At 39.5% G+C, this 72,089-nt stretch overlaps 1 protein-coding gene and 1 pseudogene across 2 annotated transcripts; both read right to left on the reverse strand.

The window, feature by feature from the left end:
• Positions 1-24,921: 24,921 nt before the first annotated feature.
• Positions 24,922-44,376, reverse strand: LGSN (lengsin, lens protein with glutamine synthetase domain). Its single transcript, XM_023760649.1, has 5 exons — positions 44,296-44,376; positions 38,470-38,599; positions 37,497-37,691; positions 30,702-30,868; positions 24,922-26,136 (listed from the first exon to the last, which is right to left on the reverse strand). Exons 1-5 carry the CDS (start codon positions 44,374-44,376, stop codon positions 24,922-24,924), a joined length of 1,788 nt encoding a protein of 595 aa, XP_023616417.1.
• A 15,938-nt stretch (positions 44,377-60,314) lies between these two features.
• LOC102438227 lies at positions 60,315-62,048 on the reverse strand (annotated as a pseudogene). Its single transcript, XR_001349828.2, has one exon. The product of XR_001349828.2 is annotated as an ezrin pseudogene (transcript).
• Between the last annotated feature and the right edge of the window lie 10,041 nt (positions 62,049-72,089).

Below are 72,089 nucleotides of genomic sequence, written 5' to 3' on the forward strand. Positions count from 1 at the left end.
CAGAGAGGGAGAGAGATAGAGAGTTAGAAACATCAATGAGAGAGAAACATCGATCAACTTTCTCCTGCATGCCCCCTACTGGGGATCGAACCTGCAACCAAGGTATATGCTCTTGATCAGAATCGAACGTGGGACCCTTTAGTTCGCAAGCTGACACTCTAGCCACTGAGCCAAATCGATTAGGGCTGTTACCAACTTTTTAAAACATATATTTAATTATATGACTATACATTGTTTCCTGATGATACTGTAACAAATCACCACAAATTTGGTAACTTAAAACAACACAAGTTTATTATTTTACAGTTCTGGAGGTCAGAAGTCCAAAATCAGTCTCACTGAGCTAGAGTTGAAGTGTTGGCAGGCCTGGTTCCTTCCGGAAGTTCTAGGGGAAATTATGTTTCTTGCTTCTCACAGCTTCTGGAGGCTGCCACCATTCCTTGGCTTGTTGCCACATCACTCCAACCTCTGCTCTTGTTAGATTACCTTTTCTAACTTTGATCTTGCTTTTCTCTTATAAGGACATTTGTAATTACATTTAGCCCACCCAGATAATCTCACCATCTCCAGAGCCATATCTTTGAAGAACCCTTATTCTGTCTATCATAGTGCAGTATAATTATTACCAAATAACTTACTAGTATTTTATTTCTATGAAACTAATTACAGAGATATAAACAATATTATAACTTCATTGACAGCTGAGTAAAATCTAATGCCTGTTCACTGAATCAAGTACATCATCAATATTTTTAAATAACACAAAATAAGTTTTAGAGAATATTGTTATTTGATGGACCTACGATGTGTCAAAAAAAGTACATAAAATGACTTTAAAGTTAAAGCTGTCCAAACCTTATTTTGTGATCATTTGCTAAGTCTGTAAAGGACTTTTTCCTTTTGAGTCTTTAAAGCCCATTTGAAGATTAGATTAATTGTCTGTGGGTGTCAGTAATTTATTCAGAAAAGAATGGCATTTAATTATATTGTAACTAGTATAGTGGTTGTGACTGTACCCTCAGGACTCTGAAAATAAGAAAGAATGATTTAAATTGCTTTTTCTGATTAAAAGTTAGAAAGTTGCTAGGAGAAAGTAGTGGCATGTTAGTAGAGAAGACAATTTTATTTTTTTTCTGATAGTGACAGGCAGTACGGGTAACAGAAAGGCCTGGATTAGGGGTTTGAGCTAAAGGAAGAAGCAGTGCAAAGAAACCCCAAACAGTACAAAGCACAGTGAAATCACTTCAGTGACTAGACAACAAACGTCTGACTTCTCTTTTCTGTCAGCTATGTCAGAAAAATGCTGCCTTAGAGAAAGAGTATTATTTTTAAGAAAAATAAAGTACTTTAAGTTCTCCAAACATTTCTCATAAGTTTCCAAAGTACTTAAGAAGAGGATATAGAAAACTTTACACTGACTTTTATGAAAGCCAGAATTTGTTCACTTTTTAAGAATTAACACTTTGGAAAATACAAATATTTCATTAATAATATTTAATTATATTTTTATTGATTATTTATGATTTTCTTTAATCAGAATAAAATTATGCTTGTATTTGTAGTATACCAAAGTGGTCAATAAAATGAAACAATAGACAAGAGAATTTCTGTCTGTGTATTGGCAATACTTATAAATAGTAATTTATAATATGAATTTTGTTTCACAAGCATCATCAAATGCACATTGGATGCCCACTGTGTTCTATGCACTAAAAGCAAGTAAAATGGAAGTCAGATCATGTCATCTTTGCTCAAACTGGGAATGGCATCCAGTGTGAACCAGAGGAAAAGCTGAACTTTTTATAGGGGCCTACAAGGCCCCGAATGTTCTGCGCCCCTCCCAGCCCCCTTATTTCCCTGCCGATCCTCAATCTGTCCGCTCGCCTGTCTGCAGCCTCAGCAGAGAACACTCCCATCCACCTGATCAGGCTGGCTCCTGCCTGAGGACATTGCCCTGGCACCTTCTTCTTCCAGGCATCTACTTAGCAAACTTCCTCATCTCCTTCAAATCTTTGCTTCCATCTCACCATGACAGTGAGGCCTCCTCTGACTACCCTATTCAACACTAGGATATGGTCCCAGCATTGCCACCCACACGGTTCCAATGCCCTCTCTCCACTCTTTTCTTTCTTTCTATGGCACTTGTGGCTTTCCAACATCTGCTATAACTAACTGATGGGTTCATTGACTTATTCTTTTTATTGTTTCTCTCTTCTGCACTGTAGTACAAGTTCTATGATGGCAGGAGTTTTTGTTTGTTGTAATTTTATTATATTTAATGTATCTCAAGGTCATACAACTATATCTGGGGCAAGCCAAAGACAGGAATTTTTTAATTACACTTTAATTGTTGCAATAAATTGTAAATTAAATGACATTACTAACTTATTTTTGCAGATGCCTAAATGATTTACCCATGTCACATATATAGTAAATAAACAATCTGAGCTCAAAATCTTAAACATTTTCCAACCTACCATGCAGCAATATCAGTTCTCATTCTTCAATTCAATAATTCTTTCCTGAGTACCTAAGTCACACTAAGCATAATACTGCAGTAATTATAAAGGATGATAAAATGTGGAACTTGTCTTCAAGGACCTTAACCTCTGATAGATTTTAAATGAGAACACTCACAATGTGGACTCAAACCCATCCAGTCATCCAGCTATACGTGCAGAATCCTTAAGCTTTATCCTGATCAACCTACCTCAGTTCCTTCTGTGATTCCTGGTTGGAAGTTTTCTGCATAAATAACAACTTCTCTAATTTTTTACATTTTATCAATTAAGAAAAGAAAAGCCTTCTTAATTCTGTTTTATCTTAAAATATTTTAGACTATAATTACAGTCAGGTCATTGAAGTGCTTCCAACACCTGAACCCTATGTGTTCTGCAGAGTCTCTGTAAGATGGGTTCTAATTGACCTATGGATTGTGGACAAGAGGAGAATGAATAATAACCTAAGTGGAACACTTCAGGCCCAGATCTCAGACATTCTCCAAAGCATCTGGAGCTCAAACTGGAAACTAAGCAGGTACAAATACATGAAGGCCAGAGTTATGGACTGAATGATTGTGTCCCTTCAAAATTTCATATGTTGATGCCCTAACCCCCTACGTATTTGAAATTGGGGCCTTTGGTAGATAATTAGGTTTATATTAGGTAGTGAGAGTGGGGCCCTCAGGATGAGATTAGTGCCCTTATAAGGAGAGGAAGCCAGAGGGCACTCTCTTTGCACTGAGAAAAGGCCAAGGGCACACAAAACAGACGGCTGCCATCTGCAAGTCGGAAGGGAGGTCTCACCAAGAACTGAACCTGCTGGCACCTGATTTTGGACTTCCTGGCCTCCTCATCTGTGAGAAATAAATGAATGTCTGTTGTTTAAACCACCAGTCTATGGCATTTTGTTATAGCGTCTGAGCTAAGACAAAGGACATTAAAAAGTAAGAGCACCAGATGAAACACCTGAAGAGAAATGTCAAAAGGTTCCTCTAATCTGCATCCCCTTCTGACTCTCTTAATAAAAGACCTTGTCAGAACAAGGACTCGGTTTTTTTCTGTTATGAGAAGGGAGCTGAACTAATAAGTCTTTTAGAAAAGACACTGTGCCATTCGCATGGGGATTGTTCATATTAGATGTGAGAAAATGTTTACTCCCTTGAGTCTGGATGTTACATTGACTGCTCACAGATCCTGGTTGGGTTTGTGAAATCCATAAAATCTCCTAATGTGCAAGCTGGACTAGGATTTCAAAAAAAATGAATAAATAAAGCGTATTTTTAATTTAGGGTGTGGCTTGAAGGAAATAAGGGAAGGAGAGCAAAAGAATGTTGTAGCTACTAGTAGTTTGTGGAGGATAGAAGATTCAGGCAGAAGAGACGTCGACAAATGGAAGTTCAGGTGAAAGGACTACCAAGAGAAAAAGCAGGCACAATGGTATAAAAATAGCAAGCAAAAAAAAAAAGGACTGTGAACAGTTCAGGAGGACTATGAGGTTTTGGAGGGGAATGCAAGTAGTAGCTAAGGAATATAAATGTTCTATAGGCAGCTGTGAGCTACTAATGCCTTTTGTTCAGGGGGGGACAATATCTGGACTATAGCTGAAAGATTAATCTATGTGTAATAAGGATTAAATATCCATATCATTAGTGGAAAAACAAATAGTGAGGAAAAGATATTGTGTATAAGACGTCAAGACATTAATGCATGCAACTCATTATAAGAAGACATATACTTATTTTGGCATCCAAGAACCAAAACAGGGAAGGTAGGACAGGACTTGTGCACAGGTTCCCTAAATTACTTGCTCTTATTAAAATGAATGACCAGGTGTGTGCCTCCCTGTGAGACCGAAAATGTTAATAGGCTTTTGGATTATTCATTATTCTGCCTGGAAATTCCTCTGGAGAACCCACCCACTGAGAAGACCTGAATCCTCCAGCCTGGGAGAATCTGTCTTTTTGTTAATTATCTGAGTCCAATCCTCAGAGATGTTTTTATTTTGCATGAATAATGGAAAGCAAATGTAATAATGGAAAGTATCTTCCTCTCCCCACCCCCCACCCCCCAAGCACTGCTCCTCAGCTATTGAGAAGAATGCCCGGTACTCTTAGCATATCCTAGTGCAGTGATGGCGAACCTATGACACGCGAACTCATTTTTTTGGTTGATTTTTCTTTGTTAAATGGCATTTAAATATATAAAATAAACATCAAAAATATAAGTCTTTGTTTTACTATGGTTGCAAATATCAAAAAATTTCTCTATGTGACACGGCACCAGAGTTAAGTTAGGGTTTTTCAAAATGCTGACACGCCGAGCTCAAAAGGTTCGCCATCACTGTCCTAATGCATAATTGCCTTGGTCCATCTGACTCTGGTGGTCTCTCAGAAGTAGTTTGGGCACTGGAGAATAAATCTCTCATTTAAGCTAGTTATTCTATAGTTCTGATCAAATACAAACTGCCTTTAATAAGCTATTCCTAAACAACATTATAATCTTATATGATATTATAAATGTCCTTCATTATAGAAGTCCATTTAAAGTCTTCTTTTCTTACCTTATCTTTGAAATGATTAATCTTATGTTTGCTCTGCAGTGTCTCTTGAAACTTGAAGCTTTCTCCCCACAGTCTTAAGCTATTGTGTGAATTCCACATCTTCCGTTCTTTCTCCCCCTGGAGTTACTCATCTCAAGAGCATAAGTCTGTGGTTCTCACCTCTCTATTACCACTGGGCCTTAGCAGTCTTCCTCTCTGTTACTTCTTCTTTTGTGTTTTCTGAGCCTGTGGTAGTTACCAATGATACTTTTAAAATAGATCACCAATATTATATTATTTAAAAAGGGATAGTTATATTATAACTCACTTGGGGGCATTGTATGTGGAGGTCATGTGAACAAAGGAAGAAACTTCTGTAATAGTAATATTCTCTTTCTCTCACTCTCTCAAACTAGGCTATGAGGAGATGATTTTCTATTGGCAGACAAGGAGATATCCTAAGTCTTTCTGCCATTTAAAATGACAGACTTTATCTTTTAATGAAGGAAAAGAAATGTAGTCAGCCTGCTGCACATATTCACATAGACTATTCAGTGGCTTGAATATATTGAAATTGATATATCAAATAGATACCGTATTTAATAAATATCAGAGTCAAATTCAGTTGTTGTGTTTTTCTATAATTTAAGAAACTTATCGGGTTTGGAGAATAGAAAAGGAACTCAACATAGTGAAGCCAAAATTGGTCTTTTAGGCTATTTTTGCATATCTAAGATAAAAAAATAATAATTCTGGGGATGATGATTATAACAGCGGTGATAATTACAAGTGTTCTTGGATGATTAGATGGAAGGCACTAATGATAGTATAAGGAAATGTTTCAAAATAAAATTGCATTTTTGAAACCACGTACATTTTTAAAAGCAATATAAGTACGACAAAAATAAAAGACAACCTTGAAATTTTTATTTTTCTTAATAGATGGTAATTAAGTTTTATGATTGTTTCAGGCTTGATATGCTTCTGCTTAATTATCCCTCTCTCCTTGTAATCCTCTCTACATGTATTATTGCTCAGAAAATAATTTATGTATACACTATGAAAACAGCTGCCTCTTACTAAGTACCTTCCACAGGAGGACTGTTTTAGGCACGTTACGTATGTTCTTTTATAATAACTGCACAAAAAAAGGTGGTCTTGTACTCATTTCTTTGTTTTCAATTGAATTTATTGGGATGACATTGGTTTGCAAAACCATACAGGTTTCCAATGCACAACTCAATAAAACATCATCTGCACACGGCACTGTGCACCCATCACCCCACGCAAAGTCTCTTCCTATCTCCATTTTCTCCCCCTTTGTCCGCCTCCACCTAACCCCTACTCTCCTTTCCCCCCTTTCCCTCTGGCTATCACCACACTGTCGTCTGTGTCTACGTTATAGTTTTTTGCTAATCCCTTCACCTTCTTTTATCCAGTCCCCCAACCTCTCTCCCTTCTGACAGCTATCAGTCTGTTCCATATATCCATGTATCTGTTTCTATTTTGTTCCTCATTTTATTTTATTCATTAGATTCCACATATATGGTACTTGTCTTTCTCTGGCTGGTTTATTTTACTTAGCATAATGCTCTCCAGGTCCCTCCATGCTGTTTCAAAAGGTAAGAGTTCCTCCTTTTTTATGGCCATGTAGTATTCCATTGTGTAAATGTACCACAGCTTTTTCATCCACTCACCTACTGATGGGCACTCGGGTATCCATATCTTGGTATTGTAAATAATGCTGCAGTGAACATAGGGATGCATACATTCTTTCAAATTAGTGACTTGGGTTTCTTATTCCCAGAAGTGAGATCACTGGGTCAAAAGGCAGTTCCATTTTTAATTTTTTAATGTTTTCCATTCTGCATTCCCACCAACAGCATACTAGGGTTCCCTTTTCTCCACATCCTCACCAGCACTTGTTGTTTTGTTGACTTGTTGATGGTAGCCATTTTGACAGGTGCGAGGTGATATTGTGGTTTTAATTTGTATCTCTTTGATGGTTAGTGACCTTGAGCATGTTTTCACATGTCCATTGGCCATCTGTACGTCCTCTTTGGAGAAGTGTCTATTCAGGTCCTTTGCCCATTTTTTATTTCATAGTTGAACACAGCTCTCTCAAGTTTACATATGGTGAGTGAAACTCCACAATATAAATCCAAGTCTTTACATCATCAGGAAGTCACTTGATGGATTCATACTCAGGTGAGGTACGTTTATCAATAAACAGTATTACATCTACCCAAAATTTTCTTCTCCTTTTCTATATTTCCTCCTATTCTTCTCCACTAGGAAGCTGTTTTCCAGCATAGCTTCCACTTCTCTGTAAACTCCCCTCCCCCTCTTCAGCTATGAATAGTAATGTCATAAGAGGTTCCTGTGGAACTCTAAGGATATAAGCCAGTAAAAATTATTTAATAATTGTCAGAGCAGATCAAGAATTCTCTGTTTATGAAGTAGCTGGCTGCATAAAATATCACTGAGGAGGTATTTTGTTCAAAGCCTATCTTTGGGGACCCACTCTTAAGTAATTGTGCTTAGTTGAGCTGGGATGAGGCCTAGGAATCTGTATCTTTAACTGCTTCCGAAAGTGATTCTCATTCACAGGCAGATTTGAGAACTACTGGCTAAATCAAAAGCAGAATTGCTAATCAATGATTCCTTAAGGCCAAGATCAAAATCAACTCTGCTGCACATTAGACTCACCTTGAGAGATTATTAACACCCTAATGAAGGCCCCACCCCAGACCAATCACATCGGATGTCTGAAGGCCGGACCTGAGCACCCAGGTTTCCGTGTTTTTTACATCTCCCTGGGGAACTATAATGGGCAGCCAAGGTTGGGAACCACTGCTTTAAGGGGTGGAAACGATCAACAATCGGCCAGACTTTGTTTTGTTTTGTTTTTCCCCCAGATCACCTCTCTCTGTTTCTTCTTAAACTCTGGGCTGCGATTGCAGAGTTGTCACCTGAATGAGATGACATGTGACATCTCTGTCTGCAGCTGGAGTACAGCTCCAACAGGAAGCAGGGAACTGGGTCTGCAGCTTCCGGTTGGCCTGTCTTCCACTGGATCAAAATAGCCATGTGTCCAAAATGGAAATGTGAAAAAAAAAATGTATCCTAATTTCACTCATTTACCCTACAGGCATTTTTCTTAATATATCTTTATTGATTTCAGAGAGGAAGGGAGAGGGATAGAGAGTTAGAAACATGATCAGCTGCCTCCTGCACACTCCCTACTGTGGGTGTGCCCGCAACCAAAGTACATGCCTGTGGAGAGTGGCTACAGTGTTTGGACAGGTTCAAGCCTCGGACTGATGAGAGGGCACAGTCCTCTCATGGCCATGTGCAAGTCCCAGCTTGGAGGGCAAAGCCCTCCCAGCACAATTATAGCCAACAGCTATAGTTGTAAGCTTGAACCTATGGTCCGAACACGTGGTCCCACGTGCCTGAGTGATGTGGGCTTGATAGAGTTCAGGTGCATGTAGTTGAGTAGGATCGAAACCAACGAGAATGTTGTAAACATCTCGACCACGCCCTTACATTGCCTCATGGAATCTGGCTATAAAATAAAGACAATGCTTGCAGTTCGTGGCACTGTCACTAGCTCTCCATCAGAGAGGCTCTCCATCAGGAAATAGGCAGCCAGTAGCTGAGGCTGAGTAGCGGGGAGCATCCAGGGTCAGGAAATCAAGAGCTAACGAGGTGATGAAGGACTGGGCGACTATGAGTCACTAACCCCTGTAGGCATTTTCTCTGGAACAGGTTTGAATCCACTTATTATCTAAAATTCACCACCACTCTTTTTTTTTATTTTTCCTTTATGAGTTTGAATCTGGCCCAAGGTACTCTAAAATCACCTCAAGGGTTGGGATGCTTTCCTCAGTTCCTGTCACAAGACCGTAAAACAAGACAAGAGTCTGACGGGTGATTGGGAAGTAGAGAGAAATTGGAAATTATCTCCAGTTTATGTCTAAGTTGATTTAAATCAGAAGATGGGCCGAAACTCAAGCAGGACAAGCTCATAGTCTTATGAGCCAATTCAAAATGAGCTTTAAAATAAATTTAGAACCCAAAAGGCAATTTAATTCAAAATTCCTCTAGGCAGAAAACCAATGGGACTTTAAAACATGGTAAAATGCAAATAAAAGGGCAGATAAGGGTAAAAATATTTTACAAGCTCCAGTGACAGCACAAAAGCACTATTTAATATAAGATAGTAGGAAGCTGATATTGTACAGCTTTTTATTTTTAAAGCACTAGACTGGAAATGAGCAGATCCTGATAGAGTTTTGGCTCTGCCAATAACTAACAGCCTTGGGTAGTCATATAAAATTTTCTGATCCTTAGGTTCCTCACTGTTGAAAGAAAGGTGAGAGATAATTGATATATTTCACACCCTCAAATGCTTGGTTTTGTATCTACTTGGGAACCTTGTACTTTAGATTGTCTAAAACAGTGATGGCGAACCTATGACACGCGTGTCAGAGGTGACACGCAAACTCATTTTTTTTGGTTGATTTTTCTTTGTTAAATGGCATTTAAATATATAAAATAAATATCAAAAATATAAGTCTTTGTTTTACTATGGTTGCAAATATCAAAAAATTTCTATATGTGACACGGCACCAGAGTTAAGTTAGGGTTTTTCAAAATGCTGACACGCCGAGCTCAAAAGGTTCGCCATCACTGGTCTAAAAGGTCTACACCATTTGATTATCTTATAAAGTGGAATTGCTTTAAAATTCAATTTGATACTTTAGTCTGACAACCTCAACTCACCCTATATAAATTTAGTTTACAGAAAATTAGTAGTTTTTGTACTGAAAGGGCAAGAAGTTTCCAGAATTGAGGAGATATTTTGAGGTTGGCAAAATATTTTTTCTTCAAATAGTTTTTCCTTAATCCCCAAAACATTATAATTAAAAGAGACTATGAAATAAAGTAACTATTTCTCTCTGGCAAGAAAGAATAAAATGTTTACTAAATGATGGGTGGAATTTTTCAATCAGTGCTTGGCCAGTATCCCACCTTCTTTCCTCCCACAACTTCCTCATGCTCTCTACACCCTTTGTCCCACCATCATCTCGCCTCCAACCAATAGGAAGACTTCTCTTAGCCCTCAGTTTCTTCATGAGTTTGTGGCTCAGAAAATTGTCTTGTTCCTTCCAGTAAGTTTTGCTCCTTGCCTCCAAGTGACTCTAATATTTGACATCATAGAAGGTACTACTTTTATTTTTGAAAAATTCATATCAATCTTAAGGCATGTCTTAGAAATAAAACTTTATTCTTATCAGAAAGGGTATGCCTCTGAGCTTTCTTGCCTAGTGTGATGGGCAACTATCCAGTTTTAAAATAAATAAAGACACTTGATTTACCATGCAATTCATAGACGCTAAAAGGTGAACCCTATTATGAATCTCCATTGATTGAGTAAAGCACAGTGAAACTTACCATGTAATTCTGTTGTAAAATGCTATTGATTTACTGTACAATAGATAGAAGCTCTTGGCGTGGCCTTATTGGGAGACTCTTATTCACCGCAGTGTAGCATGAAACAACAGAGTCCCTCGGTGGCGAAACCCTCTGGTTTAGTATGGATCTCAGAGGACTGAATTGTGTCACTCCATGGTAACAAAGCTTGAACTTTCATTAATCCATTGTGAATTTCTCATCAGAGGCCCCTCTGTACCCTGAGATGTGGCTCCAACCAACCGTGAACAATGGCAAGCACAGTCTTACTCTATGGATCTCATTCATGAAAAAGCAACCTCGGGAGAATAGCTTCTGGCAGAAGACATGTGTGTTACTAACCTTTCCCTTAGTAAGAAGGAGGAAGCTTTTTTTAAAATATTTTTTATTGATTTTTTACAGAGAGGAAGGGAGAGGGATAGAGAGTTAGAAACATTGATGAGAGAGAAACATCGATCAGCTGCCTCCTGCACACCCCCTACTGGGGATGTGCCCACAACCAAGGTACATGCCCTTGACCGGAATTGAACCTGGGACCCTTCAGTCCGCAGGCCGACGCTCTATCCACTGAGCCAACCCGGTTAGGGCAAGGAGGAAGATTTTACTCTCCCCAAAAATAATTTAATCAGAATTCTTAGCATAAAAATGCCAAATATGACAAGAGAAAGAACAATGTGATCATCTTTAGTGTTCATTCACTTTAAGAGTAGCTATATTTTATAAATGCTTTGAGATTGCTTGTTGAATATTTTAATTTGCTCATACTTGATTTTTTATTTAGAAAATTCTGTTAATCATTATTTAAACCATGTACAACTAAACGAGGTAACACAACATAAAATAGATTATTATTCTAGAGATTTTTTTTAAAGTCTTCCAAGATTTTCAAATTTGAAAATTATATAAAAGAAGTCATAAAATGTGTAAAATTGTATGATATTTTTGGTCTAAATACTGTTATCAATTTGTAACATTTTATTTCTAAATTTAATTATAAATATTCCTCATTGGGAAAGAATTTTTATTCCAAAGATTATCATAAATCTGTTGCTCTTTAGGTTTCCTTGAAATCTAATAAAATAAGCTCTTTTCAGAAGAAACCCCAGTGTCAAACATAATTTTTTGTGTATGTTAGGTTTATGTCCTTTATATAAATTATTCAAATCTGCCTTTCTCATAACCCTGCATATTTCTTCTTTGACTTAACATAAAAATGTACTTACTAGTAAGGAAATGAGTGAGTAGTCATTCATTTCAATTCTTTGTACTGTTCAAGAGACACATTTTGATTTAATATGCTACAAAGACTCCTTTCAACTTCACAGGCAGATGAAACTCCATGCTACATGGGATTTCTTCCATAAACTTTAGTTTACAAATGTTCTCTTCTTACGTGAATATAGAGTGTAACTCTGAAGAAGAATGTTTGAGGGGCTGCTGGAATCTGATATACTATTATATTTTCTGTCAGTCAAAGACTATTTACCTCTGATGTGTATTATCCTATATAATAAAAGGCTAATATGCAAATAGACCAAACAGCAGAACAACTGAACAACCAGTTGCTAGGATGTGCGCTGACCACCAGGGGGCACACAGGGAATATGGCAGGTGTCAGCAGCAGGCAGCAGAGCGCAGAACATGGCATGTGTCGGCAGGCATCAGCCATGGCAGGATGATAGATGTGAGTGGGGGCGCCAGATCAAGGCGGGGCACTGGTCACTGTCATTGGGTCGAGCCTCTGCTGGTAACTGAAAATTCTTTGCTCCCACACCTGAGGTCCTGCCAAGCGCTTGCACCTGCTGCTGGCGCCAGCTCCACTCACACCCCCTGCAAATGCCCAGTGCCAGCCCCGATCCCTCAGCACTGTCAGCGGGTGCGAGTGGCAGCTGCCAGCCCCAATCACTCCTCAGGGCTTCTCCACCTCCTCCTGCTCCTAAGGAGAGATCAGGGCAGCAGCCACCATTTGCACCCGCTGATGGCACCAGCCCCAATCGCTCCACACCATCAGCACATGGGAGCGGCGGCGGCAGGAGCCAGCTGCCAGGAGACTGGGGACCAGAGGCCGTGGCAGGAGGGGCCAGGCAGGGGCACAGAGGATGGGCCAAGACCCAACCCTGTGCCCACCGCAACTTTGAGGCCCACAGTTCCTTTCAAGGTGCACGAATTCGTGCACTGGGCCTCTAGTAGAGTAATGGAGAACCTTTTCAGCTCGGCGTGTCAGCATTTTGAAAAACCCTAACTTAACTCTGGTGCCATGTCACATATAGAAATTTTTTGATATTTGCAACCATAGTAAAACAAAGACTTATATTTTTGATATTTATTTTATATATTTAAATGCCATTTAACAAAGAAAAATCAACCAAAAAAATGAGTTCGTGTGTCACCTCTGACATGCGTGTCATAGGTTCACCATCACTGCCCTAGTAAGTTATAAAGTATATTTGTAAAAGTAATATATACTCCAAAAAAGTGCTCACTTATCCTGTCCAGAGTGATGAAAATTATTTGTAATGCGAAGAAGAAAAACAAACTGAGAAGCCAGAAGCCATCAGGGTTCAGTGCTACAACTGGCCCCTCCACTTGCTTCCTCTATGCACACCCCCCTCATAAATGTCACCAAGGAAACTCCTTTTTAAAGCTATAAACCCCCAGATGGGGGGATCTCAAACCATATGGACAGGGTGAAAGGGAATCCATGTTTTCTCTTGTCACACAAAATGAGTAATACTGTAGTTCACTTGCAAACATTTACTGCATGCTTAACAAAAGTCAGGCACTGTATTAGGGGCTTTTCATGCATTATCTAATTTAATCCTCAAAGTGACTTTTGAGGCATTATTATGAACCTCGTTTTACAGATGCAGAAATTGAGCACAGAAAGCATACAAAGCCATCCCACGGACACAGAGATAGTAAGTGGCAGAGCAGGACCCCGAGCCAGGCAGTCTAATCGCAGAGACTGTGCTGTATAGGACTCAACACTGCACTGCCCCCATAGAGACAGTGACCACCCTTTTTCAAATTGTGCAGTTGTGTGTGTTCTTATGTAAAGGGTCAGCTCTATTGTCGATAAACACATTGTTTTGCTCTCTTCTATTACCATGTGTGTGTAGGTATGTGTGTGTGGGAATAAGGCATTTCAGAAATTTAAGAATCCTTTAGAAGAATGTGGACAAATGCAACGTGTATAATGTGTTTTCCTATTGTTAGTATATATCCTGACATAGCTGCTTCTGTCCTATGGGGGGAAAGTGAGCTTATTATTAGAGAGAATTAAGAGGCAGTAAGGGAATTAAGAGGAATGTCATAACCCTAACCAGTACCAAACAAAAACTACATGACTTCTTGATCATGCAAGAATTTTGCCTCCTGGGAAATCAGATAGTTCAATAAGGTTAAGTGTGCTTCCAAAATTATATTCTTAAAAATATCCCCAAACCAATAAGTAAAAGCCGTTCAATCAAAGACTTTTTTTATTTATTTTATTTTGGTTGTGTTTTTTTAATTGCTTTTATAGAGAGATGGGAGAGGAAAAGAGAGAAAAACATCAATGTTTCAATCGGTTGCCTCCAGAAAACGTCCTGACCAGGAATCGAACCGGCAACCTTCCAGTACACAAGATGGCACACAGCCATCTAAGCCACACCAGCCAGGGAGAGACTATTTTGCAGTCTTGCTCCTTCCTTAAAGGAGTAAGTAATGAAGTGAAGTGAGATCATTCACATGTCAAGAAGCATTTAACTGTCTTAGCTGTAAACTTGATTAATAGTCATCACATTGAACCTAACAGCACAGCAGATAGCATACTTTTCTGGAGCGTGTAAAAGCCTTCCTTGGGTATTAAGAAGATAGCCTAGGTGTGAGAACAGCTGTTTGGCTTCTGTAGCAGTTTAGAATAACAAACTTTTGCCCCAGGGGCACAAGAAACGAGAAGCATGGAAGTAGCATCTTCAAAACAACAGAAGCCTTCGTGTATAGATTGGCCATAGATTCAGGGCTTATGGAAATCTCTGTGAATGTCCAGGCAGATCTTGATCTTGAGGAAAAGTGGTTCTTAAACTTGGGCATGCGGAGGAATTGCCTAGAGCACGTGTGAAAACACACATTCCTGGGCCTGAGAATTTGCAGCTCTAAAAAGCCCAGCGGGGTGCCTCTGCTGCTGCAAGGACCCCTTTGAGCAGCTTTGCACTGTGTGAGGGCATCCTTGTAACCACGGTGATTCCTCCACTGCCTCTCTTTCTCACTATGTTATTCTCTTTTCTCATACCCGAGAGACAGAGAAACCGCTCTGGCAACCACAGGACATGCAAAAACAATCTCTGTCCCCTGACCAAAAAACAAAAACAAACGATACAGTTGCCATGCAGCATAGGGCTTCCTCGACTGGGTACCTGAGTGTGAAAAATGAGTATCGCTACAGGGGGGACCAATTCTATCTCACCCTCCTCGAGAGCTGCAACTGTGGCAGGTGACCCTGCCGATTGAATCCTTGGGGTGTTGTTTCACACTATAAAGAGAAGCCAAGAAGATTCGAAGTTGAATACATGTGGGGTGCGATTCACATGTTCTCAGCAGATTTCAGTCAAGACATTTCTTTATTCTTCATTCAGCTTTAGGTTACTATTGATCCAACTTGTAGCAAAATTTTCAGTAACCATTAGATGATCAAATCATACAATCATCCATTTAATGTTACATTTTTTAAAGGTATGTCCAAAGGAGCTCAGCACAATACATTTTAGATGCTCCTTATCTATGTGATATAACATTACATGTAGTGTTTTTAAGGTAAAAAGTGAGGGAGGAATTATTGTAACAAGTCTTCTGCTGTAGATAAAAAGGATATCCTCATTTTATTGATTGAGGAATTGTGATTAAAAGAAATTAAGTTATTGGGGATGTAAACTACAACATAGAAAATATAGTCAATAACATTGCAATAACTATGTATGGTGTTAGGTGGGTACTTGAAACAGCAGGGGGACCACTTTGTAAAGTATATGATTGTCCAACCACTATGCTATATGCATGAAATCAGTAGAAGAAAATAATATGGACAGTACACTGTAATTGGAAATTTTAAAAATAGATGGGTTATTTGTCCAAGATCATGTGCCAAGAGCATAGAGAGACAGCAGGCCTGCTGTGGGCCACAGTGTGGAGGGTGAGATGAAGCCATAGCTGAGGCTGCTTAGTGAACCATGTAGGACCTTCAGTGGATAGCAGACCGGCTAAGACTCAGAGGACCTCTCATGCCAGAAAGAGCTGAAGGACCGAGGCAGCAGATGAGAAGGATCTGGGGGACGCCCTGCCTCTGTGAAGAGAAGAGACCCCAAGTCTCGCCAACCCTCCCGGCTTGAACTATGGATGGCAGCAGATGATCAATGACCAGGTGTGACAAGGGATTTTTCTTAGAAGGAGGCCAGTGAAGACTTAAGAAATAGCAGAGAACCAATATGTAGACTTGCAGCCAACAGGTCATGAGTTAAACAGTGGAAATACTGAGTTTGAGGTAACTGGGGGACGTTCAAGTAGAGGTGCATTTTGAGAAAGCAGTTTGGCAATCACCTGCTTATAGATGGGAATTGAAGGTATGGAACGTACCATGGACAGTCACTGGTTTTTCACATCACCCCACAAGGGTTCCCCTGCTCGGTCCCAGCCGCATTGCAATAGAGAGAGTAGCCATGTTTGTACACTGTGGCTTCTCCCTTCCACAGTTAACTGGGTGAGGAGAGGGTACACTGCCCAAACTGAACCAGGCAATTTAGAATTGGAACCAGAAAAGTTCAGCTTCAGTCAGGTTGATGATTATAAAAGATATAAATTTAGTCTGTGGTTTTAGCCGCCATGTTCCAATGTGTAGAGGAAGAAACAGAGAAAGCCAGTCTACCACAAAAGAGAACACATACAGACAAGCATAGATATGAGAACAAAGAGAAAAACATGTTTTTGTTTATTTACAGCTCTGTGGCCCTTGGTTCGGTTCATCCCTGAGACATAGCTGAGTCAAAGGTCTTTGAGTCCACAAGGCAACTTTCTATCTCTACAAAAAAATATATTTTTTTTATTTAATCAAATTTAATGGGAACACATTTTATTTTAGAATGAGGAAAAGACTTTTTAGAGAGAAAAAAGAGATCCTGAATAATAACCAACATTAAATATCAGAGAGAAGTTTTCAGGAGTTTGAGAAGTGGTGAGAGAAAGAAAGAAAAAAAAACCTAGAGACTATAGTGTCTTACAACTCAAGAGAAACCCATTTCAACAAAGGGTCAAATTCTGCCTGTCTACTAGTCATGAACTATAAAGAATGAGACGTGGCCAATGGGTTTAACAAGAGGGAGGTCGCTGTTGGCTTTGGTGAGGACAGTTGGAGTGGCTTGGTGTGGAGCTGTGAGGAGTAAACAGTAAGAGGAACTCGGAAGAACAAGGATATGTGTAACCCAATCAATACATTTGATTTTAAAGAGAAGGAGAGAGAGTATGGATTATTACAGGGTTTGGTTTTTCCCTCTTGGAACATGTGTGTATATAATACACATTGGAAACATGTCACATAGTTAAATTCTGATGGGAAAGGAACATCAGGAGATTGATACTCTAGAGATACAGTAGAAAGGGGGTATTTGGTAGCATTAGGGCCTGAGGAGGTCGGAAGGGTGGGATCCTGAGAACACCTGAGGGACACCTCTTGAATCGAAAGCAGAAGGAAGGGGGAACCATGGTGATATGAGGTAAGATTCTAGTTTACTGCCAGAGAATTGAGGAAGTGGTTTTCTTCTCTCTTTTCTAGACATACTTCTTTTCCTTCCCCAAGTCCTGGAGACATGAGCTCTGACACCCTTGCCACCCCTGCCACCCCGGGGTAAAGGAGGTTGGAGCCCAAGAAGTCTGTGATACGAGACCTTAGTATTATTTAATCAGTGTCACCCTCCTCTATGCTGTTTTGTTCTCTTATGCAACACATATAATCTGTCCTCAACCCATAAATTTATAAATAAACCTAATTCCCTCAATTAAATTGGAATCTCTCTGTGGGAGAAAAACCTGTCTTATCCAGTTGTGTGCCTTCCTCTTCAGTACCTACCATACAAATGATTTCTCAGAAACAATTAGTTAATAAATTGAATAGAAATAGTACTTAGTATCTAAGATCAATAACAATTTAAAATCTCACCATCCTTTCTAACATCTGACACCAAAGCATCATCATTTCTGATTACCTCTTAAAAAACTGAATTGGCATATGTGTTTTCCGGTGAACTCAGAAATAAAACTAGCCCTTTGTAGAAATTATGTAATTTGTAGAGGATCTAGAGGCTTTTATCCTCTGATTCATATAAATGAACCTCCAAATGAGTAAAAAATTATAGATTTTTTAATATTCCTTTTATAGTTTATTTAATGTTAAACATTTCTTCTTTACTTCTTTTCAGAACTATTTATTCCAAATCCACTGCAGAGTCACCCAGAATTTTTAAAACCTGGATTAATTTCAGACATCACATAATTCAGCTAATGTTTCCATGGTTTCATATTTCTAATGGCTCTCGAATATACCCTTCAGTATCAGTAATATCCTTCCAATGCTCCCTTCTGCTCTCTCCACTGATACTGAGCCTGTACTTAATAACTGTTAACCAAAACATATTCAAATATAAGTCATGTGATGGAAAGTGCATTTCTGCTGTTAGTATTTCTAATACACTTTTTCAATTTCTATTCATTTAAGATCTGGTTACTTTCATGTTTAATATTAGGTTTTTGTGATGATTTCTGAGCCACTAGTACTGACTCTTTAATGGTGCGCTGCTGCCCTCTAGCTCATGTTTGAGAAGTTCCTTACAATGTAACAATTTCTTCAATAATCTCTTGTATATGCCCAATGAATAGATATCCATTCTTTTTCAATGAATTATATATTGGCAGTTTTATGTAAATTCAATTTGCATGTTGATTAATTAAAATTATACATCTCTTTCCTTTCCAGATAAGATTAATATGATCAGTTGGTCAACTGATCATATTCATCTTAAAAGGAAAAATCCTTAAAAGGGAGGAAAAAAAAAACTGTTTCTCATTGTGTTTTGTATTCTCAACCAATTCTCTTTTCACCATAATTTATACCTTTTCCCTTCAGGTAAACTGCCTGTTTTTTTTTTTTAATCAGTGTGCTTTCCTATCTGTTATTCCTTAAGCATCTAGAGAGAAGTATCAAATCTTTTATGTGCTTGGTGAATGTGCTTAGTGAATACTTGTCAAAGGCTATTTTTGAAGATGGAACAAAATAATTTCAGTTCAAATTCCAAGGACTGTCAGAAATTTTACCAGGTATCTGTTATATTAAAAAAATTATAAAATTCTTTAAGGCTTGATGTACTATTCTTCTCGGAGAAATGTTCTGAAATAAATCCTGTTATGGAATGATACTCTTTTGTGACAAGATTTCCCTGGCCTGGATAGAGTAGCTGGCAGGTAGCTATTACCTGAAGAATTCCACATCTGGTTTGCTGAGATTTGTTTGTAGTCAAACTTATTAACTATAACTCAATGAAACTACATTAAATTGAACTGTACATTAGCAAAAAGGAACAGTCCCATTATTTAAGTATCTACCTGCATTTGGTGCCCAGAAGCCTTAAAATTGAAATGTAATGTGCAGCATAATTTTCAGTTTTGTACTCAGCTGAAACTGTATGGTGAATGGCTTTGGGGTATAGCACAGAGACCATGAGGTTCAAAAGGTGGAAGAAATCCACATTTGTCTCAACACTTAATTTCTTTGAGTCTTACTTCTCTTACTTTTAAAATAAACAGCATGCCCTTTTCGTGAAGTCGTAGAGAGCATCAAAAAAAATTCAATGAACGAGAAAGTATCAGAATGAAGTATGCTCTATACAAGGAGCTTAATAGACCTTTGTTTCATTTAAATTTCATATAAACATTCCATTGTTCCTACTCTTCTGATTAAGGAGCACTCCTTCCCTTTTTCCCCTTCCCACTTATCCAAGTTGCTTGCTCTCTGTGTATCTTTTATATACTCCTTTTCAGTCAGTCTTCATTTTGCAAATTCTAACTAGTTTAAGCAGGAAATGGATTTATAAAAAGATATTAGGTAATTCACAGAACCTGGGGAGGATCTAAAAATCAGGCTTGGAAGCTACACTTGACTGCTCCGGCGAGAACCTAAGCCACTGGGACGCTTGTCACTGCTGCCCCCTCAGGCCTACCCCAGTGGAGTCCCCAGAGGGTTGAATGATTGCATCGGATTGGCAGTCTTTGCAGCACTGTGGCTGCAGGAGAAACTGGACAGGTGAGCTTCTGGACAGGAGGCAGGAGAGGAATCCCACAAACATAAAAAAGCTAACGAGGGTTTCACAGGGCCCAAAAAATCATGGCCATTTCTCCCTGCTCTTTGTTTTCTATGAACCCCATCATGCTGGTCAAATTGTGTTTCCTCAGGAGTTTCTAGAAACAGAGAAGCTGTAACCAATAACAAACCACAAAATATTGATTCTCTCAGCTGTCCCCATCTCTATTTCTCACTCTCTCTGGGTATATGAAGGTATGTGAGAGTATTATACTGTCATAGGATAGAACTGTATTATGCATATAGTATATAGGATGATGGATTAATCAATTGATTAATTAAATAGTTATTGAATTCCAGAACATTGGCAAGGGACAAAAAATATAACTATAAATATGAATAAGATCTGTGCCGTTCATTCTTGGAACTCACATGCTAATTAGGAAAGCTGTAAGGTAAACCACTAATTATAGGCAACATGAGAGGAGCTTTAACAGGGAACATGCAAGGCACTGTGCACATATGCAGTGTTTAGAGGTACAGGTTCTAACACCTGTAATAGAAAACCCAAGATTAAAGGTATCGTTCGATAATACCTATACCACAAACATATTGGTAAGTCTGTTTTGTTATACAGGTGACTGGAGATATGTCAATAGGCTGTTGTGTGATGCTGATAAGTTCAGACTGCACTGTGTGCTTTCAATTTTTATTCATATTTAGTTTTTAGATCTTTCAGTGCCTTCAAATCATTTCAAGCTTCATTGTTATTCAGACACTCACTGTAAAATGAAATTTTAGATCATAAAATGTCCTTGAAAATAGAAACTTCTTACTATGATACTAATGTTTTACTTTCCAGTCTTAAAATATTATCGTTTTTAATTTACATTTCTCATGTATACTCATTTAATAACCAACTTTAAATTCAGTAATCACATTTTCCCCTAAGCTTTGATTAGAACAATTATAGGGAATGAAAATAAGAAAGTAATTTCTGTAAAGAGATCCATAAAGCATCCTTTTCAAGCCATAAAAGCAGCCTTCAAAGTAGGTTTTTGTTTGTTTTTTTCAGCATTAGGGGTACAAACAAATTCTTTCCATTATGCTTAAGATACACAGATCCAAAACTCTCCCACTGTCTGCTCATCTTCTTTGTCTTGGTCTCCCCTAGTGCTATGAGTCCCAGCAGAAGATTCAGCATAAAAAAGGTGCCCAATAAGTGCTGCTGAATATCTGTCTGGCCTTCTTAGCTAGATTAAGAAGGTACCTAGAAGCATCAGTAGGAAGTCCCCTACAAAATAGAAACCAACAACTGAATTTTTATACCTACCCCAATTTTTCTTTAGCCTAAACTCTCTAGGCCAGTGATGGTGAACCTATGACACACGTGTCAGAGGTGACACACGAACTCATTTTTTTGGTTGGATTTTCTTTGTTAAATGGCATTTAAATATATAAAATAAATATCAAAAATATAAATCTTTGTTTTACTATGGTTGCAAATATCAAAAAATTTCTATATGTGACACGGCACCAGAGTTAAGTTAGGGTTTTTCAAAATGCTGACACGCCGAGCTCAAAAGGTTCGCCATCACTGCTCTAGGCCAATGTTTATTGCTGGTTTGCCTTATACAATAAGAATGAACATCGGCCCACACCTAAGGGAAATCACCATGAAAATGGCCACACCAACTTATGCTATAAACTGACTGGTAGCACATGGCTGACTATTTTCTGTCATCTCACTACATTAAACCCTGAAGATAATATTCCCATAATTTCCTCACTCTGGCATGCTGAATGTTGTGTTTTTTAAATGCTAATAAAATGTATAAGGGAAAAAATAAAGGCTACAAGCACTGTGATTAGCAGAGTTGTTTTTTTTTTATCACATCTTTAACCCATTGACGTAAAACCAAGCCAAAGCATGAGATGTGTTTCACAAAGGCCCATAGACTCTGAATGGGTCTCTAGAATTCTGTTAGGGTGGGAGACAATACAATTTTTTTGCATGTGTGGATCCCTCTAACTCAGATTCTCCTCTGCGGAAGTGGAAAGATTGAGGAAGTAGGCTTTCACTTCTTATATCTTTACTAGAGGCTTGGTGCACGAGATTTGTGCACTGGGGGTGGGGGGGGGGGTGGTCCCTCAGTCCAGCCTGCACCCTCTCACAGTCCAGGATCCCTAAGCCAGCAGTCAGACATCCCTCTCACAGTCCGGGGCTCTTGCAGTCTGGGACCCCTCGCTCCTTACCACCCACCTGCAGCAGACTCAGAAGAGGCTCCCACCACTGCCGCTGCACTCGCCAGCTGTGAGTCCAGCTTCTGGCTGAGTGGCGCTCCCCCTGTGTATGTGCACTGACCACCAGGGGGCAGCTCCTGCATTGAGCGTCTGCCCCCTGGTGGTCAGTGCACATCATAGCGACTGGTCATTCCACTGTTTAGTCAATTTGCATATTAGGCTTTTATTATATAGGATTCTTTCATCCTCAATTTCTCAGATTTCCCACACACACCTACATTCAGACATATCACTCATACTCGCACAGTCTGTCACACTCACACACAAGTAAGATAGAATATAAAGTTTGTCACAAGCAATGAAGACCCTAAATCACTATTCCTTACAGGAGATAGAAGTTTGTTACTCTCTCAGATTACAATCTGAATGTGGGCAAATCGAGTTCTGCCCCACAAAACAGAGCTTCCCTCTTATTACTTTGCCTTGTGTGACCTCCATCCCCAGGGGCATTACTCCAGCCACCTGATCTGAGGCCAGCCAGCAGGAAGGGTAAAGGCAGAAAAATGGAGAAAGGACCAGGATCAGAGCATCTGTCCTTTAAGGAAGTTCCTCAGAGCTTCCATACAGCACTTCTACTTAATTCCCCTTGCCCTGAACCTAATAACATGACCATACTCAGCTACAATGAAAACTCAGAAATGCCACTTTGATTTTTCAAACTTTGTTCCCAACTGAAATATTTATGTGTTATTACTTGGAAGAGAGGGGCTAATGAACATTGGCAGACAACTAGCAAGCTGCCATGGGCTTGCTCCCTCCTCTCCCTGCCATGATGTAGTGTGTGGGATCTCATTCTCGGAAGATTCAGGGAAGATTTCCTTTCCTTGTTCTACCCGCCCTACACTACCTTCCTCTCCACCACTTCATCCACAAAGATCCTTATTCTTCTGTATACAAACACATTCCTGCTCAAAGAAGAAGGGAGGGGAGCAATTAGTGAAGGGCAGACCAACTGACACTATTTAAGCTACTGAGTAGTCTCCCCCCCTCATCTGCGGTTCTGATTTTCATGGTTTCAGCTATCCTAGCCACAATCTGAAAAGATGAAATGAAAAATTCCAAAGATAAACAATTCATAAGTTTTATTTATTTTTTTATGTTTTTACTGATTTGAGAGGGAGAGAGTCAGAGAGAGAAAGAGAAACATCTATCCCTGACCCAGAATCGACCTCTCTGTGCACAGGATGATGTTCAACCAACTGATCCACACCTGCCAGGGCAACAATTCATAAGTTTTAAATTGCACACCCTTCTGAATAGTGTGATGAAATCCCACACTGTCTCTCTCTCTGAACAGGACATGAACCATTCCTTTGTTCATCATATCCATGGTGTACATGCTAGCCACCCATTGGTCACTCAGTGGCCCTGTGTGTTATCAGATCAACTGTCACAGTATCACAGTACTTGTGTGCAAGTCACCCTCATTGTATTTAATAGTGGCCCCAAAGCTCAAGAGTAGTGATGCTGTCATTTGGATATGCTAAAGAGAAGCAGAACGTGGTTCCTTTAAGTGAAAAATTATGTATCTATGTACAAAAAAACCCCAGTATATTTAGGGTTCAGGCCTATCCTCGGTTTCAGCATTCACTGGGGGGTCTTGGAATGTAATCCCACAGATAAGAAGGGACTACTCTACTACAAAGTTGAATAGGAGAGTCTGAGCCAAATTCTAATCCTCAGCTCCTGTGTTTGCTATCTAAATGGAGAACACAGTCAGTTTTAATTGCACACAAATCTCCTGTTTGATCCTGAGCACTAGAATAGGGTTTTCATTTGCTGGTAAGTGGATGTTGGCATTTTTCCCAAAAGAAGCTAACCTTTAGTGATAGTTACAGTATTATCTCATTCAGGTCCGGAACAAATATTCTCTAGAGAGACACCAACCTCTGTGGGCAGCAGAATCAGTCATTTAAATACAAATTTAAGCTGCAAACATAGCCCTCATTATCTAGGCAGTTGTTCTCACACTTCACAAAGCACCAGCGGTATCTTTGAAATCTCTAGTTTCAAAGAAGGGAGCAAAGCACACAGAGCCCACCCACGCCCACACACATACCCATTCCGCCTTACTTTATAGATCGGGCTTCTAGGTGAGGCATTGTTTTAAAATAGGGTTTTAAACACTTGGTCTCATCATTCCCAGCCTGAATTCTATTTCTTGTGGATTTTTTTTTTCTTGCGGACCTTATAGCCTTGAAGTTCCTTGGCCTTTGAGGAGTTGCTGATGAAGAAGGGTAAAAAGAGAAGGGACATATGGGAACACTCTTGCTGACTTGTCATCATGACATATTTTTACCAAACTTATTTAACTTATTTGGAAACATCACGATGATGCTTGCAAAATAGATCCCCAGTATGTCTTGATTCGTGAGATTATACTCCCAAGTCTTTTTGTCTCCCTGGCAGTCACAACCTATCTGTATGATGTAAATTATTTTTTAAGTGATGTAAATTTTGCTTTCTAATTCTGAAGACATTTTTATTGTGTGAATATACATGTTGCCTGAATATTTGATCGAGGTCAACATACCCAGGAAATGATGACCCCCTGGACAAGACATGGTGAGTTTGCGTAGCACAGCCCCACGGCAACTTTATTGTTATCAGAGTCCTCTCAGCAGCCCACTCGTCTGTCAGCCATTCCATGGCGACAAAATAGAAGAGTGACAGCACTTGTAATCTTCTTGTTCATTACAAAGCGCAATCTTTTCTTTCTGCTAGCTCAGCTACTGAAGTCACAAAACCACATCTCTAAAGGAATCGGGAAGGGATCCATGCTAAATAAAATACTCCAGGAATTTATTTCTCTCCGCATCTGTGTCTTCATGTTCCAGCTCATATTTCTTCATGGCAACAAAATACCGAATGAAAGTTTCTCCGAGAGCCTGTCGCAGACATGGGTCTTCCTCCAGCGCCACGAGGGCATCTTCCAGCTTCAAAGGGATCTCAGGAGGCTTTGACGGGTAAGGCTCAGGGCTGTCATCATCCTCGGGGACAGGCAGGGCACCATCGCGGCTTTGAAGTCCGTCCAGACCTGCTGCCACCGTGGCGGCCAACACCAGGTAAGGATTGGCCGTGGCTGAGCCCAGTGTGTTTTCTACCCGGGCGCCCTTCTCCCCGTGACACTTGATATTAAAGGCACAGCTGTTGTCATTGTAGCCCCACGTGGTGGGCACGCTCTCCTGCTGCTCTTTGCTCTCCTTGGAGTAGCGTTTCCGGCAGCTGCGGGCAGGAGCCAGCAGGCAGCTGAGCGCGGCCGCGTGTTTCAAGAGTCCGGCCACCCATCGCCTCCCGGTGGCGGAGAGCGGCGGCCCGGGGCCGGGGCCGGGGCTGCTGCAGAACAGATTGGTCTCCCCTCCCACATCCCAGAGACTGTGAGACAAGATTCCTGAATGGCAGAAGCCAGTCTCGATGAAAAAGCTGGTGATGTAATTGTATTTCCGGGCCACTTCTCTGACGCCTGCTCGGAGGGTGAACGCGTTGTCGGCTGAACCGATGCCAAATTCGGGCAGCAGACAGATTTCCACCTGCCCCGGCCTGGTGGAGGAGGAGAAGCTCTCCACATGGGCTCCGGTGTGGCACAAACCATCGACCAGCTCCTGGATGAAGGGCTGGTCGTGGTTGCTGAACAAGGTTGCAGCCGGGAAGGAGATGGTCTTGGAATTGATCACTTCGGGCGCCCCGAAGACGCAGAAGTCGTAGAGGAAAGCAGAGAGCAGGGAGAAGCCCGCGCCCTGCAGCTGGCTCAGCTGCCGCTTGGCGATGTACCGCGGGGACGTCAACAAGGGCTCGCCCGTCACCGTGAATGTGTCGCAGATCACTCTCGCCGTCCTCTCCGCCCATGGCAGCGCCCGAAAGGTGGCCAGCTCGGGCATCAGGACGATGTCGCTGTTAAAACATGTGGCTCTTATGTGATCCACTTCGTGGCCCTTAGGACTCGGCATCAATTCGAGATAACCTCGGGGCATGAAAACACCGTGGGCCACTTTTTCCTAAAGTTAAAGGATAGAGCAATCAAGGTTTTGAAACTTGAAAGCAAACATAAATGGGGAAGGGAGGGGTGATGGAGGGGGAAAAAATGTGTTTAACATCTATTAGTTAACATTAACTTAATTTTAATTTTTGGGAGAAATCCCCAATGGCACTTTCATAAACAACTCATTATTTTTAGCCTTGAAAGGCTCCATAGGCTCTGGAATCTGAAAATAGCCGTCATAAGTAAAAGATATGCTGATTAGGAAAATGCCTTTAGAGCAAATGACAAAGGTCAAGTAAAGCCTTATGGAATTATTTGAAATGGTCGTGACCAAAAGTACTTTCCAAAGCTCTTTTATATAATGGCATAGTTCCTAACACTTCGGATAAGGCTTGCTTTTGGCTTGTCCTATTGTAATCCCCATGGTTAACTGCCTCTCAGAAGTCTACAGTAGAGAATTGGAAGTCCTTCTTAGAGAGCTGAGTGTAGTCATCTGAGAAGCCAGGTCTGCTGACAGCTTCACTCCTCTCTTCATTCACTTTGACATCCCACTAAGAATGAGCCACCTCACAGTCGCACAGAGTCCCAGAAGCCTTGCCTGTGAATGTGGACCTGTATCTCCACGGTTAACGCTTCCAAAATGTTGTAGCTTTCAAGTCAGCGTGAACTGGGGCTCACCAAATCTGATTCTAGTCCTGGCTCTTCCACTAATTATTTGTGTGAAGTTAGGCAACTCGGACTATGTACCTCGGCATCCATGTCTATGAAACAGAAGCTAGACTAGGTGATAGCTGAGGCACTTTTTAGCCCTATACCCTCTTGGGGTCCATGGATTTGGACATTTATTTAACTTTTGCTAGGTGCCAAACAACAGGAAAGCGATGAAGTTATAAAGTCACACAGACACACACAAAAACCCAATTTCTAGAAATGGTGTAATAGGAATATCCACAAGGCTTCATGTGTGGAAGTTTACATTAATGGACAGAGGAAAAAGCCGACTAGAAAGTGTGGTTCCCATGATGTCAGTGAGCCTTTTGAGGTTAATAAAACGTACTGCCATTCTGCAAGCCAGATTGTTTCCTATATTACCTCCAAACCCCAAGAGCATGGCTACCAAGGAGGTGCTGGTGCTAGCAGACACAATCTACTACCCCACTCTTCTGCCTTTGATTGTGAGCCGCTGCCTCCTTCACTCTCCACTGTCTCTGCACATACTTTCAAATGCCACTTGACTTGGCTGACCCAAATCTGCTCTTAGCAGTAATAACGTTGAGTAAGGTGAGCACTACTCCTTTGCTGCCTAATTTTTTAAGTCATTCATAGACTTGCCTATGTACACTTGACACACAAGCACACATTATGGGATTTTAGAGTACTTTAGTACAAAATCCTTTCATTCAAATTTTCGCTGTAAGAAGTAATGTGATTTCCCGAACTTGTCAATTTTTTAGTTTGAAAATCTGCATGTTAGTGCTGTCTCTAAAATGAGGAGGGATGTATTTTATTCATGAGACTTCCAAGAGTTTCTGCAATTTAAATCTGTGTTTGCATGCACTTGATTGTGAACAATAGAGAACAGCTTGCTACCATTTTACTCTTCATGAATTTAAAGAATAGTAAAAAGTAACACTTTACCTTTCAGGTTATTCAATCGGTGTTTTTTCTGAGCACTCTTTTTTAACTGTCATTTTCTTTATTCTTTTATGAACATTCAGAATGCAAACTACTCTTTCTTAGTAGTGGGAAATACATAAATATATACACACAGACTTTGTTCATGACGATTGTTATCTTACATTATGTTTAAAAATATAAACAGTAGGGCAATTTCACACCACAATATAAATCACCAGCGAATCAATAAAAATTCTTACAGAATAGCTCCAGTCTCTATGATCACTGACATTTGGGCCATATTAAAGGTCACCTTTTGAAACAACCAGAGAATTAGTCATGAGTTCTATATCATGTTTTGATTAAGTCAAAGATAGAAAGAATCTGCATACAATTTAAACAAAAACTAATCCTTTGATAGAGCAGATAGTATAAGTTGGTTATGTGGTTTAAATAAACTAATATTTGTAAGGCATTGAGCATAGTGCCGGGCACATGGCGAGTTTTCTCTAAAAAGCAGATACCATCATTTTGAGAGGTTCCCCATTTGACCTTTTCCAATTACATAACAGTCTTTTCCTCTAGTCTTAGTAGATGGCTTGTTTAAAAAAAAATCAATGTTTTTTCAATTTTATAAGAAAGAACACTTAGCTCAAATTAACAATAAAAGGAAATATAAAAGCAAAGCTGGAGGCAGAAGGTGCAGTTAAAAAAAAAAAAAAAAAGAGAGGCAGTGGAAATGGAAGAGAAGAATCACTGACTAATGTCCCAGCTCTACCACTAACTGCCTGTACTATTTTTTAAAAGCTTTCCTTAACTTCCCTGGGCCTTACTCTCCTCATCTATAAATGAAGTCAATGGATTAGATTATGTTATGTCTTTCCATGGTCTAACAATAATTCTCAAATTGATACTTTATTTTCCCCAAATAGAAAAAAAAATTTTAACTACTTTATAAAGATTAAAATTACTTTTCTCTAAGCCATTGGCAAATTCAAATTATTGACTCCACTCTTTATTTAATGAATTTCCCATACAGAATTGTATGTCTATACATATACAGGTAGCTTTATATATAATCAAACATACAATGTTTATTTTTCTAAATATATTTTTATTGATTTTAGAGAGGAAGGGAGAGGAGAGAGAGATAGAAACATCAGTGGTGAGCAGACCTGGCTGCTCAGGTGTGTGTTGTAGGACTGAGAAGGACTTCCAATTCTTTACTGAAGACTTCTAAGAGGCAGTTAACTATGGGGATTACAATAGGACAAGCCATTGATCTGCTGCCTCCTGCATGCCCCTCCCCGCCTGGGGATTGAGCCTGCAAACTGGGCATCCAAACTGGGCATGTGCTCTGACTGAGAATTGAACCATGACCTCCCAGTTCATAGGTCAATGCTCAACCACTGAGCCATGCCACCTGGGCCAGACACACAATGTAAACATTGGTTTGCACAGATTAACCTATTTTTAAAGTCTAGTCATGATAAATTTTCCAAAATCAATTTAATCTTAAATTATAAATATTCATGCTACACATAAATATTCATTCTCATTTATACCTTCAAAAGTTCCAAAATAAATTTGAGTTGTTTTGTTAAAACTACTGTACAATCATTAAATAATAATAATGGTAATGAAATGTATTAGAAAACTGGGGTTAAGAATAAATAGCAATTGCCCTATCTAAACTCCAGAAAAATAAAAGTGGTTCTTATATGTGGGACATTGAATAAGATAATGGAAAATATTTTCAATAACAATAAAAAAATAGAATGCAGAAATTTTCTCGTACATCAATTGTATCAATGCTCAGCAAATACAGGGAGCATATTAAATTATATTTTCATAAAGGAGTTCCATTGAGGAACTAGAGTAAGGTTTTAAAAATGTAGTTTCAGATGCCATTAGTAGAATAAATGATTAGAAGTTGGCAAAAATTGAGTAACAAAAAGTTTTATATTGAGGTCTCTGGCAAGTACCTGAAGTGCCAGTTATGGTTTCTTATTGATTGAAAGAAAGTCATGTGAATTAGATCCTGGGCCTATCCACAGTAAATTTCACATTTTGTTATCAAAAGTAACCAACATTTGCTCTTGCCTGGATAAAGAGGAAACAATATCTGCAGGCTGATCTAAGAAATTTCTTATGAAACAAATTTGAATCTGTTAGCAATTGTTTTAAAAGGTGTTTTGAAGATGCCCAGTTTTTTTCCAGCATAAAGCCTATGAGAAAAACTACAATTTGATATCACAGTGATAACAATTACATATTTTTTAATTTAGAGCATGCTTAACTATTATCTTTTTTATATAATATTGACTGATGTCTCATTCCTAAAAAGTAATGTTTCAGTTGCACAATATACCTGTCATTAAAATGAAGACATGATATAAACTGAAAAAAATCTTAAAATCTTAGAACATATCCAAAACTACAATATTTCTTAATATCACTATTTTAGAGAACTTAATAGTCATTAAGTCATCCAACAATAGAGTATTTTCTTATCAGAAATAGAAGCCAAAAGGGATATGCTTTTTATCTAGCAAATTCTTTCTATTTAATTATTTTTCCCCCTTTTATATTTGCTCCTGGGTCTTCTGTTGCAATTTTCTCATGTCAAACAAAATATAATCTTCATAATTGCAGTAAGAGAGAAAAGATAATTCTGTAGAGGGAAATCATTCAAAGCAGAAGGACTAAAATTACCCGTCTTAATTAGTTTTATATTTCTATTGGGTAAAGGAATGGCTGTTTGGGAGCTGAAATTATGTGTTCAGCTCCTTGGGGAGCAATAATGTGTTTGGGAAGGGACAAGAGAAGAAACAAAATAAAGTATTGGTTTTCAGCTAAACTTGCTGTGTAGATTTCAATAAAATAAGAAAGAGTAATAAGGACCATTGGCTTGCTAATGGTCATGAAATTACATTCAGTCATAACTCTACTTCTAAAACTCACCTGGAAGAAGTGTGCAGGGATACTCTTAGACCTGGACACCCCGTGGAGATCTGTTGCTTCAAATCGCACAAACTGAAGGTGATTTTTGGCCATCTCTTTTTTAATGTGCTTCATTCTAGAGGAGAGTTGAGGTACCTTCAGAATTTGTGTGCTGTCCCCAGTGTCATCTGTAAAACAGAGAATGGTTCTAAAGCATTAGACCATGATGAAATGAGAAGCAAAAGGAGGCTGGATAGCAGTGGATTATTCTTTATGATTATTAACTATGACATTCGTGTCATTGGCTTAGAGCTAGAAATTTTACCTTTCTTACTTGACCTTACGTATTCCCAAGAACATTGTCTCTAAAGGGCCTAGGAGATTGTTTATCACTTGGGACTAGGTGAAAGTTAACATCATTTGCATAAGTACATAGCAATATCATATGTAAATACTTACTGAAAATGCCTTTGCTTATGGAAATTAGAATATATTTGCATAATTAGACAGCTTTGGCATCATATAAATCTGTATATAGATGACTACCATTGAAAAGAAAACACTTTGAGCTCCTTGAACTGGTAATATCTAAATTAAAAGTTGTGGGGTTGTTTTGTTTTGTTCTGTTCTGTTTGCTAAAAGGGCTTTATATCTTTAAAATGTCATCTGAATCTAAGGCATCTACATCTTTCTGTCAAATTTAAAATTTGTGTCAATAAGCAAACAAAATAATTTTTCAAGAATGAGAGTGTAGGAGATGAAAGATCTAGACCGAGTACTCAATTTTAACATTAGAAACCTAGAGCAACCAGAAAACAAAAGATGGAATGACAAAAGGGGTATAGGCAGACCCCCGATACCAATAAATCACTAAAATTAGAAGCCAAAAAAGTTTTTTGTTCTTTTCAAGACGTTTAAAATAGTCTTCAAATTCTAAAACTTTACAATTAGAAGAGACTTTGGAGGATAAATAATCTAATCCAATCACATCATTAGCTTGAGTCCTAGAGAGGTACGAGGTGTCCCAAATCACACTCTCAGTTCATTGCCAAAATTGAAACCAAAATCTGAACCTTTGGTTTCCAGTGGGTAACTCATCACCATAAAATGACTGAATATTAATGTTATGCTGATGAGTTATAAAGCACATAGAACTCATAGTACTCATCACAAATGTTATCTACCGTCTGCACCTTTGGAGAGGTGGCAGACTATAGGGATTCAGCACAAACACTGGAGACCATCTGCCAACCTCCAAATCCTACCTTTACCCCAAAGACTTATACTCTCTGTGCCTCAGCATTCTCATTGATACAATACACCTATAGGCTTGTTATGACGATTAAAGCCTATAGCACAGGCTTGTTATGACAAGTTATTTAACAGTTCCTGGAAGACAGTAAACACCATATCAGTGCTTCTTAAATGCAAACAGTGAGCACCATTACTGTAAGTCTAGTAATGGTACTATGATCATATGTAAATTGAATACCCATCAATCTGTCACATCCCTGACAGTGTGCAGCTTTAATTTTAAAGTGATACCTGAGTATCCTTTTTGACATATAATTAGGCTTTAAAAATAAGCATAAAGATGGACAGTTTAAAATATAGATTAAGTAGATTTAAAGTACATGAAGCATGAGGAAAACAAATTACTGGTTTCACCTATGCAAATATATTAGAGATAATGTCCTGTTACTGATACATTTGGCTACACTGAGATTCCTGAGGGTTTATTACTACCTTCCATTTAACACAAACAATTAAGCTGTAGCAATTACAGTATTTCATGCTAAATTAGCAGTTGCTGTGTTCCCAACCTATTCTGAATTATTGGGTATTCGGCCCAAGTTAAATAATTCTCCTTAAAGAAAAGAAAATTTATAAGCATGTTAAAATATGGAAATTTTCAGATAATCGGTATTCTAAACATCATGAGCAATTACATATAAGCTACAACATTTTTTGTTGTTTTTTAATTTATCTTTATTGTTGAAAGTATTAGAGATGTGCCCCTTTTTTCCTTCATTTTTCCCCAATGACCCCTCCTTCTCCCCACTCCCATATTTTAACAACATAAAAAGTTAGAATGTCAGATTACAGGTAATCCTATTAGTCTTTTACCTTATCTGTATCTTCTAAGTTTCTACAATAAATATGTGTTATTTTAAAAAAAGAAAAATATTGATCCACTCGCCAGAACCGGTTTGGCTCAGTGGATAGAGCGTCGGCCTGCGGACTGAAAGGTCCCAGGTTCGATTCCGGTCAAGGGCATGTACCTGGGTTGCGGGCACATCCCCAGTGGGAGGTGTGCAGGAGGCAGCTGATCGATGTTTCTCTCTCATCGATGTTTCTAACTCTCTATCTCTCTCCCTTCCTCTCTGTAAAAAATCAATAAAATATAAAAAAAAAAAAAAAAAAAAAAAAAAAAATATTGATCCACTCAAGATAGATTTTTTTTTTGAGTTACCACTACTATTTATTCTGGACATAGTCTAGGGAGTTGCAGAAAAATCCCTGCCCTCATACAGCTTTATATTATTGAATGAGGGAACTGTAGACAATAAACATGCCATTGAATGCAAAGCTGAGATAATTTGTGGTGAAAATGAATAAAACATAATCACCTAGAATGTTAATTCTATGGGATTTGATCACAATGAGCACAGGTCCAACCATTGATTTGGTTTAAGATCACCAAGTTTCTCTATGGCTGGATTGTGAGTATATGTATTAGTTTGCTAGGGCTGCCATAACAAATACCAGGTATCTTTAATAGAAATTTATTTTTTACAGCTCTAGAGAGTAAAGGTCCAAGGTCAAGGTGTCAGGATGGTTGGTTTCTTCTGAAGATCTCTTTCCTTGGCTTACAGATGTAAGACCATGTGTCCTCTTTACATGGTCTTCCCTCTATGTGTGTGTGTGTGTCCTCATCCTTATAAGGACACAGTCATACTGGACACCAGTCATATTGGACGTAGGGGAGACCCTACACAACTCACTCAACATTAATTACCTCTTTTAAAATCCCATACCAAGTAGTCACATTATGAGGTACTAGGGGCTTGGACTTCAACATCTGAATTTTGGGGAGATTCAATTTATTCCATAACAAATTTGATCTAGTTTCATTCAGAGTCCTCATCACCACCTGCATATTGTATGACACATGTTACTGTCTGTCTTTCCCACTTGCATGTCAGCTCCAAGAAACCAGGGGCTGAGGTTTACTTGCTGCTGTAACCCTAGTACCTGTAGCAGTACAGGCATATCATAGGCACTGGATGGCTTTCATAAGCAGGTGTGTGAGTCAATTATTTCATTCATTCATTCATCAATACATGATGTGTGATTTGACCTTGTCTAATTAAGAAGCAAAAATTGACATCACATATTTTGGCATGTTTCCTAAGTATCCATTTTTCATTTGAAAGTTCATTTCTTTCACCAACTATGAGAACCCTATCCAATCTAATTTCATTTTCAAGGCAGTAACTAATCTCGCTGCATCATTGTCTGAATTTCTTTTCTTCAAATAAATCATACTTGTTAGTTACAATTAAACCTTTTGGTCAGCCCTTCCCAGATGCCCATGATGAATAGCAGGCAGATAATTGCCAGTTCAGGGTCTCATTTGTTTTTCTTACAGTGTGGTTCCTGGGAGGCGTTCTCCTTTTCCATCCCCTCAGAGGACTAATAAATTAAATCAGTGTGCTTTTATAGAGGAAGTTTTACCAGTGTGAATGTTTAGGGGGAAGAAATCAGAAAATACATACAAAAAAACATAAAACCTCCAAGCTCTGTCGCAACTAGAAGGCTGTGTTCAGTGACAACAAGGACATAGTTCAGTTGTAGTGAGCAAGCCATAGTCACTTATAAAAGGCAGATTAGCTAGGCATGTGGGCTTTCAGAAATACTAATTCAGAAAGTGCACTCTATAAGCATTCAGCTTATGGAACGCCGGGGATAATCTGCCACGCTCCCTTCCCAGGGCCTGCTCCTCTGTATCCACATGTCCCCTCTGAGAGCCACCCTGCTAGTGCAAATGTACCCCACCCTCGTGCTAGCCCCGCAGTGTTGGAAAGCCCAGGTGGCAGAATAACCTGGTACAAAGCAGGGACAGAAACAATAAAATGTAGAAATGTGGGTGGGGGAGAGGGAGGAACTTTTCGTATACATATGGAAATTCAGAGTAAGTATAATAGAGAAGAAAATACAACGTTGAAATTCTTTGCACTTATTTGGGGGGTTATTTTTTATGTTTAATTTTAAATTAATTTAATTTTAAATTAATTTAAAATACACATGAATGTGTTTTGTTTGGGTTTGTAAACTTTTTGGTGCTTAGGGCTTTAAAAAACTTCATCCTGCCCTGGGCCAGAGAGGGAGCTTCTGAATTAACTAAATTGAGTCAATCATGGTACCCAAGCACCTAGCTGATTTGTGCAGAGACAGCTCATGACACAAATTCTTTCCTCAGATTTTTTGACTTGAGACTAAGCAATGGAAAATTCCATCTCCCTGTTTTGGCTGAAGGTTACAAATTGCTTGTGGAAGAGCCCGAATGTGGCTGGCAGATGTTTTCGAATTAGTCTTCCCAATGTTTGAAAAATATTTTGAATGAGTTGCCACTCAAATATCAGAAAATTTCATATAAAAATTTTGAGCTCAGGCTTCTCTTGCTAAAACTAGATTTGAAATACTAGATGGATATGTCTTCATAGCAACCATTGGCTGGAGCTCTGAGGTAGCCTGGAATGGTGCATGCATGCTCTAATTCATGGATTGACAAATACCTTCTATAAAGGGCCAGATAGCAAATATTTACAACTTTGCAGGCCAAATGGTATCCAACTACTCAACTATGCCATTGTAGCACAAAAACAGCCACAGACAATACAAAAAGATTCTTTACAAAAACCAGCAGCTCTCAAGCTAATTTGGCCGGTGGGCTATCATTTGTCACACTCTACTCTAGTTTCTCACAGCCAGCACCACTTCCTGTTTTTTTATACCAGACCACCTCATGCATTTGTATTATTTACCTGGCCTCTGTACCACTTGTGTTGATAACCCCTGATGGTTAGGGGCTGTCAGTGCTCATGCTTTTCATGGAGAAATTCATGGAACCAAAAAGCACAGAGAAATGCAAAGATGAGAGATAGTGTGATAGGCCTCCCAAAGACTTTCAGACTCTAAACCCTGGAACGTGTAGATTACATCAAACTGTATGGCAGACTGGACTTTGCAGATGTTATTAAGGTTATGTACAAACCTTAAAAATTAATATTATTATGGATTATCCATGTTGGCCCTTAAAGGCAGAGAACTTTCTCTAATTGTAGGCAGAAAAAAAATATATTATTTTGCGGAAGAAGGGGAATTCAGAGAGATTCCAAACACGAGGAGGATTTGAGGCATTGCTAACTGAGAGATATAGAAACAGAGAGAGGAGCTAAGAGCCACCCCAGTTGGCAGCCAGCAAGGAAATAGGAACCTCAGTCCTGCAACTGTAAGGAACTGGATTCTCCCAACAACCTCAATGAACAGCAAGTGGATAGTCCCTGGAGTCTCTGGCTAAGAAGCTAGATGTCCAACACTCTGATTTTGACCTTGCAAAACCTGTAAAAGAGAAACCAGCTCAGCCAACCCAGACTTGTGACATACAGAAGTCTGAGATAACAAATTGTGTTCTTTCAAGATGCTAAGTTTGTGGTAATTTGTTATGCTGGCAATAGAAAACTAATGTATATGGAGTCCTGATAGCGTTCACTTCCAGGCTCTACTTCCTCCTCAGGCCCTATGTGTAGTAAAGAATTTCCCCTTGCCCAAGGAGAGCACTGGCCTTTACCTTTGGTCCCTGGGAAGTCATCTCTAAGCTTTCGGAATTTCCTGCCTGACAAGAATAGTTTACCGGGAGCTTCTGGCCCCACTAGAATATCTAGCAATGTCATTTATTGTTGAGTCATGTGGCATCAGCTTGACCCTCAGCGGGACTGAAGACTCAGGTCAGTCACACGGCCAGTTGGCTGTGGAACCCCAATAAAGGTTCTGGGCATCAAGACTCAGGTGAGCATCCCTGGTTACAACACTCACACATTGTTGCCAAGAGAATAGTGTTGTCCATGACTCCACTGGGAGAAGGCAAGTGGAAGCTCTATGCTCAGAACTTTCCTGCACTCCCCCCATGAGTTACTTCTCTTGGCTTATTTTAACCTGTATTCTTTCACAATAATAAACCATAACCTTGAGGATAATCACTTTCAGTGAGTTCTGTGAGTCCTTATAGTGAATTATCAAAACTAATTTGGGGGAATTCCCAAATATGCAATTAGTGTCAGAAGTAAGCGTTGTTTGGTGGATACTGTACCTCTAACGTCACAAACTGCTATTTTCTTACTTTCCAAACCTGTTTGTTCAATCCTTTCAACATTGATTCCCTCGTGGGGAGAAAAGATACCTCTTTTTAACTAGTTTCTGTCATTTGGATCTCAGAGATTTTTAACCAATACATTCATAGTCTGAATTAGCCATATCACTATTAGTAAGCCATAAATTTAGAATAACAGAATATCACTTTTAGAAGACTTGAGAGATCATCCATTACAACCTTTCCATTTTCTAGATGAGCAGCCTTGTGTGTAAAGAAAACTGTAAAGCACTTTTATCAATGATAGCTGTATAAAATTATTTTAAGTATTTCTGACTCCCAGGGATAGCGTTCCTCAACCAACATCACATTATCTCTAATTCACATACACATTTAGGACTAGTGGCTGGAGCTATATACCAGTTTTGTCCCAGAGTCCTTACCAGTACAGCTGGAGTCTGGGTTGAATTCATTACCAGGAGCCCTGGCTGATGTTTTGAGGGGTGAGGGTTTCATTTCTGCTGTATGATCCTGGGAGTCCTTGTCATCTTGCGGATGCGATTCATCAGAGCCAGTTCCCACAGCTGGGTTGCTCGTATCCCCTAATGTGTGACACACCATTTGTTCTTTGATCCTTTCTGTAGTCATACAGAAAAATGTTAAGGGATGTTGCCATTGTTTTCAGCTGTCTTCCAATGTGATATGGAGAGAAATGCTTGAGGAAATAATTTATTCCTAGGCGGTAAAATGCCAAATAAAAGGCAGTGAGCATAGTACACCCTGGTTGCAGGCCATAAGGGGGTGCAATGTCTCTAGATAATTTAAAAATAATTTTAAAAATCTATAAAAAGTCTGACTGCTTTTGATTGCTGCCATGCACTGCCCTTTCCTACTGACCTGCCTTGGAAAACACCACTGTTCCTAGAATGGAGTCTGTTGTCCAATTTAACTCCTAGGTTCAGCACTGTTTCAGGCCCATTAGAGTCTAGTTGGAATTCCAACATGTGGTATGAAAACGTGCCCCCACCTTTATTGTGGCCTCCCAAATCTTCAGTAATGATCTTTGTGCTCATTCTCAGAACAGAAATGTGCTTCTTTTCTTATGTGTTGCTTCTTTTATATTCTCTCTTTTTTTCCCACTGTATCTCCTCATTCTTCCCCCTTTAAATTCTGAATATTTTGGCTGATTGTTTTTATATATTTACATTGTAACCCTGTATTTACCATCTTTTATGTTGACTTTGTACAAATAAATTTCATTTGTTTTTGCTTCTTCCATAGAAGAAAAGCAAATGTATTATGAAAATGTGGACCAAATAGAGATTGTCATTGATGACGTATTCTTGAGAGATAATGGTAGCAAGATATTTGAGATTAAGTGTCTCATGCTCTTAGCTGAGCAGTTGTACAAACTACCTTTTGAGATGGACATATCCATTTCTCCTATTTCAGTTGAAGAAATATGTGATTTAGTGACTTTCTTTCTTGTCCTTCTTAATTTACTCATCCTGCTGCCTTCCGTCTCATTACATTCATCTCTTGAATCCTGTAATAGTTAATAAACAAAAAGTCCAATAACAGGTCATGCACACAACCAAATTTGGTTGTCAAGAAAGTATGATGATTGGAGAGCTAAATTTTAAAATTAATATAGGAGACTTTTATAATGAGGTAAATTTTGTCATTTCCACATCCAATTGAATAACTTAAAATTACAAAGCCCAACATTCTGCTGACAAGCTGGATATTCTATATCACCTTACATATGTGGTTTGGGAAATATCATGAAATAAATTAAGATCTTGTCCAACTAGTCAAGATTTCTATTCTTACTTTATACTCTGGGGTATTTTACATTATTTATTCCTAAATAATTTTGCCAAAGGCATTTCAGCCCAAAAGTCTTCTTTTTTAGCATCTCTAATGTCTTTGACCAGAGGCATAAGTACCTGAGATTTGATTCTCTTCTCTTTTTTTTCTTACCTCAAACTTATTGCATCAAAATTTACTTCAAAAAAGCACTTCATGAAATGCTATTCTGTAACTGTGTTTTACAGTGTAAAACTGTCATCCCTAAACTGTCGTATAGCTTGATATGTAAAGAAAAACATTTTTAAACAAAATACCCAAACCTCCTACACTCCAGTTACAATCTTTGCAAGGATCCCTTGATAGACTTGACACGGCCTATTTCCAGCAGGGGCTAGAGGTGAAGAGCTTCAGGGCCTCCATACCAGCAGCGGACAGAATCACCCCTGAGTCCCAGGACACAAAAACCAACACTAAAACAAACAAAAATTGAAGTGTTGTGCTTTTTTAAGCTGACACTGGTATGTTTGATGTTGTTATACAAAAGCATTATGGTTTCAGAGGCAAGAAAAGTGGCAGAGTCAGGGTCAAAAACTACATTCTAAAATGTTTTAAGCTATTGTCTTTTTTGAAGAGCATGTCCTGAGAAGTTTCATATCTGGGGGCGAGTTATATAAATACATGACCAGAGTCGCTGCTGAGGCACAGTTGTCCCCATTTATCAATAAAGCCAAGGCAAGTCAGCTTCTGGAGACTAAAAGAGGGGGTACAATTTTTACTTTTGTAACATTCACCTGTCTTCAGATAATCCGGACCAAAAAGAAAAGATTCTTAAGAAAACAACAAAGACCATTCACCTAGTAACTAACCTGCGAATTGCACCAGCAAAATCCCAAGAACTAAGTCATAGGACATGCCTCTAACTCCATAATAGATGTTCAAATCAAAAGTTTTTATCAAATGAAGAATACCTTTAGTTCAGTCTTTTGACTTTCTCTTCTATACTAGGATAATCAGAGTATAGGCATAGCTATAATAACTGAAACAAATTTAGGGGAATCCCTGGTTTATCTTGCCTCCAGTGGAGTATTTTTATTCTCCTTAATCTTTCAATTACAGTCAGCTACAATATGAATGAAGTTTCATTAAAAAACCTATGAGCCAGGATTCATGTGGTTTGGGTTCTAATTCTGACTTTTCAACTATGTAGCAAGTCCTTCTGGAGCCTTTGTATTTTCATCTAGAATCACCACCATAAAAACAATCATACAAAGCAAGTATATTAACATTTTATAAGCATTTCATAACCAGACAATATTATGTCTCATTTAGTACTTACAAAACATGCAGAGAACATTTGCTATTACCTATACTTTTGCCAAGGCAGAAATAGGTCCGCAGGAGTTAAGTGATTTGTTCAAGGTCATATAACTGCCAAGGAAGAATGGGAATTATTTAAGGAACTTCCCACATCACCACAGCCTGACAGTTGAACTAGATGGAGTTCCAATTCTAATATTATCTGTGTGACTCATAAAAACTTGTTCACTCAACTTCCTCAATTATATGTTCTTTTACAGTTGTATTTTTGTTGTTGTTGTTGTTTTTACTAGCTGTGCTAATGGTTAAATATTCCAACCAACATCTCTCAATACCATTCTAGATACCACTGCTGGGGAAAAAGTAGGGTCATTACAGCTATCACTCTAACCAGGGGCCCTCTAGTATGAAAACGTGCCCCCATCTTTATTGTGGCCTCCCAAATCTGCATACTCTGAGCAGCATTCCAGTCTTTTTGAGATCATCTATGTGGTAATTGAGAAACTTTCTTTTCTTCTTTACTCTCTACTTTATACTTTAATTGCCAATATTTAAGAATTATAAAATTTAACATAAAAATCCAGATTTCTGGCATTCTTTGGAGATTTGGAAAACTAGTATCACTGGGGCCACATTTTGTTATGGCATTGACTGGCTAGAGCCACATGTTGGCTCCTTCTTGGAAAGGGGTGTCAGCTCTGGTGTTCACCATCTAGCCCATGGTGTCTCTTCGTTATCTGCCTGGAATTTGAGTTTGCTATCCCTGAACAACCTGAATCACTTTCTTTACCACATGGAAGCCTTCAATTCCATCACAGTACTTTATTGTAAGACTAGAGGCCTGATGCACGAATTCGTGCACCAGTGGGGTCCCTCGGCCTGACCTGTGGGATCAGGCTGAAATCGGCTCTCCAACATCCCCCGAGCGGTCCTGGATTGCGAGAGGGTGCATGCCAGGTCGAGGGACCCCACGGATGCATGATCGGGGCCAGGGAGGGACACGAGAGGTTGGCCAGCCCGGGAGGGACTGTGGGAGGGCTCCAGGGCATGTCTGGCACATCTTGCCGGCCGGACCACAGCAGCAAGCTAACCTACCAGTTGGAGCATCTGCCCCCTGGTGGTCAGTGCACATCATAGTGACTGGTCGACCAGTCAACTGTCTGCCCCCTGGAGGTCAGTGCACATCATAGCGAGCGGTTGAATGGTCTTAGCATATCATTAGTATATTACACTTTGATTGGTTGAACAGATGGCCAGATGACTGGTCACTTAGCATATTAGGCTTTTATATAGGATTCTTCATGAAAGGGATTATGTTTTATTTGTTTTTATGTCTTTGCTTTTGCCTCATCCATATCAGGTTATCCATAGTCCTCATTATTTGGGTTGATAAAATTTAAGCTGGTGGGGAGTTAAGATGGTTTTAATCCTTCTACAAGAAAGAGTTATAAAAAAAATACAATTGTAGCCCTGGCCAGATTGGCTCACTGGATAGAGCGTCAGCCCTCGGACTGAAGGGTCCTGGCTTCAATTCTGGTCAAGGGCACATACCTCGGTTGCATGTTCAATCCAGGCCCTGATTGGGGAGCATGCAGGAGGCAACCAATTGATGTGTCTCTCTCACATCAATGTTTCTCTCTTTCTGTCTCTCCCCCTCCCTTACACTCCCTCTAAAAATCAATGGAAAAATATCCTCAGGTGATAACACTTTTATTATACCTACTATGAGTCAAGTCTCCTCTAAATGCTCTGTATATATTGATGCATTTAATTTCAAAACCATCCCTTGAGATAGATACATTATCATCTCCATTTTAGAGGTGAAGAAAACTGAGTAAAAAAGAAAGATTAATTTACCCCAAATCACATATCTTGTAAGTAGGAGAGTTAGGATTTGAACCCAGGCAGTTGGCACTAGAGCACAAGTACTTAATGCTCCCTAAATGAATACTGTCAGTAAGACTGCCCCTGGGGTGCTGCAGTGCTGGGAGGCTAGAGCAGAATTCAAGAGAGCTCCTGCAGGGCCAGGTGTTAACTCTTTAGTGCATGGATTGTAGACAGGACCAAGGGCCTTAGGGAAACAGTAGGACAGCTAGAGAAGTTTGGAGGGTTTGGGGGGACCGTTTGCAGTTGTTACCTATAAATTTGGAAACGTTTCTCAAGCAGTCAGCAATGCAGTTGCAGCTGACAAATCTTTTGGTTGTATGTTTATGCTGCACAAGCAGTGCCTGGTGCCTAGTAAGTACTAAACAGATGTTAGTCCTGATTGTTATTACCCAGGCACCATGCATTACTGGGCATCTCTATTGGGAGAATACTTTATGTTAGGTTACCTCATGGACCCTTCACTTACAGGAGATGGCTCCCATTGAGTTAGACTCTAATTTATAGATTCTGAACTCAATAAATGACAGGAACCACTCAGGTGAGGTAATGTCAAGTAGTCTAAGGGTTCTCAGAGAGGGAAGTGTGTCCAACATTCTCGTACTTGGACTCTAAATGCTGCTATTCTTAAACAGGCAGGATATTTTATAAATAGAGTCATCAGAAAGCCAGAGAAATGAGGCCAGAAAAGGGGGCACCTGAGCTGAAGATAGAGAAGGATGAAGTAAACCAGGTTGGAGGAACCATGAGCATAAGCCCAGATATTCAGTTTTATTTGATCACATAGCATAAATATGCAAATCTGATTCATGCTTAATGTAGATGATCTCAAAATTCTACAACAGGTTGATTCTGATTTCTTTTGACATTTCCACCAGAGAAGCTTTTCCCACTTCAGAAATGTTTCTGCTATCATTCCATCAGATGGCTCCGTTGTCTCATACACAGAAGTGACCTTACAGAATGTTTTCTATTACAAGATATTTTCATAATTCATGTTTTTCTCATCATAGTGTTTCTTTTGAAAGTTGCTTATATGGGTTAATACAGTGATGGCGAACCTATTAAGCTCAGCGTGTCAGCATTTTGAAAAACCCTAACTTAACTCTGGTGCCGTGTCACATATAGAAATGTTTTGATATTTGCAACCATAGTAAAACAAAGACTTATATTTTTGATATTTATTTTATATATTTAAATGCCATTTAACAAAGAAAAATCAACCAAAAAAATGAGTTCGCATGTCACCTCTGACACGCATGTCATAGGTTCCCCATCACTGGGTTAATATAAGGTTGTCATTTTGCACTTCAAATCCATGGTTTGATCAAATTAACTAAAAGAGGCTTAACCTAAAGGGATTCTGCCAAGCATTAAATATAAACCCTAATTTGACCTAATAAGTTTCCTTTTAATAAAGTAACCAGTGTTCTTTACATTCTAAATATCACTGATTTTATTCATTTACTTTTAATTTTCTCTAACAGTTAACTTTTTAATGCCAATACTTAAAAAAAAAAACCTTTGTTTTGACCCCTATATACTGGCTATCATCTGAGGTATAATCCTTCATACACTTTGATTTTGTTATAGATAAAGGTGCACAAAAAAGAACGCAAGCCAAGAAAATCTCACAAGTTTTCATCTCTGTTAGAAATAATGGGGGGAAAGGGATCAATGATTATCAAAAGAATGTGTCAAACTGAAAAGAATGTGTCTTCAGTTTTCTTAAAGTATATTCTTCAAAGGAAATGGGAGGAAAATGTACTTAAAATATTCACAGAAGAGATATTTCAAAGAGCATATCATAAACTTGCATCAACTGATCTAAAAGTATCCATGCCTACTAACTCCTATTCTTACTCTGGCAACCTGGTCTGGGAAAATAATTCAAAATATGTAAAGTTACAAGTATGTCCAGTGCACCTCTGTTATAATAGTGAAGACTTGAAAGCAGCATAGATTAAAGTAGGATGAGTTAAATACATTGTGATAATTCTGTTCAGTGAACTCACATTTACTAGTAAAATTGAGTGCTGCCACTTCCCATTTTCTCACCTGGATTAACATAGCCATTACCAAACTGTTCTCCCTACTTTCAGTGTGCCCATTCTGCTATCCTCTAGACTACTTCCTGAGTTACTGCTCTAAATCACAATTTTGGTCTTGTTATTTCTTTGCTTAGAACAATTTCCCAGCACCTTCTGGAAAAATTCGAATTAGTATTACCTGAGATGCTGCATAACCCAGCCTCACCAATCTCTCCGGGCTCCATAACTGGTCATTTTCACCCACAAACTCTATCTCCATCTTGACAAAACTGGTTTTATCATTTCTGTGGCCAACATTGTTTCCTTCTTGCCCAGGCTATTTTTGATTATCTACTCTTCTGGCCACCCCTCAAAATTAACCCAACTCTCTGGACAATTTGGTATAGCCACCCTATTTGAAGATGATTAATTTTCTTAAATCCCCAGTGAAAGTAGATTTCTTATTAAGCTTTGTAGCCTGTTCAAATAAATCATAATTATTGTCTTTTTCATCACAATTGGTAAACTGTTTAGTCTCCTATTAGAAATTTCATTTAGTGCTTTGTAAAATAATTATCCATATAATTAAAGTAGCTTTCTTTCATCTACATACTTTTTTCTCCAAATCAAAAGCCAATGATTAGTTTAACTCAAGTATTGTGATTCCTTAAATACCATGTGTATACTTAGGTGCCCCTTCTAGAGGTAAGAAACACTGCAGCAATAAAACAAGGAACTAGGTAGGATTCCCAATATCCACTAGGGCAAAAAAAATGAAGATATTTCAGATATTTGCGAGGTAGATTTGGCGGTTTGGTGCTTCACTAGATACAAAACTTTACTATATCTTCCTCTCTAAGAGAAAGAAAAGAAGAATGTTAGAAAAAAGAGGAAGGAAGATGAAAAGTAAGGAGGAAGAGGGGAATTAGGAAAAAGGAAATTGTCAACATTAAATGATCACTTTTCAAATGACATAACTGAGCCTCAGGAAGATTAAGGTCACTTAAGTGGTGGACAAGAAAGGTAGACACTTCTGGAGCCTTCAATTCCGTCTTTCAGGTGGAAAAGCCTCTGACAGTAGGGATATGGAAAACTAAAGTTTTTAAGGAGGATGGAACTGGCTTGACATAGTCATAGCAGAGAATGAGAAAGAGCCAACTCAAGAAACAAAAATGTTGAGTGTCCCACAGGAACTGGAGACTTTAAAGTTGTGGTGGCACCAATCCGCACCACACAGGTAAGTAATTTTTCTCCAGCAAAGCTCTGTTTGAGGTGTTAAACACACAGGGTTGAGGTTTGTGAGGATACAAACTCAGGAAGACAATGACAAAGTATATTGAAGATATTAGCAACTAAGAGACTAGAATAATAAAATAAGAAATCCAAGATAGATGGACTAGGAAGTGAAATCAGGAAAGACTGACAGGGCAAACCTAGTCAACGGACTGGAGATTTCTGAAAGGTGGCATTTTAAATGTACCCTTGTGCTTAATCTATTGCCTAGAATAAAATGGAAATTTAATATTTTCTTTTTTTAATATTTTTATTGATTTCAGAGAAGAAAGGAGAGGGAGAGAGATAGAAACATCAATGATGAGAAAGAATCACTGATTGGCTGCCTCCTGCACACCCCTTACTGGGGTTTGAGCCCACAACCCAGGCATGTGCCCTTGACCAGAATTGAACCTGAAACCCTTTAGTCCACAGGCCAACGCTCTACCCACTGAGCCAAACCAGCTAGGGCTAATATTTTCTAATGAATGACTGGCAACTAAACCCTACCATGTTGGAATACAAAGTCAGAAGGGACATTTGACTCTGATCTCTCTTTCAGAAATGATTCCAAATGAGATTTCTTTGGCTGTCCAATAGGATCTGATGATAACCCAATAGGCTAATGTAATCAAAACAACTTTCCTAGAGAAAATATTACATGGACGCCTTTGAACTTTTCTCAGGAAAGACTTTTAAAAAGAAAAGTTTCTGCTGATGACAAGCTGCTCCATAACAACTTTGTGTCTTGACCTCATTAATTTCACCTTTCCTTAGTGGCAGGGTGGGGGGAGGGGGTCACTCTATTTATCCTCTAAACCACAACTTATCACCAGGCATATGATTACTTCCTTTAAGACATGGGCAAAATCTTATTTCCTGCATCTCCTCATAGCATAACTAAAACATGCTGATATCTCAAGAGAATTTTCTAAACATTAAGGAATGATATTAAAGAAACATTGAAAAGAACCAATTACAAAATATTTATTCAGTCCTGGCAATTAACTATGTTTGTAGACTCTGATCTATTCCACATCTTACTCAAGACCCTGCCCAAAATATTCTCCTTTTTACATATCTAGTTCACCAGCCAGATAAGTAAACATGATTTGGAGCTTATTTGAAAACATAGAACACTTATTTATGGCCTAGTAAGTGATTCAACCAAACTGTTTCTGCAAAGTCCCTTTAGTCTCATACAAAAATTAGGAAATCTCTGAGATCATTATGCACAAGGACCCAAAAGGCCACCAATTTCCAACTTACAGAAAATGAAGATATTCTTAGGGACCCATTACCCACAGAGCTATTTATCCTGAAAGCTAGACCTTCATCTGTATATTTTTAAAGAATTGTAATCCTTAAAGTCTATTGCATTTTAGGAGGCTCCATCTGAATACATGGAATCTCTGAAGATTTTTGTTGTTCTTTGTTCTTTATTACAAATGTAATAATCCTCATTGAAAAAAATTAAAAGGTACAGAAACTCATAAAGTAAAATGGAAAACTAAAAATAAAATAATAAAAGTTCTTTATTTTCCTATAACCTTTAGGTTTTTGACAAGTAAATATTTTCAGAAAGAGTTGATTCTTATTACTATAAGTAATTCTTATAATGGCTCATTTTCTAATATAAATTCTTGAATAGTTGTTTGTAGTAAATATTTACTGTGTCAATACTGATTGGGACCACACACATTTTAAAATATACCAAAAACAGAAATTGAAGAGAATATTTATAGTACATTCACACCTCTTATTGACAAGTGACTTACTGGGACTACTCTACTTGCATTTATTCAACAAGTGAATACTTAGAATACTAGATGCTTTAGGATAACTAAAGATGAATTACTTGCTGTTTCATGGAACATAATATAATACATAATTTTATTAAAAAGGTGTTAGCATGTGTTATATAAATGATTTTTAAAAAAATAAAAATAAAAAGGTGTGTTAGCATGTGTTGTATAAATGAGGAAGGTACTGCCCGAATCAAGATGCGGTAACTCACCTAATTTCACACCTAGAAAGTACAGAATCCAAACGGATGGTTTGAAACTCTTCTTTCATTTCTTCATGCTACTTACAAACTTTACAGACAACAAAACACTGAAAACTAAAGATGTTACCTTTAGGAATACTAAATGCAGGGCCGTTTTATATAAAATGCAGCAGGAAATGCAACTCCTTTGTCTTTTAACTTTACACTTCAATTTAGCATTCAGTGGAATCTATGTCCTTTGAGGTGAAACTAAGCATACAAGGAAAATACAGATAAAATTCTTGGAAGTTACAGAAAATCAGAATTTTACTAAATATAATGATATTTCAAGAGAATTTTCTAGACATTAAGAAATGAAATTAAAAGGATGGGCTACTTGGAAAAGTGTCATGTTTCTCGTTCTCAAGCACATCTGTGGGTGGGTGAGATAGTCCAATGTCAGGGATCCCAGATAGTTTCCAGTTCTACCACCAGAGACGCCAGCACTTTTACCATAAAATAACCTAGGTCCAAGCTGGGAGATTAGGTGGGACCCTGCTCCACCTATATATCCACATCCATCCGAGAATTATTGAGAAACTATCACTACAAAGAGCCTCTGTGTGAAAGAAGTGCCACATGGTAAATGGTGGGATGGATCCCTCGTCCATCCCAGCAAGATGGTAAAATACACAGTAGCAGCACCAAGCCTAGGGCAAATCCCACCTCTGGGGCAAGGCCATGCAAAGTCTGCCACAGAACATTCTGTATTAGAAAATGTGCCTGACCAGTCGTTTCACAAAAGAGAAAAGATTTATTTTCTACAGATATAGCACCATGTTATTTACATAAGATGAAGCTAAATAACAAAGGATGCTAAAAATTTGGTGAATTCCCTGAGCTTGGTACTAGCCCTGGTCTTATTTAGCATTTTCATTGGTAAATTGAATAATAAATCCTTATATTTTTCAGAGAAATTAAGATTTTGCAGCTAAAATTATATTTATCTTGTATAGAGAGGATCAAAGTGATTTCTGAAAGCTTTGTGGATAGGCAGGAAAGCAACAAATATACTTCAAAGGTAACGAAGACTTGCAAATTTTTTTCTTTTTTTAGTTTCTATTGAATTTATGGGGGTGACACTGGTTAAGATATTGCAGAAATTTTTAAATATACATAAAGTATATAATATATATTTATGAGAATGGGTTCTGTGAAATAAGATCCAAAAACAGAATTGTCGGTAAAGAGATCAACTAATGGGCTGCTCCAGATAGAAATACTGGGCCTCATCAAAAAGAATATTTTAAATACGATGGGAGAAGGCATTCTATCTTTTAAAAATATAATAAGCCCAGAACTAGAATAATAAATATAGTTCCAGCCACTGGACCTTAAGAAAACCTTCATGGGCTATAAAAGAATGGATATGGGTTTATATAAATGTATACCACATATAATTGTTATCATTATTATACCAAAGGCAAATAAAGTTTTGCTATGCAAAGGAAAAAGTGTAAAACTCTTTAAGACTATAAAAATGAAAACTTAGTGGAGATATTACTGGCCAGTCTACAACACAACACACAGGCATTCTGATTTCAGTGAGTAGTCTTTTAACCACTATACATGAAACAGAAACCTATTTTTAACATCGAGAGAGGTACTTGAACTCAAAAAAGGTGGATTTTAAGTAAATAAAAATTAATATGAAATGAACTAAAAACCTTGAGATCTGAAAACAAAACTTTGAATCCTAAGAGACAAAACACATTTACAATATAAAAATAGAATCGGGAAGTTTTTATAGAGTTGCACAGAAAATAGCATAAAGCAGGGAAAGTAGGGTAAGTTGGGGCCATAGCCTCCCACAGAGCTGCATTAGTGCCCTGGCACACAGACAGATACAGGCTGCAGAGCAGGATGGACCTCTGGTCTCACCCCAGGTGGCATCCGTTCCCGCTGCACTGTGGAAGCATCAGCTCTCTGTGTCTACCTGTGCAGGTGTTTTCTGGAGGAGTCATAAGCATCTACAGGGCAGAGAACAGATCTTACCCAACTTGCATGACATATCAGCTAACTCAGTGCCACACGCAAGGTTTTTGATAAATAGATTTTAATTATTATGATACATTGCCATCTCCCTCAATTTCACAATCTCATACACCCATAAGGTCTATTTTTGGTGATAAGAATGTGTTTTTTAATCTATTTTCTGTTCAGCACTGCTAAGAATTTGGCTGAATGCATGACTTTATGACATTGCTTTGCATAGGGAAGCTCAGTAAAATATTCTTTATTGAAATACCAAATCTAAGATTAATAACTGTTCGTTTTTATGGAAGGTTTTGCCGATGAATTTGTTCTGCGTGGGAAGTGATCATCCTAGCGGATTTTCTTCACACACACTATCCGCCCTTCTGAATCCATTGAGCCTTTGTTCAGCTGCCGTGTTTTTGCAGTTAAGCTCGTGCTGCTGCTGCTCACATTACCAGAGCATCTGGTATGGAACACAATCTTTGTCCTTTTCCAGACATTAGTTAACTGGGAATGTCACACACCATCTCCTTCCCTCCTCTCATGTACTTTCTCTTCCTGAGAATATGGCCCTACTCAGGAGAGCACAAAGGAGGTTATTCAGTGGAGAGTCGGATCAAGTGGACGCCAAGGCTCACCTTTATTACATCTATTAAATATAATGTTCCATCCCAGTTATCAAGGAGAGAGAGTATGTCTCTTGCTGTGAAAATTCGTGTACCCTAAAATCATATTGTTACTTTTTCTATTCTCCTAAGAGTTCATCAACATTGGCCTAGGCCAGTGGTTCCCAACCTTTTTTTGGTCATGCCCCACCTAAGCATCTCTAAAATCCTTATATAATTCTTATTATTCAAAAAGTGAACTCCTATTCACATGGAGGAAGCCTAAAAGGCCATTAATTTGGTCTAAACAAGCTTCCAAAGAACATGGCATCCATACAGAGAAAAATAAAAGAATGAAAGGACAGTTGAAGTACTGAGGAAGAAATCACTAAGAAATTGTTAAATTAATAATCATATGAGGTGATATGAAAAATAGCAAATAAAATTTCAAAACATATAATGGAGAACTGAAATGCATAAATATGTCACAATATATATTTATAAACTGTATATGAGGCCCCTAGAACCATAAGAAATGCAAAAAATTCACTGTTAATAACTCATTCTCTAATTGCCCCCCCTTAAAAATCAAATCCTCCCTTGCTATAGTAATAAGTTTAGTTAGTATAAGATAGTATAATCAAATTTCATTTTTTTATTAGAGTGAATTTTAAACTTTACTTAGAAGAGGAACTTAATTTGTGTGTGTGTGTGTGTGTGTGTGTGTGTGTGAGAGACCCTGATAAGTAACTTGTAACGCCCTGCATGTTAACTCCTGACAAATGACTTGTAACTCCTGACCAACAATTCCCTGTGTGTGCACCCCTGATAAGTACCTTGTAACCCCCTGCGTGTGTATCCTGATAAGCCCAGAAGGCCACCAGAGCACACTGATATGAGACACTAAAGAAGCCCACCCATGGGGTATAAAAGAAGGACTCTCATGGCAGCAGTCAGACGTCTGTCTGACCTCCACAGACAAGCCGTTCTCCTCCCCCCTGGAAACTGCCAAACTGCCAAACTGCCATTCCTGCTCTGCCTTGGGCCCAAACTGTTAGAGGCCTCTCTTCAAGTCAAGAGACCGAGCTCCTTGCCGCAGTGTATTTTGACGACCTCCATGTGTCTCTGTCAGCAAGTGTCTCCTGGTGGGCTGCCAAGGACTGAAACCCATCAGCTCTCTGGTAAATAAACCTGTGTGATTTCTTGCATTGTTTATCTCCTGTGTCTTCTCTCTTCTTAGTTTTTGGTTAAGCTCAGCCATATTAATTAATAGTAAGTACCCTTTGACGTCTGTATTGGTATATCCAAATGAGGAGCTCTGGGTCACCTGTGCATACGTTCCCATAGATAATTGGAACACCCCTCCCCCGTGGGACTTGTGCCCCATGTTGGGAACCACTGATCTAGACTGATCTGGAGATAGCATGACTCTTAAGAGTTTTTGCAAAAGCTGGGTCGCCTAGAATCCTTGGCTAAAACTGTATGGGGTTGGGGAGAAAATACAGTTCTACCATAAGCTCAGGAGTAACAAAACTTACTCCGATTTAATTAGAAACCAACATTTCAAAAAGCTGATGATGTACATACTAATTACTCTCTTTCTCTAAGCCATCATTTACAGCTACAAATTTACTTTTAGGTAAATTGGTTGTCTTACACAAACATATCCATCATTTGATGCCTCTGACAATGATAGGTCACTACTTGATAAGCCTCAGCTTACCACTCCAGTGAATCCCTTCTTCACACAGTTACCCACTTTTTTCATGGCAAGTACACTTATTCTTGTCTCCATACCAAAGCACACTGCTTATACTCAGTATACATGTCAGTGACCTCATTCTTCCTCGGGCTTTTTCTACATCTGTTTTTATTGATTAGATAAAGAAGGGGAGAGAGAGGGGAAAAAAAACATGGATGTGAGAGAGAAACATCAATTGGCTGCCTCCTACCAGCCCCCTACTGGGGATCAAGCCCAGCAACCCTGGCAAGTGCCCTGACCAGGAATCGAACCTGGGACCTTTTGTTGCATGAGACAATGCTCAACCAATTGAGCCGCACTGGCCAGGGTTTCCTTAGGTTTTTATTGGTCTTCTCCACTAGATGAAGAAGCAGTAAGGACCAGGTCTATTTCTCTGCATGACACTATTCCAAACAGTGTATTGGTCTACCACTGTGCCATACACATAGTAGGTGTGCTTCTTACATTATATTTTCTTAACTTCATCTAAAGAAAACTGACACTCTCCCAGACCTGAACACAGCATTCCTCCCAGTCTACATTTCAGCTTTTCGGAATAATCTGTCTGAAAAACAAGAGTAGAACTCGGATACATTACACATAATGAGAATGCTACATATTGACAACTGAGTGTTTTAATATATTCTAGAGCAGATGAGTGGGCTGTCCTATTTAAAATGCTGAACATTTGAAACTGCGGCCTGAAAGGGACCCAAGTTTTGCCACTCTGGAGCTGTCTTTTTAATATACTGATTTTAAGCTGTTTATTAAGAGGAAACAAACAACAACAACAAAAAGATGCAGAAAGAACCTTGGCCCTTCCCCTTTTCCTGCCCAAGAGAGTCAGATAAAGAAACCTGCTCCAGGAAAGAGATTTCAGGGTTCAGTTTTAGCCTCATTTGAATTAAGCAAGCAGGAGGGCTTCAGGCAGGGGCCTGACAGCTAGATAAGCCCTTGGTCCCATTGTTTCTGGGTTACCTAACAATAACTTGCCTGCCAAGTGTGTTCTAGCCCATTCTCACTTTTGTAACTAATACCCCTTTTTTCCACCTTTTCTCTTTGTCCAAAATGTCATATACACCCAATTTTGCATCACTGTTTTGGAATTTTCATGCTTACGTGCATATATTAAAATTTGATATTCTCCTGTTAATCTCTCTGTTCATTTGATTATGAGCCCAGCTAGAAGAACTTAGAAGGTGAGAGGAAGAGGATTAATTTTTTTAAGCCTCCACAGCTCTCAATTTTAATCACTTAACCTCAAACATTTTTATTAGGATGAGACAAACACTTGGAGAAAAACAAAGATGATGCTCTTAATAACAATCAAAACAGGCATAAAAATTTTATAGCATCCTCATGCTTCTGAAACTCAGTGCCTAATGAAGTTATTTGAAATGATTATTAAAACTAAGTGAGCTTTCCAAATGCAAATTCTAAATTAAGTTTTTTTATTATATTTTATAAACTCGGTGTGCAATAGAGAAGAGCATTTCATCACAAACTTCTCCAAAGCAGACATAAAACAAGTATAACCATGCTGCCCTTATTCATACTGACAGTCAAATAGCTGACAGACAACAACAGAAAGCTTTGCTGTCAGTATTTTGGTAAATAACATTTTAATTATTAACTTCATACCTCCTGCAGAAGGTCCCCTTCATTATTCATCTCGCACTTTTTTATTCAAGTTGCCCTTGGAAACCACAATATCCCCAACCAATGCATTCACATGTATTTATATGTATACCTGAAACAAACACTGTAGGTGATGAATTCCATGGAGGCTCTTTCCAGAGGGGACTGGCAGGTAATAAAAGATGAACAGCAGACTCTGATGTGTCATGCCCAAGGCACAGTATGCTGGAAACGCACTAGAAAAGTCGAATGACAAATGCTCCTTTATGCCTGACTCCCTACAAACAAAGGCATACAAAGCCTGAAACTGTGTTGATTGACTTTTTCTCCAACACATTGAATTTTTGTTATATAACAATTGTATTCTGGAATGAAATCTATTGTTAGACTCGGATGATGAACACTTATTATTAGACAATTGTGCAATCAAAGTCCCAGACAAAAGCACAAATGGGAAAATACAGCTGCCAGTGACCCAGATTTTTACCAGTGGCAAAAATCTACTCATTTGTAATTCCCATTTTTATTTTCTTTTTCAGGGTCCTTCCGGCTTCTAAATTAATTCTGGTCCTTCATTATATAACTGCAGCCATCTTTCTGTAGCCTTTCCAATTCTCCAAATGTTAGTCTCTGACAAACCCCAGCCCTTCCCAGCTGGCCACAATGAGCATAGAAATATCTACAGGCTGCCCTACATGGTCCCATTAACAATCCTAACTCAGTCAGAGGAAGTAGGGAAAGCTTTTCAAAGGGAGTTTGAAGTTGTGACTTCAAGTACAGTTGATGGAGGAAGGGAAGGAGGAGAGGGAGGGGAGAGGTGTTTTTCCTGAATCAAATCAAATCCTCTAAGCATTTTTCATGTATGAGTGTACAGGCTCCATAGCTGGTCATTTCTGACTGGGATTTGTAGGCCTGAGGAAGCTAGGCCAACACGCCACTCGGCCAGGTCTTGTTCTATTTCTGCAATTGCCGAGTCATTATTTTATGTTGGTTGTAATCAACTCTGCTTTTTCCTTTGTTTCTTTGTTCATCTTTCTACCTGTCTCTCCCTTTGTCCCTCTTTTCTACCTGATGAATTTCAATTTCTTCTCAGTTTTCCCTCCATGTCTCCTTCTAATCAAACTAAATATTAAATTCAAACATACTGTTTATAGCAGTTGCTATATTGCTGACAAATTTTGTTCTCTATTCTTTCGCTTTTTATTTATATTATTTTATTTTTTCCATCACCATTTATGTCCTCTATGCCCTCTTACACCTCCATCACCCCCCTCCTTCCCACTCCCCCCCCCACACACACACACACATACTACAGTCACCACACTGGTTATCCATGAGTTCTCTGGGGTTTTTTCCTTTTTTGCTCAATCCCTCCACCTACCACCTCAACACCCCCTTTGCACCAGAGCTGTCTGCCTGCTCTCTATCTATGAGTCTGTCTCTATTTTGCCTGGTAGTTCAGTTTGTTCATTAAATTCCACATATGAGTGAAATCATATGGTACTTGTCTTTCTCTGACTGGCTTATTTCACTTAGCATGATGTTCTCCATTTTGTTCTCTATTTTTAATCACAAAACTGAGTCTTTTTAAAGTTTTCATTTCTCTCTTGAAACCTAAAAAATTAAATTGGCCTTATTTACCTATTCACCCAGTTGATTTTTCATAATTTTATCAAAATCCAAATGCTGATTCTTTTATAAACTTAATAACCCATCTATTTATTTTATAGAATTAAGACAAAGTAAAAAATTATAGCTGAAGTTTCCAGATAATCAACATTATTTATGTAAAACACGGCAATCTAAATGCTGTTTGCATCCACAGCCACACACTCTTTCCTTAATCCTCTAAATTAATAATGAATCCTAATTCTAATATTCAAGAAGAAATGGAAAAATTGTTGTGTCATATAACATGGGATTGGTACTTTTCCGACAAACAAATCAGTTAAACAGTTAGATCTTAATAAGTTGTTAGACCTTATTTATTGGTCATTTAGAAGAGTTTTCGTGTCACAAAACTCTTGTCCGCGTATTAGTGGCATGAGCTGCATGCACATCATAAGTCAGGGATACTCATTTCCAGTGAACCTCCTCACTGAGCATCTTTCTAATTCTGTGGTCCTCCCTGGACCTAGACCCCATCATCCCTAAATTGTCGTTAGCCTCTCCTCATTATCATTGGACTCCTTCCTGACTCAAAACCTCAAGGTTAGGTGTTTTAAACAAGTTTCCACCAACATCTTCTCCCACCAGTCTAGTTGTATACTTATTAAAAATCAGTTGTACTTATTTCAAAATTGCTTATTCTAGTCACACTGGTTATTGCAAATAAAGTTTAATTAAATATTATGTAAACTAATGTAAAAAATATATTGAATATTCTTTAAAACTAAGCTCGATGTTTAAAAAGATTTTAAAATGATGCATGTCTTAGTTTGAGCTACTTTAACAAAAAAACCTATAGACTGGGTATCTTATAAACAACAGAAATATATTTCTCACAGCTCAGGAAGTGAGGACGTCCATGATGAAGGTGCCAGCAGATTCAGTGTCTCACTGTGTACTCTGTGGGAAACAGGTGAGGAAACTTTCTGAAGTCCCTTTTATAAGGATCCTAATCCCATTCATGAGGGATTCAGTCTGTAGCCATACATGTCTAATAATTGTTAAATTCAGTTTAGATGATACAATCATAAAAAAATTAAGAAAATTAATTAAGGCTTATTCTTTCAGATTGTCTTACAATGGTCTTTATGATTTTTCATTACAAAAAATTACAAAAATTTTTTTCTTATATGATGCACTACGATAACAGTTTATACAAAAAAAAGACAATATGGGATTCAAATCAATGGATACATGCTCAAAAGAGGCACTGTTCAAAATCAATACATTGGCTAATAAATGAAAATCATATGGCTTAATTTAAAATAATATGTGTAAAGGGTGTACTCTTTTTTATGATTTCCTATATCAGCTGGCTTTCTTGATTAACCAATCAAATTTTTGCCTGATTGTTTAAGGGAGAACAGCTTCTTTATTTTTATAAACTTTTCTTTAAAAAGTGGATGAGCCCTTTGGGGAGAGGTATCGGATTTTAACACATGCACTAACTTTTGACTGCCCCCCCCCCGACCCCCAGAAAAAAACCAACAAGAACCAATGCAGTGTACAACACAGACTTCCCAAAAATAAGTGGGAAAAAGACCAAAAAAAAGAAGAAAAGGAATAAACATCCAAAATAAGAGATTAAGCAAGAAAAGAAACAAAAGACCAGTCTAGGAGATCCAACATATGAATAATAGGAGTTTCAGACAAATATAAGAGAAAAAATAAAGGGGAGAAAATATTCAAATATATTAATTTCCCAGAATTGAAGGTCACAAGTTTCCAGAACACAAGGGTACATTGAGTACCAAACTGAAAAGATTAAAATTAATCCACATCAAGGTTTGCCATCATAAAATCTTAGAACACTAACCCATACAATGAATGAGGAATCAGAATGAACTCAGACTTCTTAATGTCAACACTGGAAGCTGGAAGCTGGAAGACAACAGAGAAAAGTTTTCAAAATCCTGTGGGAAAATACTTAGCACATAATTCTATACTGAGTCAAAACTTTCAATCAAGTAAAAAGAGAGAGAGATTTCACATACCACTCCTAAACCCTTTCTCAGAAAACTAATGAAGAATATGGTTCTCCAAAATAGGAAACTAATACAAAGAAAAGCCAAAGATCCAAGTACCAGGAGATCTAACATGGGGAGATTAAAGAGAATCCCTCAGAAATTGATAAAGTGGAATCTCAGAACAATAGCTGAATACTAAAAGAAAAGTAGTCAGGTATTTTCAGGACAAAAGGCCCAAAAAATATTTTTCAAGAAAAATAAGTTAATAAAATAACTCTTATGTTGGAATGTTTGGGGAATAATTGAGATTAACTTTCTAATATATACATAGGATACTAAGTAACTGGATAAAAGGTAATTTTTAACTCCATGGAAACCAAAATATGACATAGGCAAGGAAAAATAATAATATAATAATACTACATGGCTCAACTGTGAATAGCTTTACATAATCATAATAATGTAAATACTAAATATTGATCATATTAAAATTACAATATTATTTTATTAGGAGGATTAGGATCATTGAAAGTGTGCATGTGCATTCAAGGAAGAGGGAGGAAAACATGTTAAAGCCTCATTAATTCAATGTGAAAAGTCAATAATAGTAATGTAGGTATAATTTTTAGAGATATTGAGTTAAAACAAAGAAATACAGCTAAAGAAATTGAGAATGGGTTGCCTTGGGGGAGGAGTGGAAATGGTGGTAGAGTGAGGAAATTTGACTCTTTAAACTATAAGCAAATATAACTTTAATTTTTTAAATATATTTTTATTGATTTCAAAGAGGAAGGGAAAGGGAGAGAGAGATAGAAACATCAATGATGAGAGAGAATTATTGATTGGCTGCCTCCTGCAGGCCCCCACTGGAGGTCAAGCCCACAACCTGGGTATGTGCCCTAACTGAAAATGGAACCACAACCTCCTGGTTCACAGGTCAATGCTCAACCACTGAGCCACACCAGCTGGGCCATATATAACTTTAATAAACATGAAAATGGAAGGAGGGACATGAATTGTTTATATTCTTTCTTCAAAAAGTTCTATTATTGTATTTACTTGATTTTTTTCTTTCTTTTTTTTAATGTCATATTTAATTTCTTAATATAGTTAGTCACTCTATCCTCTGGCTTTCACAAAACTTTACACAGTGCTTACCATATTGTACTGTTTTTTACCCGTCTTTATATCTCCCACCTAAGCTATGAATGCTTAGAGCAGTGGTTCTCAACCTTGGCTGCACATTAGAATCACCTGGGAATCTTTTTAAAATCCTGATTTCTGGGCCTTATCCTCCGGAAATTCTGTTTCTTTGTTACTAATGTTGTGGCCTTACCCCATAATAAAGAAACAGAATTTCTGGAGGATGAGGCCCAGAAATCAGGGTTTTAAAAAGATACCCAGGTGATCCTAATGTGCAGCCAAGGTTGAGAACCACTGGCCTATAGAGTTTTGATTCTGTTTTGTAACTCAAGCACCTGGAACACTGCCTGTTTCATAGTAAGAGATCAATATACTTCTGTTGAATGAGTGAATGATGTCTGGGAGAGATTAAATTTATTATCTGGGAAAAAATGCCCAGACTTCTATTATAAGAATTAAGTATGTATTGCCAAAGAACATATAGTCTCTTATGCCATCCTAAATCAAATTTTTATGATGGCTTAGCGTCAAGTGATATCTGCTATGCTCCTGTCAATCAGCCCAGCCACTGAAGCTAACATGAGTGCTTCCTTTCTATTAGATAAAGGACTGAAACATCTATTGTCAGACATCTTTCACCCATAAATAACAATTTATATTCATGGTTCTTTTTTAGGTAAAGTCAGAACCCTTCACACAATTTATATACCAAACACTTAAATGTTCTCTGACTAGATTGCTGATTTCAGAACGTAATCTATATTATTTACACCTATTTCGGGTTTGTTGAGAATCAGTCTAGGGTTGCTCAATTCAGAATAATTCACACGGAGCACTTAATGCATAAAGAATGTGGAAGGGAAGGGCACAATAGAAACTCTGAGGAAACGGTCTGGAAAGTGTCTGAGTTTTGCACCATCCATTATTCTAGCCTTTTTGTATGGATGGACATGAATGTTACCCATAATTTTAAATAGTGTTTTAAGAAGAAATTGTAAGTAATCTCTGAACCTCCTGGTGGTCTTCCTTCATTGTATCTCTTTACTTCCTCTTGTTTGTATCTTGGAAAAAACGCCTCTTGAATTTTTAAGCAGAATGTGACTCTTCATTTGTAAAATAAAAACAGATTTGAAAACTCAAGAAGAAAGCTGCCATATTGTGAACTTCCTGTGAAGAGAGTCGGGTGGTAGGGAACCATGGAAAGCCCCTGAGAGCTGAGACCAGCAACTTTCATATGCAGATGTTGGTTACTGCTGATGGGTGTGAGTAAGTTAGATGTTTTATACTGGAGCCTTCTCCTTACAAAACTTTTTTTTTTTGATGTATCTCTTTTTTTTTTGGCTTTCATGTTCTTTATTATTCTCTAAAAGGTAACAAAATATACAGAACAAAGTTTTCCCTTTTTAACTAATGTTACAAACCCGTATTATTGCTTATATATAAATATTATACTCTATAGCTGATCATTATTAATCAGGTGTGTGAGCCCAACCATGGAGCCTCTAACTGTTAAAACCAGGCGTTTATCTAAACGTGTGTCCTCCTGTGCTGTTTATCCAGAATGAGCGAGGACACTGCTGCCCGAGGGAGGAAGTCACTGTGGGCACGTGTGTGCTTTCGACCAGTTTTCAAGCCTCAAAAACATAAATACAGAGATGCATCCTTCACAGAAATCAAGTACAATCAGTCAATCTGAGCTCATTTCAAATACAGACGGAATATGGCACGGACTGCAGCCGCCGAGGGTGCTGTAACCACACGACTCTCACACACGCCAGCACGGAGCTGCCCCTCAGGCGTGCAGGGGCCCTTTCCTTGATTCGATCGGCCCTGCCCGCAGCACAGACAGGAAGTGATTCAATAACAACAACAGTAGAAATCAGGCCTCCGAAACCGGTTTGGCTCAGTGGATAGAGCGTCGGCCTGCGGACTGAAAGGTCCCAGGTTCGATTCTGGTCAAGGGCATTTACCTGGGTTGCGGGCACATCCCCAGTAGGAGATGTGCAGGAGGCAGCTGATCGATGTTTCTAACTCTCTATCTCTCTTCCTTCCTCTCTGTAAAAAATCAATAAAATATATATTTAAAAAAAAAAAGAAAGAAAGAAATCAGGCCATTGGGCACCATGATACAAATGGGAAGTAACCAGGGAAGCCTCCCGTCCAGCCCCAGAATCTTCCCGCTGAAACAGCTACTCTCTTTAAAGGAACTGGGTCCGAGGAGGGTCTAGATTAGAGAGCTACGAATAGAGTTTCAGAGTCCGCGTGCGACCGCGGGGCCCAGGCTCGGGCCGCCCTGCAGTCCCGCGGCCTCACATGGCCTCGAACGCGTCGATGCGCTGCTTGGTGTTGCCCTGCCGGATCCGCAACGTCTTGTACTTGTCGCGGCCTTGCCTCCTGTTCTCCTTGTGGATGATGTCGTTGTGGGTCCTCTTGTTCTCGTCTCTGGCCTGGGACAGCTCGCTGGACAGAGTCATCAGCTGCTGCTGCAGGTTCTTCTCGGCCTCGGTGACCCGCTTCTCCTCCTGGCGGTCGTCCAGGATGTCCTCGCTGGACAGCTCGGCGCTGTAGCCCGAATCCTCCGCGCCCTCCTCCTGCAGGTTCTCGCGGACGTGATAGGCCACTGGCTCGTCCACAGGGGGCGGCGCCGTCATCACCAGCTGCAGCTCCTCCTGGGTCTTCACCAGGTCATCCTGGGCTTCCTCGGCCTGGTGCTGCCACTCCTCCACCTCGTCCTCCTTGCGCCTGCGCGCCACGGCCAGCTGCTCCTGGCTCTTTCTCTGATCCACCGTCTTCCGCTCCTCCTCCAGCCGCAGGGCCCTCTGGTTCTGGTCCGAGAGCTCTTTCTCGGCCTTCTCCGGCATCATCTGCTCCTTCTCCCTCTCCACGGCCTCTCGCCTCTTCTCCGTTTCCAGCTGCTGCCGCTCCAGCTGCCTCAGGTGCTTCTCCTCGCGGGCCTGGGCCTTCATCTGCTGCACCTCGATGGTGTCAGGCTTCCTGCGGCGCATGTACAGCTCCTGGTTCCCCATGCAGAGCGGCACGATCCGCTTGTTGATGCGCAGGCAGGGGGCGTAGAAGACAAAGTCAGGCGCCTTCCTGTCGATGAACTTGATGAAAAACTTCTTTTTATTGAAGGAGATGTTCCTGATCTCACCCCACAGGAAGCCAATCTTTGGGGTCAACTTATGATCTTTCTCGTAAATATTGAGTCCCAGGGCATCCACTCCAAGCCACAGGTCTGTTCCTCTCTTATTTTTTATCTCAAAATAGCTGATCCCGTACATTTCCAGGTCCTGGGCGGTCTTCAGGTACTCCAGCATGGCGCTGTCTTTGAGCATCCCGCGGTGCTCGGCGTGCCACACCTGGACCCGGTCCTCCCACTGGTCCCTGGTGAGCTTGTGCTGGTCCATGACTCTCTGGGGGATCAGCCGCTCGGAGCTGAGGTACCCGGGCTTGTGCAGGTCTTTGTCGTAGTCTCCGAACTTGGCCTGCGCGGCGTAGGAGCCGAGGAGCACCGCGGTCTCCGGCGGGCAGTAGATCTCACTGCTCAGAATGCCCTCCTTCACTTGGAGGAAGAAGAGCTTCTGCGTAATGTCCTGGATGAGCTCCTCACACACGTCCTTGGGGTAGAACTTGGCCCTGAACTTGAACTGCAGGGGATTCTCCTTCCTGACCTTCTGGGCTGACACCTTTTTATCAAGCTTCAACCAGGTGGGAAATCCTTTGTTATCTACGTACTGGAGCCCGAAGTACCACACCTCCCGCAGGCCGATCGTCCTCACCACCTGATCAAAAAGCTGGTTTCCTGTGGTGTCCCGCTGGATGGCAAACTCCAGCTCCGCATCCATGGTGGTGACTCGGACATTGATCGGCTTTGGCATTTTCGGTTCCGGTGGGGTCTCCTTGATCCTTGGGAAGCGGTGCGACAGCCTCGGACACGGCGGTGGGACGGGGGCTGTGGACGGTGTGCTCCGGTACATTGTAGACTCTGGATACATTGTAGACTCTGGATACATTGTAGGCGCTGGATACATGGTAGACTCTGGATACATTGTAAACTCTGGATACATTGTAGGCGCTGGGTACATTGTAGACTCTGGATACATTGTAAACTCTGGATACATTGTAGGCGCTGGGTACATTGTAGACTCTGGATACATTGTAAACTCTGGATACATTGTAGGCGCTGGGTACATTGTAGACTCTGGATACATTGTAAACTCTGGATACATTGTAGGCGCCGGATACATGGTACACTCTGGATACATTGTAGGCGCTGGGTACATTGTAGACTCTGGATACATTGTAAACTCTGGATACATTGTAGGCGCTGGGTACATTGTAGACTCTGGATACATTGTAAACTCTGGATACATGGTAGGCGCTGGGTACATGGTAGACTCTGGGTACATTATAGACTCTGGATACATTGTAGATGCTGGGTACATGGTAGACTCTGGATCCATTGTAGACTCTGGGTACATTATAGACTCTGGATACATTGTAGGCGCTAGATGCATGGTAGACTCTGGATACATTGTAGATGCTGGGTACATTGTAGACGCTGGATACATTGTAGACGCTGGGATACATTGTAGATACTGGACACATTGTAGATGCTGGGATACATTATAGACGCTGGATACATTGTAGGCGCTGAGATACATTGTAGATGCTGGATACATTGTAGATGCTGGATACTGTTGGGGTCCAACCCCAGCAGGTCCAGGGGTTCCCAAAGGTGTGGACGGAGTCGGCAAAGAAGGAATGACACGGAGGCAGTGTTCAATTGATCAGCAGCCTAACCAGGTTCTGTAGCCAGGTTCTAGCCAGGTTCTGTCTTTATTTCTGCTGTTACATCTGTATTTATACCAGTTGATTTTAATCCTATCCATTCTATTCCAAAGGTTAAGGCGTTTCTTATCTCCATTCCAAGGTTACTGGATTGTTCTATTAAGCTACAAGGAAGTAACTGAAGGAGATTATCCTAAGTAAAGATTATGTAGCTTAAGTGTGACTGTTCGTAGTTAAAGTGATTAACTACCCGCCTGGCACTTAGTTAAGGGGTTTTATTCCCTCCCTAACTCCAGGGGAAAATCCCCACCTGGGGAAACAACCTTTCTCGGAGAGGTGACCTTGGTTAAAACACATAGCGCCAAGAAGGGGAGCAAACATATGAAGAACAGTATGCCATAGACACCAGGTCCCTTGAAACATATGCTGTGCAGATGTTTCTTCCCTGCAGCGACTGTGTCAAGCTGCAAGGATGGACCAGCTTCTGGCAGGATACATGGTAGATGCTGGATACATTGTAGACGATAGATACATGGTAGACGCTGGACACATTGTAGATGCTGGACACATTGTAGATGCTGGATTCTGTTGTCGTTTTCTGAATATAATTGTATTTTCTTCTAGCCGTTAACTTCCTGGAAACAGTGAAAGCTTCGTTTTAGACCTTGTGGAGGTGGGTCTGTTTGCTTTAGCCCTGTTCCTAGGGCATACGCCTTGGTCCTGGGAGATAGTCCTTATTCTTAAGGCTTGGTCCTTCCAGTTTCTGGGAGAAGCTCAAGGTGTTTACCTCGCATCTCTAACTCCACAGGACTTGGTGTTTTAGAAACTGCTCCTCAGATGCTTTAGCTTCCAGCATCTTCCCGGGGTTCCCTGGTGCTGACCTGGGACGTGAGGAGGAATTTGTATGCAGGTGGTGGGCTCCTCCCTTTATGAAACTTCCCTCCCTCAGTTCCTTAACTTTTTAAAGATGAATTTGCAATTACCTGGTCTGAGGAACAGAGGTTTTAAAACCCTGTTTTCTATTTTACATAATAAAATCGCCTGGTGTCTGCGGAAACTCTCTCTAAAGCCTCGTCATTGCATTTGCAAAGTCTTCTTACGTCACCAGGAGGCAGGCAGCTTCCAGTTCCTCGTTTGGCTCTCTCACGGGGCTCCTCAGAGTCCATCCTCGGCTCTGCTGTCATCGGTGCTGAGGTCCGCCCTGCACTCGCGACCCCTGTGGGGTTGTCTTGTTGTCTTGTGTGATGTCTCATCACATCCTCCCCTCAGCCCTCGGTTCCCAGTGAGGCTGATACGGTATTTGATTTCCAAAACTGACAACAGCACAGTCCAGCTTTTGGATTCACACTGACGCCTGAATGTTTGTGGGTTTCAACAACTTGTTTTCATAAGAAATACTGTTTTGATAACCTCCCGTCCGAGGGGAGGACGCATGGAAATTGTGAGTGAGGGGAACCTTGTATTTGACTGTCGGCAAGTGTCTGTTTTAGCAGGAAAAAAAGAGACCCTTGGCTGGGAATCAGTAAGAAGCTCTATGCTTTCTATTTTTTTAATTGTTTTTTTTTAATTTTATTTTTTTATTTTAATTCTTTTATTGCTTAAAGTATTACAAAGGGTATTACATATGTGTCCTTTTTCCCCCCCACCCTTGACAATCCCCTGGCCTCCCCTACCCCACAGTGTCTTATGTCCATTGGTTATGCTTATATGCATGCATACAAGTCCTTCGGTTGATCTCTTACCCCCCTCCCTCCTGCCCCCCAATCCTCCCCGGCCTTCCCCTGCAGTTTGACAATCTGTTTGAGGCAGCTCTGCCTCTGTATCTATTATTGTTCAAAAGTTTATACTGGTCTCTATTATCCATGAATGTGTGAGATCATGTGGTATTTTTCCTTCATTGACAGGCTTATTTCACTTAACATAATGCTCTCCAGTTCCATCCATGCCGTTGCAAATGGTAAGAGTTCCTTCTTTTTTATAGCAGCATAGTATTCCATCGTGTAGATGTACCACAGTTTTCTAATCCATTCATCTACTGATGGGCACTTAGGCTGTTTCCAGATCTTAGCTATGGTGAATTGTGCTGCTATGAACATATGGGTGCTTATATCCTTTCTGATTGGTGTTTCTGGTTTCTTGGGATATATTCCTAGAAGTGGGATCACAGGGTCAAATGGGAGTTCCATTTCCAGTTTTTTGAGGAAACTCCATACTGTCTTCCATAGTGGCTGCACCAGTCTGCATTCCCACCAGCAGTGCACAAGTGTTCCTTTTTCTCCACATCCTCTCCAGCACTTGTCATTTGTTGATTTGTTGATGATAGCCAGTCTGACAGGTGTGAGATGATACCTCATTGTTGTTTTGATTTGCATCTCTCGGATGATTAGTGACTTTGAGCATGTTTTCATATGTCTCTTGGCTTTCTGAATGTCCTCTTTTGAGAGGTGTCTATTTAGGTCCTTTGCCCATTTTTTGATTGGATTGTTTATCTTCCTTTTGTTAAGTTGTATGTGTTCCCTATAAATTTTGGAGATTAGGCTCTTATCAGATATGACACTGGCAAATATGTTTTCCCACGCAGTGGGTTTTCTCGTTGTTTTGTTGATGGTTTCTTTTGCTGTGCAGAAGCTTTTTATTTTGATGTAGTCCCATTTGTTCATTTTCTCTTTAGTTTCAACTGCCCTAGGAGCTGTATCAGTGAAGAAATTGCTTCAGCATATGTCTGAGATTTTGTTGCCTTTGGATTCTTCTAGAATTTTTATGGTTTCCTGTCGTACATTTAAGTCCTTTATCCATTTTGAGTTTATTTTTGTGTATGGTGTAAGTTGGTGGTCTAGTTTCATTTTCTTGCATATATCTGTCTAATTTTCCCAACACCACTTATTGAAGAGACTATCTTGGCTCCATTGAATGTTCTTGCCTCCTTTGTCAAATATTAATTGAGCATATTGGTTCGGGCCGATTTCTGGGGTCTCTATTCTATTCCATTGATCTATATGTCTGTTCTTGTGCCAGTACCAGGCAGTTTTGAGAACAGTGGCTTTGTAATACAGCTTGATATCTGGTATTGAGATCCCACCTACTTTGTTCTTTCTCAGGATCGCTGCAGCTATTCGAGGTTGTTTTTTATTCCAGATGAATTTTTGGAGAGTTCCTTCTAGGTCTGTGAAATATGCCATTGGTATTTTGATGGGAAGTGCGTTGAAATTATAGATTGCTTTGGGCAGTATGGACATTTTAATGATGTTGATTCTACCAATCCATGAACACGGTATGTTCTTCCATCTGTTTATATCTTCCTCTATCTCGTTTTTCAACGTCCTGTAGTTTTCTGAGTAGAGGTCTTTTACCTCTTTAGTTAAGTTTATTCCTAGGTATCTTAATTTTTTTGGTGCGATGGTAAATGGGATTGTTTTTCTAATCTCTCTTTCTGAAAGTTCACTATTGGTGTATAGAAATGCCTCAGATTTCTTGGGGTTAATTTTGTATCCTGCTACATTGCCAAATTCATGTATTAAGTTTAGTAGCTTTTTGATGGAGTCTCTAGGGTTTTGTATGTATAATATCATGTCGTCTGCAAATAAGGACAGTTTTACTTCCTCTTTTCCAATTTGGATGCCTTTTATTTCTTCTTCTTGCCTAATTGCAATGGCTAATGCTTCCAGTACTATGTTGAACAGGAGTGGTGAGAGTGGGCATCCCTGTCTTGTTCCTGTTCTTAGGGGAAATGGTGTTAGTTTATGTCCATTGAGTATGATGTTGGCTGTGGGTTTGTCATATATGACTTTTATTATGTTGAGGTATGATCCTTCTATTCCCACCTTGCTGAGAGTTTTTATCAAAAATGGGTGTTGGATTTTGTCAAATGCTTTTTCTGCATCAATTGATATGACCATGTGGTTTTTTTCTTTCAATTTGTTTATGTGATGTATCACGTTTATTGATTTACGGATGTTGTACCATCCTTGCATCCCTGGGATAAATCCTACTTGGTCATGGTGTATGATCCTTCTGATGTACTGCTGGATCCGATTTGCTAAGATTTTGTTGAGGATTTTGGCATCTATGTTCATGAGGGATATTGGCCTGTAATTCTCTTTCATTGTGTTGTCTTTACCTGGTTTTGGTATTAGGGTGATGCTGGCTTCATAGAATGAGCTTGGAAGTGTTCCTTCCTCTTGAATTTTTTGTAGTAGTCTGAGGAGGATAGGTTTTAGTTCTTCCTTGAATGTTTGGTAAAACTCCCCTGTGAAGCCGTCTGGCCCTGGGCTTTTGTTTGCTGGAAGCTTTTTGATGACTGCTTCAATTTCTTCCATAGTTATTGGCCTATTGAGATTTTTAGATTCTTCCTGATTAAGTTTTGGAATGTTGTATTTTTCTAGGAATTTGTCCATTTCCTTCAGGTTGTCTAGTTTGTTGGAGTAGAGCTGTCCATAGTATTTTTTAACAATCATTTGTATTTCTGTGGGGTCTGTTGTTATTTCGCCTCTATCGTTTCTGATTTGGTTTATTTGGGTCCTCTCTCTTTGCTTCTTGGTGAGCCTGGCTAGAGGTTTGTCAATCTTGTTTATCCTTTCAAAGAACCAGCTCTTGGTTTCATTGATTTTCTGTATTGTTTTTTTGGACTCTATGTCATTTATTTCTGCTCTAATCTTTATTATCTCCTTCCTTCTGCTCACTCTGGGGTTTTTTTGTTGCTCTCTTTCTAATTCTTTGAGTTGTCAAGTTAGATGATTTATTACCATTTTTTCTTGTTTTTTGAGATAGGCCTGTAGAGCTATAAACTTCCCTCTCAGGACTGCTTTCATTGTGTCCCATAGGTTTTGGATTGTTGTGTTTTCATTGTCATTAGTTTCCAGGATGTTTTTAATTTCTTCTTTGATCTCATTGGTAACCCAATCAATATTTAATAACATGCTATTCAGCTTCCAAGTGTTTGAGTATTTTGGGTTGCTTTTATTGTAGTTTATTTCTAATATTATGCCATCGTGGTCTGAGAAGATGCTTTTTATGATTTCAATCTTCTTGAATTTGGGGAGACTTTGCTTGTGACCCAATATGTGGTCTATTTTTGAATCTGTCCCATGAGCACTTGAGTAGAATGTATATTCCGCGGCTTTGGGGTGAAGTGTTCTGAAGATGTCTATTAAGTCCATCTGATCTAGTGAGTCATTTAGGATTGCTGTTTCTTTGCTGATTGTTTGTCTAGAGGACTTATCCAGTGATGTCAGTGGTGTATTAAAGTCCCCTACTATGATTGTATTGTTGTCGATCTCTCATTTGATATCTTCCAGGAGTTTTTTTTGTATTTGGGTGCTCCTGCATTGGGTGCATATATGTTTATCAGGGTTATATCTTCTTGTTGTATTGATCCCTTTAGTATTATGAAGTGGCCTTCCTTATCTCTTGTTATGGCCTTCACTTTGAGGTCTATTTTGTCTGATATAAGTATTGCTACCCCAGCTTTCTTTTCCTTTCCATTTGCCTGAAAGATATTTTTCCATCCCTTCACTTTCAGTCTGTGTGAGTCCCTTCTAATGAGGTGAGTCTCTTGTAGACAGCAGATGTATGGGTCATTTTTTTTATCCATTCAGCCACTCGATGTCTTTTGGTTGGAGCATTTAGTCCGTTTACGTTTAAAGTTATTATTGAAAGGTACTTGTTTGTAGCCATTTCTTTTTTTGTGTGGCTGTTCTCTTTCTGAGCTTTTTATTTCTTTTTACACCAGTCCCTTTAGCATTTCTTGCATTGCTGGCTTGGTGGTGATAAACTCCCTTAGCCTTTTTTTATCTATGAAGCTTCTTATTTCCCCTTCAATTTTAAATGATAGCCTTGCTGGATAGAGTATTCTTGGATTCAGTCCTTTGCTTTGCATCACTTTGTAAATTTCCTTCCATTCTTTTCTGGCCTGATGTGTTTCTGTTGAGAAATCATTTGATAATTTAATGGGAGATCCCTTGTATGTAACTTTCCGTCTCTCTCTTGCAGCCTGTAAGATTCTCTCTTTGTCCTGAACATTTGCCATGGTAATTATGATGTGTCTTGGTGTGGGTCTTTTCTCGTTCACCTTGTTTGGGACTCTCTGTGCTTGTGTGACTTTTTTCTTCCCCACCTCAGGGAAGTTTTCTGATATTATTTCTTCGAGTAGGTTTTCTAACCCTTGTTCCTCTTTCTGTTGTTCTGGCACCCCTATTATTCGTATGTTGTTTCGTTTCATGTTGTCCCAAAGCTCCCTTAGGCTCTCCTCCTGTCTTTTAATTTTTTTCTCCAATTGCAGTACAGTTTGAGTGTGTTTTGCTTCCTTGTCTTCTAATTCACTAATTCGGTCCTCCGCTTCTCCTAGTCTACTGTTGATGCTTTCAATGGTGTTTTTTATTGCAGCTATATCGCTCTTCATTTCTTCTTGGGTCTTGCATAAGTTATTGATTTTTTCATCTGTTTCTTCTTTCTTCTTGCATAAGTAGTTGATTTTTTCCTCCATCCGGTTTATGCACGCTAGGACCCTTATTCTGAATTCTTTTTCTGTCATGTTGCATGCCTCTGTCTCACTTAGCTGCTTTTCTGGCGAGTCCTCCTTTTCTTTCCTTTGGGGGTTTTTTTGCCTACCCATTTTTTATCTCACTGACATATCTAGATGTTGAGTCATTCAGTGGCTGCTCCCTGGGTTGCAGTGGCTTTTTGGGCTGTGGTTGCTCCTTGGGTGGTTGCAGTAGCAGCTGCTCCTCAGTTGGCAGCAGCTCCTCTGGTGGGTGCTGTTCACAGCTGTGGTGGCTCTTCTGGCTGGTGGGGTGAGGCTTCACATACAGCTGCTGTTCCTCAGACAGAGGGTGTGGTGATCAGGAGGCTGCTGTTGCTTTGATCTGCTGCATTGATTTAAAGGCACAAAATACAACACAACAAGGCACAACGTACCAGGCACTGAACACAAATATATTCATGATATTAATAACCCCAAATAAAGGTGACCACCCGAATTAAGAGAATTAGGGGATAAGGAGGAAAGAAGAGAAAAAGATAAAAGAGAAAAAGGAAAAGAAAAGAAAAATAAGAAAAAAAACATAAAAAGAGTGCAAAAATGAAATTGGGAAAAAAAAGAGGGGGGGAAAAAAGAGCGAAAAGAGAGAATGAAGTAGAAGAGGGGAAGAGACTATTTGTATGAGGAGAAAAATCTGATAGAACTGCCACTAATCCCATCAAATTCCAGCAACAGATCCCTAAAGATGAATGCAAACTACAGACAACCAATGATATCAAGAGAGGCAAGGGAAAACAGAAGCACAAAAATAGCCGGGGGATGGGGGAGGGGAGAGAGGGGGAAAACTAGAAAAAAATAAGAAGAAAAAGCAAAACAACCTCACAACCAGTCCTAAAAAAGAAAAAAAAACACACAAAATAAAACAAGCAAAAAAAAACACACACACACACACAAACAAAAAAAACCAATATATTCAACAATCAAGCAAACAGCAAGAAAACAATAGAAAGATAAGAGAAAAAAATGTTTGGATAGTGAAGAAGGATAAGGGATAGGTGTATAAGGATTTAGAGCAGTGGATTGGAAATAGGATATATAAGTAGGGTGAAATTAGACAGGGGGTAAAAAGACGGAATAGGGAAAATCTAAAGCAGGAATAGGGTAAGAGAAACAGGACATCAAAAGGGGAAAAGTGAGGAAGAGGGTTTCAGCATAGAGGTAAAATTGAGGTAGGGAAAATTGATGCTAAAGGAACGATGAAAATAGAATGGAGAATACTACTCCCAAAATAAAAAAAAGAGAAAATAAAATGGCACTTTAAAAAATGGTAAAATGGTAGCAGTAATAATACTGGTTAAAATAAAAATGTAGTAATTAAAAGGGTAAAATCAGGTGATGGAAAAAGAAGAAAAAGAAAAAAAATTGGTTTCTTAGTTAAAAGGCGAAAAAAGAAAAATAATTGCAGAAGTGATGGTCTTTCGGTTCTTCTACTCTTCAGCCTGGCTCGTCTTAGTCCTGCCAGGTATTCAGGAGAGTGTTGAATTTCCCTGTGATACACTGTTCCTCCGTGTTGTAAATCACAGTCCTGATTTTAAAGCAGGCCGTATTTGTGATCCAGATTGCCTTAATTTGTGTTTACCTAAGAGTCAGTTTGTGGCTCAGCCTCTGGGTGGCAGTGTTTTGGGGTTGGCCTCTGAGGCTATACAGCTTCTCTACCCAGCAGCAAGTGTTTATTTTCTCTATTGCACTTAAAACTGGTTTGGGGAGGTCAACTGCCCAGAGCTGGTTCTTAAATAATCATTACCCTGCTCTGTGTTGTTGGTGGGACTGAAAGTCCCTCTATAGGCCAGACCCTGGTAACTCCCAGGGACTAATCAGATTATTTTAATCCTTTATCTCGTACAGGGTGGAATCTGGGTGTGGCTGTGCTCCTTGCCTGGGGGGTGGGGGGAGGAATTCCACCCTCCAGAGAGAATGGCTGCCCCAGTCCTGGGCCCAGGGGTGTCTCAGCACTCAATTCACTGCCACCTCTCCCAGCCCCCCTTCTCTCCTCAGCCTCTCCCCAGATTCCACTCGTCCGCACCTCCTCCCTCTCTTCAGCACAGGTGAGTGTCTGTATCCGAACTGTCCTATGAGCAGGGTTCAGTGAAAACAAAGAAACAAACAAACGCCGGCCGGCCGGGGAAACGCTCCTCTCTTACGGGCACTGCATGATCTGGTCCGTTCCTCAGGCTGCCCCCTTTAGGATCAGTCCTCCGTAATCACAGAATCCAAATCTCAAATCTCCCGGCGCCAGGAATCCCGAGGAACTCCTTTCCCCAGTCAGGGGCTGTGTCTGTCCCAAGAGACGCGGCTGTCTGCCACGCGGTCTCCCTCCGACCCTCTGGGCTCAGAGGTCTGGCAAAGTTTCCTGCCCACATCCCTGGTTTTTTACCTTTCCAGGGGAGCTCTGCCCTTCCCGGCTGCAAACTGTCTCACCAGCTGAGTAATTTCGCCAATTCGGGGTGGGTGTTATTAGTTTCAGCTGCTTACTCCATTTGCTCTGGGACAAGACCTGGGATGCGTCTGCCTATATCGCCGCCATCTTGCTTCCTCTCTCCTTACAAAACTTTTTATCAGAGGATGGGGAAGGCCAGAGGATCTTAAAAGACTCTTTGAATTCAGAAAGA

This window comes from Myotis lucifugus, unplaced genomic scaffold (assembly GCF_000147115.1).
Source record: "Myotis lucifugus unplaced genomic scaffold, Myoluc2.0 scaffold_187, whole genome shotgun sequence".
Taxonomy (NCBI): Eukaryota; Metazoa; Chordata; class Mammalia; order Chiroptera; family Vespertilionidae; genus Myotis; species Myotis lucifugus.

Excerpts from the sequence above, each read along its gene's own strand:
- LGSN (XM_023760649.1), bottom strand. The coding sequence starts at position 44,376 with ATGGAGATAGAGTTTGTGGGTGAAAATGACCAGTTATGGAGCCCGGAG. Across the intron at positions 37,692-38,469 it reads GGATATGTCCATCTCAAAAG|AAAGGATCAAAGAACAAATG; the intron begins GTAGTTTGTACA and ends GTATGACTACAG. Across the intron at positions 26,137-30,701 it reads TCCCTGCACACTTCTTCCAG|GAAAAAGTGGCCCACGGTGT; the intron begins GTGAGTTTTAGA and ends CTTTAACTTTAG.